Source organism: Mesoplodon mirus, assembly GCF_964341445.2.
Source record: "Mesoplodon mirus genome assembly, chromosome: X".
NCBI lineage: Eukaryota > Metazoa > Chordata > Mammalia > Artiodactyla > Ziphiidae > Mesoplodon > Mesoplodon mirus.
The window spans coordinates 44,574,242-44,642,971 of record NC_138981.1 but is presented as its reverse complement, the minus strand read 5'-3'; the positions used below and the strand labels follow the sequence as shown (position 1 = coordinate 44,642,971).

The 68,730-nt window shown below is 47.3% G+C and overlaps 5 protein-coding genes and 1 long non-coding RNA gene across 14 annotated transcripts in view; 1 reads left to right on the top strand and 5 right to left on the bottom strand.

Moving 5' to 3' along the window:
• Positions 1 to 3,119, bottom strand: part of WDR13 (WD repeat domain 13) — a 6,277-nt gene extending 3,158 nt beyond the window's left edge. Inside the window, exons 1-5 of one of the 3 annotated variants that reach the window (XM_082610603.1) lie at positions 2,932 to 3,119; positions 2,563 to 2,642; positions 1,647 to 1,887; positions 824 to 933; positions 581 to 711 (exon numbers count right to left, since the gene is read on the bottom strand). In XM_082610603.1, the coding sequence (XP_082466729.1) occupies positions 581 to 711; positions 824 to 933; positions 1,647 to 1,887; positions 2,563 to 2,603 (523 nt within the window). In that variant the 5' untranslated portion in view covers positions 2,604 to 2,642; positions 2,932 to 3,119. The remainder of the gene's footprint in view (positions 1 to 580; positions 712 to 823; positions 934 to 1,646; positions 1,888 to 2,562; positions 2,643 to 2,931) is intronic. The other 2 variants (XM_082610604.1, XM_082610605.1) reach the window with 2 other exon arrangements.
• Positions 3,120 to 13,863: 10,744 nt separating this feature from the next.
• RBM3 (RNA binding motif protein 3) lies at positions 13,864 to 17,488 on the bottom strand. 4 transcript variants are annotated; one of them, XM_082609069.1, is made up of 7 exons: positions 17,381 to 17,488; positions 16,650 to 16,769; positions 16,306 to 16,412; positions 15,554 to 15,659; positions 15,359 to 15,452; positions 14,791 to 14,876; positions 13,864 to 14,461 (listed from the first exon to the last, which is right to left on the bottom strand). In XM_082609069.1, exons 2-6 carry the CDS (start codon positions 16,750 to 16,752, stop codon positions 14,816 to 14,818), a joined length of 471 nt encoding a protein of 156 aa, XP_082465195.1. In that variant the 5' UTR covers positions 16,753 to 16,769; positions 17,381 to 17,488; the 3' UTR covers positions 13,864 to 14,461; positions 14,791 to 14,815. The 4 variants fall into 4 exon arrangements, with proteins under 4 accessions (XP_082465195.1, XP_082465196.1, XP_082465197.1 ...); XM_082609070.1 differs by having other exon boundaries at positions 14,795 to 14,876; XM_082609071.1 differs by having other exon boundaries at positions 14,791 to 14,873.
• An 8,163-nt stretch (positions 17,489 to 25,651) lies between these two features.
• Positions 25,652 to 39,830, bottom strand: TBC1D25 (TBC1 domain family member 25). The gene is made up of 6 exons (XM_082609639.1): positions 39,558 to 39,830; positions 37,862 to 37,971; positions 36,732 to 36,886; positions 27,844 to 27,971; positions 27,515 to 27,703; positions 25,652 to 27,245 (listed from the first exon to the last, which is right to left on the bottom strand). Exons 1-6 carry the CDS (start codon positions 39,672 to 39,674, stop codon positions 25,884 to 25,886), a joined length of 2,061 nt encoding a protein of 686 aa, XP_082465765.1. The 5' UTR covers positions 39,675 to 39,830; the 3' UTR covers positions 25,652 to 25,883.
• Positions 39,831 to 42,399: 2,569 nt separating this feature from the next.
• EBP (EBP cholestenol delta-isomerase) lies at positions 42,400 to 46,669 on the bottom strand. Its single transcript, XM_082610023.1, has 5 exons — positions 46,570 to 46,669; positions 45,323 to 45,678; positions 43,751 to 43,787; positions 43,496 to 43,626; positions 42,400 to 42,869 (listed from the first exon to the last, which is right to left on the bottom strand). The coding sequence occupies exons 2-5, from the start codon at positions 45,621 to 45,623 to the stop codon at positions 42,646 to 42,648; spliced, it is 693 nt and encodes a 230-aa protein (XP_082466149.1). The 5' UTR covers positions 45,624 to 45,678; positions 46,570 to 46,669; the 3' UTR covers positions 42,400 to 42,645.
• LOC309796729 lies at positions 45,700 to 55,889 on the top strand. The gene is made up of 3 exons (XR_014292492.1): positions 45,700 to 46,098; positions 48,149 to 48,215; positions 55,825 to 55,889. It is a non-coding gene; the product is annotated as an uncharacterized lncRNA (long non-coding RNA).
• Positions 47,326 to 58,429, bottom strand: PORCN (porcupine O-acyltransferase). 4 transcript variants are annotated; one of them, XM_082610018.1, is made up of 15 exons: positions 58,072 to 58,429; positions 57,233 to 57,405; positions 55,814 to 56,006; positions 55,446 to 55,489; positions 54,879 to 55,060; positions 54,667 to 54,797; positions 54,535 to 54,552; positions 53,298 to 53,312; positions 53,073 to 53,198; positions 52,817 to 52,917; positions 51,690 to 51,766; positions 51,533 to 51,596; positions 51,329 to 51,414; positions 50,196 to 50,306; positions 47,326 to 48,067 (listed from the first exon to the last, which is right to left on the bottom strand). In XM_082610018.1, the coding sequence occupies exons 2-15, from the start codon at positions 57,366 to 57,368 to the stop codon at positions 47,966 to 47,968; spliced, it is 1,386 nt and encodes a 461-aa protein (XP_082466144.1). In that variant the 5' UTR covers positions 57,369 to 57,405; positions 58,072 to 58,429; the 3' UTR covers positions 47,326 to 47,965. The 4 variants fall into 4 exon arrangements, with proteins under 4 accessions (XP_082466144.1, XP_082466145.1, XP_082466147.1 ...); XM_082610019.1 differs by lacking the exon at positions 54,535 to 54,552 and having other exon boundaries at positions 47,327 to 48,067; positions 58,072 to 58,428; XM_082610021.1 differs by lacking the exon at positions 58,072 to 58,429 and having other exon boundaries at positions 47,327 to 48,067; positions 55,814 to 56,569; positions 57,233 to 57,317.
• Positions 58,430 to 68,730: the final 10,301 nt, after the last annotated feature.

Below are 68,730 nucleotides of genomic sequence, written 5' to 3'. Positions count from 1 at the left end.
GCCGGCATGCTCACCAGGTGCTTTCATTTACAGAAGGTTCTGACGTGTGAGCCAAGGGCCGGGACCCACTGCACCAGGCACAGTGGCCTCAGCAAAGGGCTTTCCTTGGCTGAGAAAGAGAGGTGGAACCCCAGAAGGCCCTCTGCCCAAAGCTCCCTAAATCTTGGCAGGTACTTTATGGATTGCAAATGACTTCTGCAATGCGAAAAGCCTTCTACATCTCAGTAAGCACTTTACAGTTACCAAGGTCTTGGCAGTTTGCAAAACCCACTCTGCCCTTTGCAAGGCGATTTCTCCGCAGCAAAGGTTTTAAGCTCGTTCAAGCGACTCATGACCCCAGAAGCCTTCTGCAAAGTGCTCTTTTAAGCTGCTGAGCCCCTTTATGGTAGACAAAGTAACCAAGACTTTGCAGATCACTTTGCAGAGGGCTTTTAGGTTTTGCGAAAGGTGTGATGAATAGCAATTCCTCCCTCAGAGGTGGGCCTGAGACTCTGCATTCCAGAAAAGGATGCACTGGGTGGTTGTCACCCAGTTGTTTGGGCAAATGCATGGTGACGGGACCCGCCATCCACTGGCTCACCTGCCTCATCCACGTGCTGGTCAAAAACATGGTACATGCCCGCAAAGGCATAGTTCTCGCTCAGCGATGTGTCCCCAGCCATGGCTCGACTTGCTTCTGCCGCTGACGTGGGCACCACGCTGCCGGGGGGCCTAGGCCCCAACAGGAGTGAGGGGTGAGAGGAGGGAGGTACTAGCGTTTGGCCTGCCATTGCCCCGTGGCTCCCCTCCTCCTCACAAACCTTCAGCTGCCCCTGGTGCATACCTGTCCTCATAGACGGCACGGTTCATCTGTGCCTGCAGCTGGTAGGAGCCTCGGCTGACGGAGCGGCGGTGCCCACGGGCCCCCAGGGCCCGCGGGTCATCCTCGAAGTCCTGTAAACAGAGGGTCAGGGTAGGTACACCTTGCAAACAGCCCTCAAGAACCTATGAGATCTAGAGTCTTCAAAATATACCCAGAACCATGGGACTTCCCTGGTGGTCCAGTGGTTAAGACTCTGCGCTTCCACTGCAGAGGGTGCAGGTTCGATCCCTGGTCGGGCAACTGAGATACTGCATGCTGGAACCAGATCCCTTCTCACCCCTTCCACTGCCACCACCGTCACCTGGACTACTGTGGTGGCCTCTGCACTAGTTCCCCTGCTCTCACCCTTGCCCCACTCAGCAAATACTTAACAAATGCTCTTTGAACAAAGAATGAACACTTTTCCCCCAGAAAACCACTCAGCTTTGTCTCTTGCCTCATTCAAGTCTCAGCTCAATTGTCACCTTCTCAGAGACGCCTTCCCTGAGCATCCCCATTAAAAATAGCTTCTCTCTGTTCCAAACACTTGTCCTGTTTCATTCCCCAAGTCAGCTTTATTTTTCCATGTTAGCACTCCTCACTACAAGCCATGGTAGTTATTCACTTGTTTACTGCCTGTTTATCAACCTATTTATCTTATTGCCTGTTGATTTATGTCATACATTATCTCTTTTTGTCCTCCGCTCATCCTAAGAGCCAGAAACAGTGCCTGGAACATAGCAGTTGCTCGACAAGTCTGTGGAGTGAATATATATGGAGGCAGGTGGCGTGGGGAGGAGCTCACCTCCATGCGGTCAAGGGTAGTGCGGCTGCTGCGGACGATGCTGTTGCTATAGGCACGAGCACTGCCTGGCTCAGAGAGGGGCCCGTAGCGCTGGCCCAGCAGCTGCCCACGCAGCCTCAGGTACTGCCGACGCAATGCTGGAGGGTGCCCAGCCTTGGCATTCTCCCGCAGTAGCTGGCTGCGCCGTCGGATATATTGTGTCCGAAACTGTGGAAACGTTGGTGTGCGGTACGCATTGTACCTGCGATGGCAGGAGGCAAGGCGGGCAGCAGGCACAGGACAGAGGGAATCAATCAGCTCAGGGGATAGGGAAGGAGAATGAGGTGTGTGGCAGTGATAGGTCAGGATGGCAAGTGATCAGCAGTGGTGATGGGGGTCTCTCTGGTGTTGTGATAAGGGTGTGTCCACAGTAATAATGGGCATGGCAGTGAGGGCAGTGTGGGCACAATGGAGGCAGTCTGCAGTTCTGCTGGAATTGGTATGGGGTGACTGAGTCAGTGCAGACAATAATAGGGGCCAATCTGACATGGTGATGGGGGTTAGCATGGGGCAATGGTGGGGGTCAGTATGGCGATTGGGTCAGACTGGGGAAGTGATGGTAAGAGAAGTCTGGGGGCAAAAGTGGGGAACAGGATGTCACCAGCATGGGCTCTATCACCGCCCCCCCGACAAAGGCTCCAATACCACAGACTCTGCGCATGCCCACATGTGACTGCATTATCCTAGCATGCTGTTTAATGACCCTCGCTTGCTAGTCATTCCCTACGGGCAAGCCCCACACCCTGCTACTGCGCATGCTCACCTCCAGCAAGCCCACTCAGCCGCATAAGGCAAGGTCTCCGCCCAGCCTCACTTATCGCCATTGCGCATGCACCACGAAACTTCCGCTCCCGCGAGCTTCGACCCCACGCCTCACCTCGCGTCTACTGCTAAGACCTGCTGCCACACCGCGGCCATTCCCCGGCCTCCTCTTCTGGCGCGTCCGCCCGCGGGAGCCTGCAGGACAAGGGCCTGGAATGTCAGCGTCTCAAGTGAAGAGATCTAGATCCGCCCCTTCCGCCAGGCGATCGTTGCCACAGACACCGAGTCCCTCCAGTCCAGGATGTCACGAAATCCCACCCGGCTGTTAGCATGGTCACCACCCCAGTCCTGCCCTTCCCAGGCAGCGCCCAGATGAGTCACAGCAGACCTGGCCCCGCCCCTCCCCGGTCACCACAGCAACGCCCCTCCTCCCGCCGCCTAGTAATCCTTGTTGGCATTCTCCACCCATCTTGCCCCCACCGACCCCGTCTTCCCTTCTCAGGTCCAAGAGCAGGACCCGGGATCAGGGACCACCTCCGGGGCTGCCTCCCGCTCTTGAGGCTCCCGGGGCGGCCCTGAAACCAGTGTCACCCTTCTCTCCTCTCTCTCTCAAGCTCCAGCAAGATGGCCGCCTGCTGCCAGGAAGAACTGCTGCGCACAGAACAAATCGATAGGAATCCTCCCCAGGGCGTGGGAGAACCACGCAGGCGCATTAAGGGACAGTAGCTTCTGGCACAAGGATGGAGGCTCCGCCCTTTTAAGTTCTATCCAGCCTCAGGCCCTAATGGCATTTTTTTGCGTACACAAGAACAATGTCCAGGGGCCACAGGGACAGGGGCGAGTATGCAAATCACTCACTGAAAATCAGAAATATGACTTTCAAAAAAGAAAAAGAAATGAAAGGACTTTTTTTGAAAGAGGTATAAGCTGCTTTCTAGCAGCACAATCTTGGCCAAGCAAGATTTGAAGTGCAGAATAAAAAATAATCACACATGCAGAGGCCCCCAGAAAATTCTCCAGTTCCTAGGTGACTGACGGGCCTTCAGACACGCCCAGAGTAAGAAGAGTCCTTTCTGTGTGTCTGTGTTGGGGTGGGCGGCTTGGATACTCCCAGGGAGCTTGGTCTGGGCGTGAGTCTCTGAAGGCAGAAGATATAAATAGGTACAATAAGCTTTGGGGTTTGGATCCCAGGAGGCTATCTGAAATCATCCTTATTTCAACTCCAACAAGAAGCTGCATCTCTATCCATCTTAAGGTGATCAGGATATACAGTGTACGAAGTTGGAACACAATGTTTAGTAGCTTCCTTTCGGATCTTGACTTTGACACAATTCTCATTATTGTTCAGATTATTGTATGTGTTATAAAAAGTGTTATTTTCACACTATTTTTATTTTTATTTATTTTTAAAATAAATTTATTTATTTTTTGGCTGCGTTGGGTCTTCGTTGCCGTGCGTGGGCTTTTCTCTAGTTGCGGCGAGTGGGGCTACTCTTTGCTGCAGTGTGCGGGCTTCTCATTGCGGTGGCTTCTCTTTGTTGCAGAGCACAGGCTCTAGGCATGTGGGCTGCAGTAGCTGTGGCACGTGGGCTCAGTAGTTGTGGCTCGTGGGCTCTAGAGCGCAGGCTCAGTAGTTGTGGCACAAGGGCTTAGTCGCTCCGCGGCATGTTGGATCTTCCCGAACCAGGGCTCAAACCCGTGTCCCCTGCATTGGCAGGCAGATTCTTAACCACTGCACCACCAGGGAAGTCCCCACACTAGTTTTACAATACAATAATCTGAACAGTATTTTTTAAAGCAACCTTAAATAAGATACAGCCAAAAACGTATTTCCCTTTGTATTCTAACAAAAATAGACCACACTGTACTGTACTGATGCGGCAACCTCCCTTGTCCATGTAACTAAGCTATGGGTGGTCTTTTCAGGATATTGAACACTCTTTTGTTTCATGATTGCTAAAGAATAAACTTTGCACAAACGTGTAACCACTAACATTTATTGGACAATGTGCTGGATACTGTTTAAGGTGATTTACATGTATTATCCACTTAATCCTAAAAACTGAATGTTGTGGGTCCATTACTATCCCCATTTTACAGATGAGGAAACCTGAAGCCCAGGAAGTTCAAGGGTGACATTTTGTTGAACTGGACCCCTATTTGTGACCAGCATTGGGTTTACAGTCGGCCCTTGAACAACACAGGTTTGAACTCTGCGGGTCCACTTACACACAGATTTTTTTCAATAAATATTACAGTATTACACCATCTGTGGTTGGTTGAATCCGCACATGCATAACCGCGGATACGGAGGACCAATTATGGGATTTGAGCATCTGTCGATTTTGGTATCCATGGCAGGTCCTAAAACCCATCGGCCACAGACACCGATGAACAACTGTATTTCCCAGTTGTTTTTTTTTTTTTTTGCCATAAAGGATGATACAATCAATGCCTTTCCCATTCACCTTGACCCTCCCAGGACAGAACCCCACTCCTTCACTCCACCATTCAGCTTCCAAAGAAACGTGGTGGGGGGACTTTCCTGGTGGTCCAGTGGTTAAGACTCCACGCTCCCAATGCAGAGGGCCTGGGTTCGATCCCCGGTCAGGGAACTAGATCCCGCATGCTGCAACTAAGATCCCGTGTGCCACAACTAAGACCCGGTGCAGCCAGAAAACAAACAAACAAAACAAAGAAACGTGGTGGGAAGAAATCACAGGAGAGTCAGCGATACCAAGAAGATCTACTGTCTCACTGCCAGAACTGATTTTTTGTTCTTGTTGTTTTTACAATATTCATGTTAAAATTTCAAAAATTATTTTAAAAACCTCATTCCTATAAGGCTATATATAAGATACTATATATAAGATACTAATGACAGGGTTGTTATAAATATGAATTAGATATTAATGCAGAGAAAGTGTTCAGAACGACACCTGTTGCGAGAACATTTGCTGTCATTCCAGGAAGTAGTACAGTACTTTTCAGAAGGCAGTATAACCTGGCCATTGCCACAGACTCTGACAACTATGTGGTCTTGGGCAGGTCACTTAACCCCTTTGTGACTCAGCCTCCTCATCTGAAAAAAAAAAACTGCCTCATAGACTTAGTGTGAGGACAAAATGAGTTAATATTTTTAAAGCTTAGACAAGCATCTGTAACAGAGAAGACATCCACTAAATGCTGACTACTGTTAGTTGTTTTAAAAACTTTTCCCGATAACAGATCCATCTGCCGGAGGTAAATCTGGTGCAGAATAATATGAATGAGAATGACCACAGCCACCTCTTGCATTTATGCGCTCTGCATTTTTTCAATTTTTGCTTTTAAACGTTTACACACTCTTACTGGATTAAAAATGGGTTTTGAACAACAGGCTGATGACAGAAGGCACTTTGTTTGTTGGGAGCCTGGAGAGAAAGGGGCAGAATTTATGTACGTGAATGGCAGGTCAGCGGGTGGGGAAAGAAGGGCCTCAGGCCTGGGGGTATCAAGTCACCAGAAGCAGCTCCTGGAGGTTGTGAGTGACCTTGGTTACAATCATGACATCTAAAAAAGCTCAAGTCCATGGGGGACCACAAGTCCCACCCACTCTAACAGAGTCTGGGGTTATTTTACTGTCAGAGTGTTGGTTGAGGGTCCTAGCTGAATGAACAAACAAAAACACATTTGGACAGAAAAGACAGGTAAACCAGAGCTGTTTGAATAGTAACTTAAGTGATGGCAGAAACAGGCAGGGGCCATGTCTTTTTTGAACTCCTTTCTTCATGTGCCTCCTGCCTATTTGGCATCCAGAGTTTATAACTGCAAAGGCGAGCATTGGACCCCACTGGCTGTGTCTGCTTTTCATTACTATCACAGGCTGAAATGAAACCTGAAGTTCGGCCTCATCCTCAGGAACTAAAAGGAGCACGATTTGAGGGAAAGCTTAGGTGGCTTGGGGTGACAAGGGTGTGCTGAGAATCAAGGCCAGAGAGTAAAGTGGGAGGACACACGGAGCTGAGGTGTAACTGGCGTGTAGACCCTGAGTCCTTATTCACTTATCTCATCCCTGAGGTTTCTTCCAAAACTGGAAAAGTGGGGGTTGGGACATAAGATCATAATTTAAATCTGACCATTTCCTGATAGGAAAACGTTTGCCTCTGAAGCCAAAGTTCTCACAATCCCCAAAGTCTTAATGGTGACAACTCTCCATGGTCTGAGTCAGAAACCAGATTCCTACACTTGGGAAAAGCCTCACAGACCATTTGAGCAGCCTCCAGCAAGCTGCAATAGCAAGCCAGCTTTCCGACAAATATTTATCAAGCCCCTATTAGGTGCCAGGCACTGGAAAAACAGCAGTAACTCAGACAAAAGGTCCCCACTCTCATGGAACTGCCATTTTAGCTAGAAAAATAAGTGATAAATAAGATCACTTTTTAAAATTGGTGCTCACTATCATTAAAATAGTAGTTTGGTTAGCATTGCTGAGCAGTGGGCAAAGGGGGCAGGGATGAGAAATAAATTTAAGCTGGTCACAACACTGTAAATCAACTACACTTCAATAAAATTTTTTTTTAATAAAACAAAAATTTAAGCTGTAACCTGAATGAAAAGGAGCCAAATACACAAAGCTCTGGATAGTGAATGTGTGGAAAGGGCCAGTGAGGCCAGGAAGTGATTGATTCAGAAGAGAAATCACTTCACAGGGCTAGAAGCTAGAACTGGAGTCACACTATTATTATTATTATTTTTTTTTTTTTTTTTTTTTTTTGCGGTACGCGGGCCTCTCACTGTTGTGGCCTCTCCCGTTGCGGAACACAGGCTCCAGACGCGCAGGCTCAGTGGCCATGGCTCACGGGCCTAGCCGCTCCACGGCATGTGGGATCCTCCCGGACCGGGGCACGGACCTGTGTCCCCTGCATCAGCAGGCGGACTCCCAACCACTGCACCACCAGGGAAGCCCTACTCTTTTTTTTTAAAATTTATTTATTTTTGGCTGCATTGGGTCTTCATTGCTGTGCGGGGCTTTCTCTAGTTGCAGGGAGCAGGGGCTACTTTTCGCTGTGGTGCGCAAACTTCTCATTGCAGTGGCTTCCCTTGTTGCGTAGCGCAGGCTCTAGGTGCGCGGGCTTCAGTAGTTGTGGCACACAGGCTCAGAAGCTGTGGCTCGCGGGCTCTAGAGCACAGGCTCAGCAGTTGTGGCACACGGACTTAGTTGCTCCGCGGCATGTGGGATCTTCCCGGACCAGGTCTTGAACCCGTGTCCCCTGCATTGGCAGGCGGATTCTTAACCACTGCACCACCAAGGAAGCCCCACTCTACTCTTAAGATCTCAATTGCATTTACCCAGTGAGTGATTCAGGGCCAGACTGAGGGCCTGAGCAAGACTGGACCCTGGGTTTGGTACCTCAGTCTCAGGTGATATAGCTACATGGGCACAGCCCTTGATTCGTCTCATTTTTTTCTGTTAATACACTGACCTACATCTGGTTGCTTTTTAAATATTAAGCCAACCTTGCGTTCTTGGGGTACGTTTCACTTGGTTTTGGTGACCGCCTGCATTTACCAAGCTCTTACAATATCCATCTTATAGAACTGTCACAACAGCCCTAATGAAGTAGGTGCAACATTTAGCCCCACTTTGAAGATGAGGAAAGTGAACCCTGGAGGGGTTTACTGTCCATGGCCACAGACATAGAAAATATTAAAACTAGCATTTGGACCCAGGCAGGAAGTAGAACTGGACTGTTTCTTATCCTGGATACCAGAAACCACCACCCCCGGTAACTAGCCAGGAGTGTTGACAACAGTACCCTATCCCTCTCTCACCTCTCTGTATGTCCCCCCACCACCCCCATCCCCGCATCAAGTCCCAAATCAATTTCCACTCCTGTCTCTCTTCTGACCTTCTACACTGGTAGATCGGCCCTGAAATCTACAACAACTTCTAGTTGCTGTGAGAAGCCGACCTCTTTAGGCCTCCTCTCCAACTTCATCCCCTGTTGCTCTTACTCTATCTGGTTATGTTCCAGTTACACTGGCTTTCTTGCACATCCTTTTCAAACTGCACAAATTGTTCCTGAGATCTGGAACACTCTCTTCTGTGCCTGCAAACAAACACTTCTACTCATCCTACGCTAATATTACTGATAACAAGCACTTTGTGCCAGACACTGTTCGAAATATTTTACATAGAAAACCTTCTTTAAGACTCACAACAATCCTATGAAGTTGGTACTATTATTATCCCATGTCACAGATCAGGAAATGAAGACAAAAAGATGAAGTAACCTGCCCAAGGCTGCACAACCAGTAAGCAATGGAGCTGGATTTACACCCAGGCCACCTGGCTCCAGAATTCTTGCTCTTAACCACTACACTATTTAACACCAATTCCCAAGTTACTTTGTGTGAGGTTCACCAGTGTGGATTCGTAACAATTTCTTTCTCTCATCCCACCCCCTTTGTTTTTGATCTGTCAGCAGATCCTGTCGGTTCTACCTTCAGAACGTATCCAGAATCCCACCTCTCCTCTCCGCATCCACTGCTGCCACCACCACTGCTGGCCTGGACTACTGTGGTGGTCTCCTCACTGCTTCCGCCCTTGCCCCCTCCCCAAGTCTGTCCTCACAGTTGCCAGAGGGTCCCGTTACAACGCAAGTCAGCCCATGGCCCTCCTCTGCTCAGACCCCTGCTCTATCTCTCTCAGAGAAAAAGCCAAAGTCCTCCCCGTGGCCAGAGAGGCCCTACAGAACCAGGCCCCGTCACCTCTCCAACCTCACCTCCTGCCTCTAGTCCCCTCACTCACTCTGCTCTGGTTGCACTGACCTTCTTGCTGCTCCTCACACACACCAAGCAAGCTCCCAACTCAGGGCCTTTGCACTTACTTGCTTTTTCTTCTGCCTCTAATTCTTCTCTTCCAGATGTCAAGGAAAGGCAAGGCTGAGATATTTGGCTGGTAAAGAAACATACCCTGGTTCAATTCAGATGTTTGCTACCTACATAGACAGCAGAAGCAAGAAGAGCCACAGATGCCAGCTCATGTCTCTCGTGCAGGGTAACGCAGAAACAAAAAGGGGCCAGATGACTGCAGCACGGGTGGTAGGATACTGTGTTGCCGAGAAGCTAGTACATGCTAAGCAGTTCTATAACCTTTAACTGGGGGAGAGAAGGAACAGAAAGCTTCATACCTTACCAGAACCTCGGGAGATGAGAAACCGTCTCATGGCAGCCTCCTTGGTAGAGAGGATGTTAATGAGAAATGGCCTTGTAGCCTCTCGTGCTCTGTGTTCCGAGGATCACAGGGCGTTCTGCCAATATTTAGATCAGCTTGCCTACGTGGCCTATGAGGAGACATGCTAGGCAGCCAGAGCACCGTGGCGGAACCATTCCCCTACCATTCTCCTTCTAATTTGAAGTCTCTGTTGTAAGGTCACCTCCTCCGAGTCGCCTTCCCTAAACCACCTTGTGTAAGACCCCAACACTCTTCATTCCCTCTGCTTTATTCTCCTTAACACTTGTCACTTTCTAACATTACATCACACACCAATTTATTACTTCATCATCCGTAGACCCAATATGTGATTCCTAAGCAAAGAAATTTGTCATTATCTGTTGCTGTGTTCCTACTATTATTATCTGGCACACATCACAAATGCTTGCTAACATTTATTGACTACACGTAACTACCAGACACTGTTCTAGGTGTTTCCCATGTCTTGACTCATTCAATGGGTATGATCCCCATTTTACCCTTAAGGAGAAAGGTTTCTAAGAGGTCCTGGGTTTTGAAGGAAGGAAGGCAGGACCTCTGGTGCCGGGAAAAGGAATGGTCCATCTGCCTGGAGAAGCCAGAGGGGTCCTGAGGGCTGTGATTGGGGAGGAGAGGCAGGAAGGGGTTCTAGGACCTGTATCTGGTTTTGTTTCTTTGGCCACGCAGCATGGCATGCAGGATCTTAGTTCCCCGACCAGGGATCGAACCCGTGACCTCTGAAGTGGAAGTGCAGAGTCCCAACCACTGGACCACCAGGGAATTCCCTAGGACCAGCATCTGGAAAGTATTCAGATGTCAAGAAATACAAGCTAGCATTGCAGGGTTTTTTGAGGCCCTTGGAATAGAAATGCCTGTAACAATGGAGAAGGCTTTGGGGAACAGGGGCAAGCCAGCCAAAAATAGCTGACAGCCATCTACTTCCCATGCCAACGCAAAGGTCTAACAAACCACACCCCTAACAGTTTTCTTTTGAACTTTTTATTATGGAAAGTCTCAAACTTACAATAGTAGTGATTTAATGTACTTCCATGTACCTATCACCCAGGTTCAACAATTATAAACACACTGCATTTTCTAAACTGCAGGCTCCATAAGCATTTGAGTGGTTTGGAGCCAACTGTTTTTGTTAAAATATAACAAACTAGAAAACATCAGGGCATTTTGCACATTTAATTCATTAAACCTTTCTTCCACTTAAATAGACAAATGGGTAGACTGTATCCCAATTTTAAAAAGTGTACTTCTTACTAAGGATTGCAGTCAAAGTTTAAAATGGAGACCACGACTACTGTGCTTGAACGACTATTAAGTAGACAGAGTAAACTTTCTGAATTTTACTTGAAGGAAGCTTAAAACTGAATTTAGAACAGCATATTAGAAATGTTTACGCAGAACAATGCCACAGATTGTTTTCAACAATTTAGAAGCCTTAGGTTTCTCTGTGCCTTCACTGGTTATGTTAAAACTCACGTCCCATAGGCTCTAGGGCAGTTCTCCATAACCTAACACTAATACTTCTGCAGTATATTGCATACATATTCACACAAAGTGGGAAAAATAAAGATTATGAAAAGCTTCAGGTCTTGTCACTGAATTTGAAATAAAACGACTTTTAGTTTTGCAGATCTCTGTGCACTTCGAATTATAAGGGATCATGCTAGCCTGGAGAGGGGTGAGAGGTGGAAGAGGAATGCAGCTGGGCAGGAACTGTGACATGCTTTGTCTCCAAAAGCAGGAGTGGAAGGAACACTGCCCACTGTTATGCGATATGCTTTCTTACATACCTAAAGTATTTACAGCAACTTATTTTTAAAAGCTTTTTGAAAGTTTACATCCCCAGAACCAGAATGTAGGGCAAGGTGTGGGGGTAGCATCACAGACCTACCTTGTTCTAAACGTCACCTCCAGCACCGCTCTGTGAGGTGACACTATTATTCCCATTTTGCACATGTTGAACCTGAGGCAGATAAAAAAAACTAAGCTAGAAAGCAGGGTCTGTGACTTCCGCCACATGTGGTGAGAGGGGCAGGGCTTGGGATTTATTTTGGACCTCAAAATGGGTAGGGGTTGGGGGTGTCTGTGAGATGTTTGTATCAAGTTTGGTGGGGGGTAGGCAAGATCCAGGGATTGAAAATACAAATACTTGTAGGCCAGGGGTCTGGTCTTCACAGGCTTTGGGACACAGGTTCTCAAAGCACCTTTGAATGTGTTTGTGGTCTCAGTGGGTTCTTGGGCAACATGCACACTAGTGAGATTCTGGTCAAAGTGAAGAGGACTAAGAAGCTTTTAATAAGGGTTTTGAATCTCAAGTCCAGAAATTGTATTGCTGAGTATGTGCCAAAGAAAACTGTGTCTTCTAGGCCCCTTCCTTAGAGCAAGTAAACAAGAGACTGGGCCTCCGAAGGCTGGATTACTACACAGCACCTTCTGAAAGGACATTCATGGTTTTTGTTGATGTCACTTGGGGGATCATTTTGTTGCAGGAACTTTGTGATTATGGGATCCTGTCTCAGGCCACATTGTGAGACTGACATTTTACTTCCTGAGAGGTAGGATGCAGAGGTGCCCCCCGTCCTAGGCAGTTAACAGTGGTCCTCCTGCCAGATCCCACAGCCTTAACTCCCTGGAGGCCCAGCACAGAATGCCTTAGACTGAGTACTCAACCAGTAAGGAGTAGCCACAATGTCCCTTTACCTGGGCCTGGATCAGCGGGCCAGGCAGGTCTCTGAAGTTCCCAAGTCTCCATCCACCTGGCAAAAACAAATTCATGACTGGATGGGAGAAATGGTCCTGGGGCCTGTCTCAACTACCTGAGAGGTACAGGAGACAGGCCATCAATACCGGAACTCTCACAATACAGGGACCCATGTAACCTGTCAGCTCTGGTTACCGTTTACCAGCACCATATACTGGGTGGTTTATAAACAGAAATTTCCCATACTTCTCGAGGCTGGAGTCCTAGATCAGGGTGCCAGCATGGCCAAGCTCTCCTGGGGGACAGCTTTCTAGATTGCAGACTGCCAACTTCTCGTTGTATCCTCACATGGCGGAGAGCAGGAGATTGAAGCACGCTTTCTTAGTGACTATTATAAGGGCACTAATCCCATGAGGGTGGAGCCCTCATGACCTCATCTAACCCTAATCACCCCCCCACCCCACCCCACCCCCGCCAAAGGCCTCACCTCCTAATACCATCACATTGGGGAGAGTACACAATCAGTCCACTGAACACCTGCCCCATGAATGAGTGAATAAGGCAGTTTAGGATGTCCTGAAACTTACAATCTGGTGGTACTTGGCTCAGTATCTGCCAGTTAGAAGCAATGGACATAGCTGATCAGAAACTCTATATAGAGGGATAGAGCCCATGGGACTCCAATGCAGGCACCAGAACCATGACTAAAGGGAGTTAAAACTGAGGAACTACCACTTTACCACTGAAGACCCTCACACCACCATGGAAGACTGAACGCCTGTGGTTGATGCCTTTGCCAACTGTTTTTAACAGCTATAAACATGCTTATTAAATGCACTTGACGCCCCCAACAGAAAATGTAAATTGTCCATGAGGCTGAGACATGAGGCTAAATGACTCACTGAAGGTCAAATAAGTGGAAAGCAGCAGAGCCTGGATTTGAATCCTGGAATCAGAACCCAGAGGCTGTGCTGCTAGAACCTATTTCAAACCAGGATTCTGTGTCCTTCACACCAAGGTGAGTTTACTATACCTGCCCCCACCCCCAGTATTTCAGGAGCTAGCTCCACTGTTTACAGCAGGATTTAGCCTACATTCTCAGAACAATCTTGTGAGAAGGGCACCTACCTGATGCTCAAAGACAGGGAGATTCAAACCCAAGCAGTCATTCCAAAGGTGACACCGAGATGATCACAATGGGACCAAGAGACCATCTCAGGAAACCCAATTCCAGCCATGAGGGGATTTCACCTGGACTCCCCACCCTTCCCACAAGCCTTATGTATACCAAAACCAATCCCAAACTCAACCAAACTTTGAACTCAAGGTCTCTACCCTTTCGGCAGTCCCTGCCCACCCCCTAACTAAATCCTTTTCTCAGTCTCCCTCTTGACCTTCTTCTATTTTTAATTTGTAATAAGCCTCTACATCTTAATTTGAATAAGGAAAAAGCACTATCAATATCGATTTGTTTTCATCTTTTTAATCAACTTGGTGAAAGACATCCTAAACGCTACATGAAACACAACAGAATATTTTTTTCTTCCAGTATTAAAAAAAAATGACACACAAATATTTTTAAGAAACTTCTATATAATCAAGGCAGAGATCTGGAGTAAAAAACACCTCTAAGTAATCATGTTCTTCATTTCCTATAGTTACAGTCAGAAATTGCTTCCTAATCATGATTAAACATTGTGCACAGGTATTTAAAAATGTTCCTAGATGCACATTATTTAAAAAAAAAACAGTCTGGCCAGACATTTTTTTTGCCAGAACCAACATTCCTGAGAGCCCGAACTAAAAAACTGGTAAAAAAGGAAAAAATATCCAGACTCCACAAATGTCTCAGAATTTGTCTTTAAATGGGAGAAAAATTAAAAAAAAAAAAACACATGGAACTTTCTGAAAGGTCTTTAACAAGCTACCTTGGGAGCTCTACTCAAAAAAAAAAGGTTGATGTAACTAAAACAGATGTTTCAGTGCAGCTCCAAAAATCTTTATAAATACAGCCATTTGGAGGGATGGTCCTGGATCAGAAGAAATTTATTCCTTGTGTATCTGAGAACAGTAAGAAGGGGGAGAATTATGATGTTGGGAATAGGCTAACATGCTCACTTCCCAGGGCTGATGAGGATGCTGAAAGGCTAGACAACAGGGACACCCCTCCACCTCTTCCATGCTCAATAGGAATAGATGATTACAGACAAGACAGGTTTGACACCCCCACCCCCCGCCAAAGCAGACTAGCCTTTAACAGGCACCTGAGAGCAAGGGAGGCCTAGGAATGGTGTCAGGTGGGCTTGTTGAGGTATGCATAGGCAGGAGAAAAGTGAGAGGGACAGGACTGGTACACAGAAGTCTGCTCAGTGGCAACACAGAAGCCTCACCTACATTAGGTGTGCATGCCTCATCTCAGTTGTCGTAATTATCCCTGTAATTTCCTCCTGAGTAGCGGTCATAACCACCCTGGCTTCTGGGAAAAAACATACACAGTATCACGGGGACATCTTATATACACCTTCTGATAATACTAAAAACCACATATACTTACAAATCCTGTCCCATTTTTTATGTACTATAATATAAACTTTAACGTGTAAAGTGAGATATATTAAACACGAACACCAAGTAAACATCAAATAATCACACTATGTAGAACTTACATATAGCATTTTAAACCATGTTAAACATTAATACACACAATTAATCAAGACAGTGCAATAAACGTGTATGTGTCACTGTCTACTGCACATTGCAATTATATGACCTAATAACTTATTGTTATAGTTAACCCAAATAATTGTTTCACACTTATTTTGTAGTTTCATTATAATTTGTAAAAGCAAACACTAGCAGCACCACAGTAAGAAATGTGTGAACACTCAGGCAGCCGAGCTGAGATCTTGGGGAGAGGGAAGAGCACCACCAGAGTACCCCAACCCCTTGGCTACCCACCTGCCGCCATAGTCTCTGGATCTTCCATATCCATATCCATATCCTCCAGGTCGGCTATCATACCTGCCACTTCCATAGCCCTGGTCCCCACCACCTACAGCAGATAAAAAATATTCAAATGGCAATTGTCCAGACATAGGCTAACACAGGCAACTCTCCTCCACACCCCATGATCGAACTTACCACTGCACTTACCTCTAGAGTAGCTGCGACCACGCCCATAGGCCCCAAAGGCGCCCCCTCTTGTTCCCCGGGCCGACTTGCCCGCGTGGTCTACACGGATCTGACGACCGTCCAGAGACTAGGTGTGGGGAGACACAAGGAGGATGGATGGGTTGGTGGTCAAACAGAGCAGGGATGAGGTAAGAGCGGGCTGGGCAGGTAGGCAAAAGAGCCCAGAAACTCCTGCTGGGCACCAGGTCTGGGTACCACATTCCAGAACAAGCTCCTTTGACCAGAATGGCTTTATCTGGAGCTACAGAATCCCACAAAATGACCTGAATCCACCGTGTTCCCCCTGCTACTACTTACATCTTGACTGAACTCAGGTTGAGTTCTCCTCCCCACTCCTCTAAGCTGCCCGACTATTAGGGCTAGATAGACACCTCTCTTGGTTTGAGGCTTCAGAGTCCATCCCAGAAGACTCACGAGGTCCTCTCCGGGCCAGGCCCACAGGTCTGCAGACTCTACTACCTAAGCCCAGAGCAGGTCAACCATCCACAGGTGGCTTCTCGGCCTCATGCAGGACCAGTCGTCGCCTCCCAGGCAGCCCGGCTCTGTCTGCCGCTGCCCTCCACCCCCTAGAACAGAAGGCAGTCACGCTCCTGTGAGTGGGCACTGCGGAGCTTGGTGGCCGCGCTGCCCCTAGCAGACACAGAAGGAAAAACAGAAAGAATGGTCGAAGTGACAGATAGGAGCAGGGCCCCTATGCAGGTAGGCGGCCTCACCTCTCCATTCATGGCTCTCATGGCATCTGAGGCATGCTCTGGATTGGTGAAGGTGATGAAGCCAAAACCCCGGGATCGCTGAGTGTCCCGGTCCTTGACAACAACCACTGGAAAAGGGAGAGGGGAGACAAGGTAAGAGGACAAGTGGCAAAGGGTGTTGGACCCTCCTCCCACCAATCCTCAGTGGAAAATTATCGAGTTCTCAGTCTTAGACCTAGCAACAAAAGCAGGAGAGGAGTAATGTAAAGGCCTGGGGTCCTGACCCTTTTCTCCTGTTTCCTGAAATGCATGGGCCCCAGACTTCCTTCCACACCCCCCCATCACGTGTCTGGCCCATGTCTCACCCTCAGAAATAGGTCCGAAGCTGCTGAAGTGGTCTTCCAGAGCCTGCTCATCAGTGTTGAAGTTGAGCCCTCCCACGAAGAGCTTCCCTTCTTCAGAGGACATGGTGGTAAATTCAAGTCCTGTGGAGAGAATATGGAGAAGAGTGGAAGACGCAGTGTAATTGGGGAAAAGAAGAGATTGGAGAAATGAGAAAAGATAAAGAGAAGAGAGGAGAGAACACAGAAGAGACAAAAGGAACACAATAAAGGGTAACTATGGAGAAACACAGAAAGGCCAAACAGGCGGGAATCTACGGGGCGAACTCAGCGAGGTAGCCATTTGAGGGCCGCCTTCGCGCATGCCCACAACATCCCCCGCCACAGCGCCCGTCATTTTGTGCGGCCGCGCATGCCCAGAACACCCTTGCGCTTCCTCCTCACCCGCAAAACAAGATGGCGGCGGTAACGTAAGAACCCACCCCCACCCCCACCCAGGCCTCCGCTGTCGCGCGGTCACTGCCACCACCCACGCCGCCAGCCCTCCCGGCATTCCTCGCACTTGGATATAGCGCGCCAGCCTCGTACCAACCAAAAAGTGTCACCTCCGAGCACGGGTCCCACCCGCCCCGGAGAAGCCCAAGCCTACGTGTCAGAAGCCGGTACTCTCCCCACTCGCGCACCTCGCTCTCGCCCGGCGTGGCACACGTCAGTGGGGCGAGGAGCGGTCGCTCCGCAAAACACACGCTGCTTACCTGGAAATTAAGTAAAAGACCGAAGAGACAGCTACCGCCAAGAAGCCGAGAGACTGGGAAGGGCGCCGCGCGGGAAGACTCCTGATAAAGCGTACGTAGCGGCACGTCACGCATCGTCCGTCACGCGTGCCGACGTGCGCGCTCATTGGCTGACGCCAGTGAGGGGGCGGAGTGGGAGGAAGGGACGGCAATGCAAAGGGATCGATTCGCTGAGCACGCTTCCGGGAATGGAGGCAAGGTTTGTGTAGTTGGTTCCCCCTGGCATCAGCATCTCTCCACTGGCCCCAGCCGTCTTCATCCCTTACACCCACGAGCCTTTTCGCTGTCACACCCATTTCCGTCCCGGACATCACCCTCACCATCCTTGACGTCGTCTCCCCCATTTGTTTTGACGTCTTCCTCTAGGTCCCTGAGGACATAATTACCGTCCTCTGATAACCTCTTTCACCTTCTAGTCCTCTAACCTCATACCTCTCGAGGCCTCGATGTTTTATCTCCCCACCGTCCCTGACGTCATCGCCCTTCACAGTCCTTAACATCAGACCCTTTGTTTCTTAGTCCCTGACCCTGACCCCTACTTTCCTTCTCTGTGCCCAACATCTAGCCACCTGTTATGGGACCCTTTTCCCTGGCATCGTTCCTTCTCATTTATAACTTCAGCCCTCATCCTTATCTGACAGCCTCCTGAAGCCAGTTTCTCGAATTCCCTACCAGTGGACCGCCTGAGGTGCTGCCTTCTACAGAAGACGATGCTTCAGTCTTCAGGAGTAAATCCCAATCCAACAGAACAATTATTTGCTGTCACTCAGAGTTGCTGAACCCTTGATCCACAGAAAGGACTTTCACAATACATAATGGACTTATCCAAAGCAAAAAGTGTCTGAGCCCACTCCCCACAGTTTGTTCTTGTTCAGCCTTCTGAGTGTCTGAGCTACCTTTACAATGAATGGATTTGACAGACTTTTCATTTCTGAACTCCCCATCAAGGAAGAATGGGTTAGTTTGCCCTCAGAGACTCTAAATATGTCATCCATAGAATGGACTTGTCCAGCCTGCTAAGGGTCAGCACCCCAAACACAGACTAGATTTAACTTTTGGAGTACAGTATGGTATGCATCCACAAAATGGACTTGTCGGCTTTTGCCATATCGACTTCTATGCCCAGGATGGACGTGAAGAGATTTCACATTGTCCACATATGTGCTAGTCTTAGCCCTCTGATAATCTGAGCCCCCATGCAAAAATTAGAGGTACTTATTTACCTCTCAAAGTGTGTCTGAGCTCTGATCATATTTCACAGTTCATGACACATCGTCATGGTTGTTCTAGGCAAAGCCTCTCATTTTATTTATTCTTTTATTCCTGCACCCAGCTATCTTCTCCCATGGTTAACTGTTTTACTGGGTTTAATGTTATCTCTTGGTGTGATTTCATATAAAATGTGCATTTTTGTGTATGCTTTTTAAAAAAAAGTATTTACTTAGGCTGCGCTGGGTCTTAGTTGTGGCATACAGGATCTTAGTTGCAGCATGCAGACTTCTTGGTTGGGGCATGCGAACTCTTTAGTTGCAGCATGCATGCAGGATCTAGTTCCCCGAGCAGGGATCGAACCCAGGCCCCCTGCTTTGGGAGCACAGAGTCTTACCCATTGGACCACCACGGAAGTCCCTTGGTATGCTTTTAATTTAAATGGTAGTGTCATTTGTTTTGGGGGTTCTTTTGCTCTTTTTTTCAACCAGCATTATATTTTTATTCCATTTGTGGGAATTCCCTGGTGGTCCAGTGGTTAATACTCTGTGCTTTCATTCCTGGGGCCCGGGTTCGATCCCTAGTCGGGGAACTAAGATCCCACAAGCTGTGCAGTGTGGCCAAAACAAAAAACAAACAAAAGAACAAACAAAAAAAGACTAGTGGGAGTTTTTTTGGGATTGCATTGAATTAATAGATTTGGGGCAAAATAATATCTTAATAATATTACCTGTGGAGGTTTTAAGATATGTTCACAAACTCTTTGATAATGCCCCCTTCAAGAGTTGAAGCCTAGTTCCCTTACCCTTGAGGGTAGGCTGGACTTTTGACTCACTTGTAATGCACAGAATGAGCATGTCACTTCCAAAACTAGGTCATAAAAGGCACTTCGATTTCCTGCTTTCACACAGACTGCTTTCTCTATGGGACGGTACCTGGTACTTCATGCAGCAGCCCTATGGAGGAAATGAAGCCTCCTGCTAACAGCTATGTGAGTGGGCCTTCTTGGAAGTGGAGTCAAGCCTTCAGATGACTGCAGCCCCCTTCCACATCCTGACTGCAACCTCATGAGAGACTCAGGTTCAGAACCACCCAGCTAAGCCACTCCCAGAATTCTGACCCTCTGAAACTGAGATAATGATTATTGTTTTAAGTCTGGGAGTAATTTGTTACCAATACATGGCTAAGACATCATGAAATCTTCCCAGCAAAGAGCATGAGATGTCTCTCCTTTTATTCAGATCACCTACAGTATTTGTTATTAGAGTTAAAATTTTTTTCTTTTTTTAAAAATAGATTTTATTTTTTATTTATTTATTTATTGGCTGCGTTGGGTCTTCATTGCTGCGCGCGGGCTTTCTCTAGTTGCAGCGAGTGGGGGCTACTCTTCGTTGTGGTGCGAGGGCTTCTCACTGCAGTTGCTTCTCTTGTTGCAGAGCACAGGCTCTAGGCGCGCAGGCTTTAGTAGTTGTGGCTCACAGGCTCTAGAGTGCAGGCTCAGTAGTTGTGGCGCACGGGCTTAGTTGCTCCGCGGCATGTGGGATCTTCCCGGACCAGGGCTCTAACCTGTGTCCCGTGTTGGCAGGCAGATTCTTAACCACTGCACCACCAGTGAAGCCCCCAGTTTTTTTCTTATAGAAGTCCTCTGTATTGGTTAAATTCTTTCCTAGATACTTTATTTTCTTATTTAGAGAAATGGTTTTTATAGGTTGATCTGGAAACCTTGCCGAACTGTCTTATTGGTCCTAACAGTTTATCTGGTCATTGTTAGTTCCTTAAGGTAGTCAGTCATATCATTTACAAATGGGTTTTTATCAATTCCTTCCAAAACTTACATCTCATTTCTTTTTCTTTCCTTACAGCACTGGTCAGCTGCATATTAAGTAGCAATATTGAGAGGGAACATCCTTGCCTTATACCTGATCTTAGAGGGAAAATGTGTTTAAATTTTCTCTATTAGGCATTTTGTTTGTTGTTTTCCTTCAAAAAATTTTTTTTGTTTTTTTCTATTGGGCATTTTTTGCTGTTTTTGCCACATAACCTTTATCAAGTCAAAGATGTTCTCTTCTACTCTTATTTTGTTTGCTCAGTTATTTTTTTTAATATCATAAACAAGTGCCGAATTTTATCAAATTTTTTTCTGCCTTGTGACTATCATATGATTTCTCCTCCTTATTTTTCTTTTTTCTTTTCTTTTTTTTTTTTTTTTTTTTGCGGTACGCAGGCCTCTCACTGTTGTGGCCTCTCCCGTTGCGGAGCACAGGCTCCTGACGCGCAGGCTCAGCGGCCATGGCTCACGCCCAGCGGCATGTGGGATCCTCCCGGACCGGGGTACGAACCCTCATCCCTTGCATCTGCAGGCGGACTCTCAACTATTGCGCCACCAGGGAAGCCCTCTCCTGCTTATTAATGTGGTAGTTCACTCATTAATTTTCTAATTTGGATTATGTTTGAATTCCTGGGATAAGCCCTACTTGTGATTTTTTTTAAACTAACACTGTTGAACTTGGGTAGCTAATATTTTATTAGAATTTTTGCATCCATATTCGTAAGTGAAATGGGTCTGTAACTTTATTGTCTTGTATGTTCCTTATCTGGTTTTAGAATCAAGACTAAACTAGCCTCAAAAAATGAGTTGGGCAGCTTTTGCTTTTTTCCTATTTTCTGGAACGATTTGTATATTTGGGAATTAACAGTTCCTTAGAAGTTTGATGAACTACATCTGCAAAACCATCTGGGTCTGGGCCTGAAGCTTTTTGTTACAATGAGATGGAGTGTTTTTTTTTTTTTTTTCTTTGCGGTACGCGGGCCTCTCACTGTTGTGGCCTCTCCCATTGCGGAGCACAGACTCTGGACGCGCAGGCTCAGCGGCCATGGCTCACGGGCCCAGCCGCTCCACCGCATGTGGGATCTTCCCGGACCAGGGCACGAACCCGTGTCCCCTGCATCAGCAGGTGGACTCTCAACCACTGTGCCACCAGGGAAGCGCAAGATGGAGTGTCTTTAACTATCATTTCAAATTTTCTTAAAACTTGTTATATTTCTCAATTTCTTTTTGCATCACTCTGAGCACATTTTAGTTTTTCCAGAAACTTAAGCCTTTCATCAAGGTTTCCGAATGTATTAGCTTCCAATATTGAGCCTTTTTGTGTCTATAATTTCCCTTTTTCTGTGCTGTATTTTGCATTCTTTTAAAGCAGTCTTGGCAGAGGCCTATCATTAATATTTTCAAAGAACCAGCGTTTCATTTTGCTATTCTTTATCATTACTTTAAAAATTCTCTTTGGCACTTATTTCCTTCCTTTACGATATTTCCTTCATGACTCATGGAGTCATGGGTTTGTTCCTCTGCTGTTTTCTCAACTTCTTGATTTGAATGCTTAGGTCATTTATTTTTCAACCTTTCTTCTCTCCTGATAAATGTACTTAAAGCTATGTATTTTCTTTTAATAACTGATTTGACTGTGTCCCAGAAATTTTGCATGTAGTGTTTTTACTGTTTAGGTCTAAGTATTTCTAAAGTTCCTTTATTTCCTCCTTTACCCAGGGGTTATTTAGTAATGCTAGTTTCCAAAAATGGGGACCTTTTTTTTTTTTTTTTTGGCCGTGCTGTGTGGGATATCAGTTCCCCAACCAAGGATTGATCCCAGGCCATGGTAGTGAAAGCCCAGAATCCTAATTAGTAGGCCACCAGGGAACTCTTGGGGCCTTTTTTTATTGCTTTTCATTACTGCTAATTTTATTGCATTGTGGTCAGAGAACATGGTTGATATTGATACTTTTGAATTCATTGAGGCTTTCTTTGTGCCCTAACAGGGTCTATTTTTTGTAATTAAGTGTAAGCATAAAAGGAGTCTTCTCCATTTGTTAAGTGGAGGGTTATATAGGAACGTGTGTCATATATATGAAATTATATATCAAGCTTAAAAATGTATTGTTCAGGTCTCCTTAGGAGTATATGTGTTTATGGTAGACATATATTCTTTGTTAATGAGTATATGTCCTTCTTTGTTTTTTGTGATCTGAAATTTCATTTTGTTAGCTATTAGGATGTCTCTCCCAGCTTTCTTTGGGCTTTTATTAGTCTGCTATATATTTTCTTCATCCTTTCATTTTCAACATCCCTGTGTGTGTGTGTGTGTGTGTGTGTGTACAGTTGGACCTTTTTTTAAAAAAACAAAATCCATTGAGGGTGGTGTTCTAAATGTTTTTTGTACTTACTATTATATTAAAACTTCTGACATCTCATTTCATCTTCTCCATTTATAGTATTTTTGTTTCTTTTTTTTTCTACCATCATACTCATACCTTATTTTGAGTCCTTTTTCTATTTCTTGTTCCTGTTTTATATTTTCTTATTGTACTTATTTAAAAGTCTTCATCTGTATGTCCCAGTACTTCTGCTTTAGGTACTGTATGTCACCCAGTGTGGTAGCCAGTCTGATATAGCCCCCAATGATTCCTGCCTCCTGATATTCACATCCTGCATGGTTCCCCTCCATGTTTTACTAGGGTTGGCCTATGTGACCAAGAAAATACAACAAAAGTGACGGTATGCCATTTCTGAGGTTAAGTTATAATAGACATTGCAGTTCTGTCTTGGTCACGGTCTCTTGCCTGCCTGCTGGGACCATGTGTTGTTTGGAGCCCCATGGAGAGGCTCACATGGTGAAAAACTGAAGCCTCCTCCCAACAGCTCTGTGAGTGGGCCATGTTAGCGTTGGGTCGTTCAGCCAAGTCATGCCTTCAGCTGACTGCAGTCCTGGTTGACAACTTGACTGAAACCTCAGAAGAGACCCTGAGCCAAAACCTCATGGCTAAGCTGCTCCCAGACTCCTGACCCTCAGAAACTAAGAAAATAAATATTTGTTGTTTTAAGCTAAGTTTGGGGGTGATTTGTTATACAGCAATAGATAACTAATACATCCAGTTTATTTTTCACTGGAGGTCGTTATACTGCCCGGGTGTCTTGTTCTTTTGGTAGTGAGCTCATATTCCCCTGACGTGAGCAGCTGTTCTGGCTGCTAACTGTACTGAGGGAAGGCTGAAGGCCAGACTTGACTCTGGTTAATCACCTGGAGTCCAAGGGGTAAAGGGGTGTGAGGGGAGATGAGCCAGAGGGTGGAGAGTCCCAGGCACCACACAAGTAGAGCTCTTACTGCCATCTACGATCACACCACCCAACAATTCTGCTGGTAGGTTTCATCTTTAAACCCTAAGTGGGGGGTCATCTCCCAGGTGTTACCACTAGCCCTGGTGTTTAGAGGTGGACAGTGGGTGAGTAATCACTCCTCTGGCTGCTCATTTCCTCCCCTCAGCAGGGTTCTTGATACCCTGATACTAGCCCCCCCGCCGCCAGACACCTGTACCAGTGGTCTGGATGACTTCTGAAGTGAGGGGGCAGGCAAGGCAACATGGGGGAGAGGCACCAGCCAGAACTTAAATCTCTAACCTGTTCTGTATTTGCTGCCTCCAGCCATCTACCACTCAAAACACAGGTCAGTTAAAGATAACCTTCCATCTCCTCATAGGTCTTCATAGCTGTGCTAGTTTCTGGAACTCATGTTTCCCTCTGTAGTTTCTCCAGAGTAGTTTTTGGGCAAGGGAATCAGTGGCTTGTGCTGTCTGCCGTCTTAGCAGGAACCAGAAGTCCCAAGTAACTTTGGAAACTAATAGAGATTTCTGTCCTTCAGGTTGTCTGAGCTTCCTGTTCACAGAAAGGACTCCTCTGGCCTTCAGAGGTCCCAAGCTGCCATACACAGAATTGACTTGTCTGACTTCTCAAATATCTAAGCTCATAAATCACAGAATACACCCAGAGGGTGTTGGCTGGTTACTGACAAAGGGGACATTTCAGGTACTCAGAGGGCCAGATTCTCCCATATCTTGGATGGCCCCTGGGGCCAGAGTGCCTGAGCCCCTTATCCACACTTGTTAGACCCACAGTCTTGGAGACCCTAGGCACAGAATGGTCTTGTCCTGCCTCCGGTGACTGAGCCCTCATCTGAGGAGTGGTCAGCCTCCTGTCCAATACTGGGGGGTGATGGGAGCCTTTTAAGAGTTAACTCCAGCTTTATATGACATTGTTTTGGGAGAGACAGATGAGAGGATAGCTGCCCTCGTGCCTCTCACCTGTCGGTATTGCCTAGAGCAGCACCTTCTGGCCAGAACCTGGCACAGTGAGGCCACGACCTGAAGGACCCCAAGTTACTTCATCCATCATCTGCCATGTCTTCTGTGGAGGGACAGCACTCGGCCTTGTGAGAGAATCTGCCTTCTGAGAAGGTAAGTGGGAAAAATGAACTTTTTTTGGATCATTATCCTCCACACAGGTAGGTGACTCCTTTTAGGGCCTGAGCTTTATCAGTGCCTGATTTGTTTGTCCACAGTAGTGGGACGGAGAAGGCAAATAAATGGTTTCTATTGTTGAAATGGTTAAGACAGGTATCCATGAGCTGGAAACCCAGTTCAGTGCTGACAGCCTGAGGCATGGCAAGGCCACAGTCCCTTAAGCTGTCCCCAAAGCAAGTGACGAGAATAGGAACCTTATACCCCTGCCCAGGACCACTAGCATTAGTGCATAAGACTCACAGAGAAGGGGCTGGATCCTAGAAATGGTGACGTATGGAATGCTAGAGGTATCTGGCCCAGTGTTTCTAAGTAGCCCATACTTCCCAGTCTTTGTAATGAATCCTGCCCTTTCTGAATCAGGAACTCTCTCTCCCATCCCTCATTCAAGGGCCTGTCCTAAAAACATACATTCACAGACATCATCCAGACCCTTACAGGCATACAGATGTACCACAAAACAGCCTCAGGCCTCCTCAAGCAGTCCTCGACCTGGGCTCACCTTCTAGAACTGATTTCTCAGCATCCATTCTCCTGCCACTGGGGAAGCAGGAGCCGCCCTTCACCTGAAATGGGAAGTACTTCAGCTCCAGCAGGTACAGAGGCCCTGGGGACTCCATCTACAACAAAAACCAGGGAGAAGGCAGAGAAACACACAGACCACAGTGACCTTCATGTGTGCAAAGTACAGTTGTTAAAAACAAAACAACAAAAACAGAAAAAAGAGGCCGTGGCCGCCGTGGGGCAGTATTGAAACAGAGCCCCATACTCTCAGACCTGGGGAGAGAGGGCACTATGCTCCCACATGTCTAGGGCTGGCAGGCAGGGAGGTGGGGTCTCATGTGTAGACCCTCTTGGCAACGAACGGATATCTGGTGGGGCTGATAGTGGGCTGGAGGGAGTCTGATCAAGATGGGGCTGTGGCCTCGGCCCCCTCCTCTGAGTCCCACACCTCTGACTGCAGGTAATCAGCGAAGAGAGCCTTGGCCCGGCGTAGGACGCGCCCCAGGTGGTGTTTTCGCACGAGGCGGTCAAAGTGCATGGCCAGCTCGTTGTAATCCAGCCCGTTGCGCATGATGTGGTCGCGGTGCTCCAGCAGGATGGCGAGGCACAGGAAGAGCATGAATGGGTTCCCTCGGCCAAACTCCTGGGGCGGGGGCAGGCCCAGTGGGGGTGGAGGTGGCAGGGACTTCCCAGGGTCTTGTGGGGAGCCCACCTCTGGCATCAAGGGGGATCCTGCAGCCACGTCACCAGTGGGAGAGGCGTCCTGGGTGGATGGTGGAGATGAAGACGATGGGGAATCAGGGTGGGAAGAGGAGGAAAGCAGTGGGTCTGAGGAGTTCAGCAAGGGCTCAGAGAGAGACTTGGAGCTGATGAGGGCAGCTGGGTGGGGCAGCTGGACGAGGAGGTCCCTCCTGGGGCCTGTGTTATCCCTGAGTTGCTGGAGGTCATCCAGACTGGCCTGTCTCAGGAGACGCCCCCCGCCACCAGGCCCCTGGCTGGTGGCGGCCAAGTGGTCAACAGCATCTTCAAAAGCATCACCTCCTCCACCGGCGGGCCTCAGCATGTGCCTCTGCCGCACGGGCCGTCCCCTGTGGCCCCCAAAGCCAGTGTCTGCCACCAGGCTGGGGGGGCCCACGAGCTCTACCTCATGCTCGGGAGGGTCGGGGGGCAGCGAGCTCCAGGTGACCTCCAGCATGCGGAGAGCGTCATCAAAGGCGAACTCGCGCTTGAGCTCGAGCAGCAGCCAGCGGTAACAGAAGAAGAGGTCATCAGCACCGGCTTCCTGCAAGTATTGGTAGAAGTCAGGGTCGGCGTGTCGCAGCAGCAGCTTGAGGTGAGCAAACTTGGTAGCCATGGCGCGGCCATCAGGGTGGAAGTTCGCAGCCAGGCGCTTCATGATGCCACAAAAGCAGACGAAGGCATGGCCCTCGTGGTCCATGACGGCAAGGATGGGCGAGGCCAGGTCACTCATGCCCTGGCAGTAGGACACCTGTGGGTGGGTAACGGCGTAAGTGGTGAGCAGGTCGTGCAGAGCCCGCAGGTGTGGGCCGTCCTCGGGCCCCGCGAAGTAGGGGTGGGCCCGGTCGGTACGCAGCACGTCCTTGAGGACCGTGCTGCGGATGAACTCCAGGTCCTCGGGGCTCGCCCGCTGGGCCCACTCACTCTTGAGCTGCTCATACTCGCGGCTCTTGCGTTTCATGTAGTCCATCCGCTCGCGGCCTGTCAGCCCGTCTGGGTACACGTTCAGAAGGTACCTCCACACCACCTGGCCAGGGATGAAAGGGATGAGGCTGAGGGTCTACAGATGAGCAGCCACACCCTCGTGTGGATCCATCACCACCCAGCCACCCTGGGCCTCTGCCCTCCTTTGGAAAAGCCTGCCTTCCTGCCTCTGACTCCTAGCCCCTCCTGAAGGTAAGCCTGCTGTGCTGGAATACTTCCACGCCATCCCCCGAGAGTGTGGCCCACAGCATGTGTCTCTTGAGCTATTCATGACTGCTGTGATGGATCCAGTGAGTGACCAAGAAGGCTCACCTTTCGCAGGGAGGGCTCAACACCACCATGGTAGATCCGCAGGCGCAACTCCTCAGGGCGCGAGAGCTGGCCCTCGTGGTTCAGGTATGTGTGAAACTCTGCATCGCTCAGGGGAGGCTTGAAGGGCTTGACGTCTTCCCCATATGACCAGCTCAGCACCTGCTGGACCTTGGACAAGGTGCGGCCCACCTGTGAAGGAAGGAGGGAGGGAGGCCACCGCTCAGCTGGGCAGGCCAGGGGCAGGTGCCAACTGGCATGCTCGGAATCCGGGGTGCCAGGGATGCCCTGCCCTCCAATCACAGCTGGGCCCCAGGGCTCCCTGAAAGCACCTGAGAGAGGATGGACTGTGTGAAGGGCAGGGCAGCTGTCGTCAGCGATGACCGCTTCTCAGCCAGCAGCACGTCGGAGCCAATGACATCCTTGGGGCTGATTATGTCCCAGTCTTCCAGCAGCGGGCCTGGGCACACAGAATGACGCCGTATGAGAATGCAGATGAGAACCTCCAGACCTCAGGGCCGGGTTCCTCTCCCTCCAAAAGCCAGGCCACCCACAGGGCAATGAGCCACTCCACTCTCCCTTCCCATGTCATCCCATTTTTACATTTTACATTTTTTTTTTTTTTTTGCGGTATGCGGGCCTCTCACTGTTGTGGCCTCTCCCGTTGCGGAGCACAGGCTCCGGATGCGCAGGCCCAGCGGCCATGGCTCACGGGCCCAGCCGCTCCGCGGCATATGGGATCCTCCCAGACCGGGGCACGAACCCGTATCCCCTGCATCGGCAGGCGGACTCTCAACCACTGCGCCACCAGGGAGGCCCTACATTATTTTTTACATGTATTTATGTAAAAAATAAAACCATGGATAATCCTCTTGTGGAAACTGTCTCACAGAATGGCTGGGCAGACTCTAATAGTAGTATTTTAATGACAGAAGGTAATATTTATCAAGCACTTACTATGTGCCAGGCACTGTGACAGGGCTTAACATCAATATAAACAATAAGAACAGTAGACAACACTTCCATACGGCTAAGTGCCAGGAAACGTTCTGAGCCCTTTGCAGATCTTAACTCATTTAATATTCACATCCATCCTCTAAGTTAGGCACTATTATTATCGCCACTCTATGTGGAAACATGCATAGTCAGGACTAGAAGTTGCCCAAGGCCCCACAGCAAGTGGGTGAAAGAACCGAAATTTGAAGGCCAGGCCCAAAGCACAAGAGTCCAAACTCTTAATCTTATATTCCTGCTAGTCGTCCTCCCACAATTGGTATAGACTACCATTACCATTCTTATTTTGCAGACCATGACAAACAGCTTGGAACAGTTGGTAAGTGGCCAAGGAAACGGTAGAGCTGGGATGTGAATCTCATTTACCTTACTCCAGGGCCCAGATAAATTTTAGCAAAAGTATTTGTAGAACAGGTATGCCCTGCATGTTAGACAGAAGAAACAATGCTATGCTTGATATTATCCAGTTCTGGCCCTTGGAACATCAGCAGAAGTCTGTCCCTTCTCTCTCTTCTTTACTCCCCCTTGCATCCTTTCTGCCCACCTCAAATGTCATGTGGCTGAAGCAGCAGTGGCCACCTGAGTAAGTTCGAGAGACTTAAGAGATGTTGGCCCTGGCGCCACAGAGCTGCTAAGCTGGCAACAGCAAAGACCAGTGGCTTTCAAACTCTATTATACGAAACAAATCAACTGGGATTTGTTCAAGCCATTGTCATTTGCAGGCAAATGCCATCACTAAGCAACATTTCCATGAAGTCCACTGTACTTTCTCCCACAGAGCTGAGGGGGAAGCAAACCCTGGGCCACAGGTGGATGTCACTGCCTCTCCTTAGGTGTCCCATGGGGCACTGCAAACCTAAGGGGTCCAAAAGGGGAGCCCAAGATCCACTCTAGACAAAACCTCCTCCTCTGCTCACGTGAGTGAACAGCGTCTCTATCTGTTCAGTTGCTTAAGTCCCACACCTCACAGATGTCCTTGCCGCCTCCCACTCTCTCAACTCCCAGGGCCAAACCGTCGCCAAGCTCCATAGCTTCTGCATGCAGAACACACTTCAATTCCACCTCTTCTCTCAGCTCATACCATGCCTCTCACCTGAAACTGCCTCCCAACCAGTCCCTGCCTCCCCTTTGCCTCTCTGCACGCTCTCCCAACAGCTGCCAGAGTGGGCTTTCTAAAACATGAAAACACGTAACATGAAGGTCGCACTACTCAACAGGTAAAATAAAGAAGGTCACACCGATGGTGTGAAAGACCAAAGAGAGGAGCCCCTGTCAAGGCACAGAGCTAAAGCTTGATGATCTGAGAGGAAAGCAGAGAGACTTGGAGGACAAGTCCAGGAGACCTGACAATGCAAACCCTAAGAAATGCAGGAGGAGCAAAGGGGTCAGGTGGAGACAGAATTACCCAGATATGAAGGAAACTGTCCCTGAGAGGAAGAAGTGGCTCGGCAGGTCTCAGGTAGGATGAATCAACGAACAGCACAGACCACAGGTTCCCCCAACTCTATTCACCTGCTGGTGAAATGCCCACATTCTAAGAATGAAGACAACTGAAAGGTCAGAATGCCGACAGGCTTCTGTTTCACAACTCTGGAAGCAAGACACTGGCTTGCAGCACCCACGGAGTACTGACAAGAGAGGCCTGAGATCCAAGGGTCACACATCCAGCCAACCCAGTACGTATCCATCACGACTGAAGTTTCTGATTATTAGCATACGTCTAACGCATGCACCTTACTGGAGGAGAACAAAGAAGTTCTCTAAGAAATGACTACTGAATGACTACAAGGGCTCAAGGTGGGTGGGGGAAGGCAAAAGGGAGGGTAAGTGGGGACAGGCCACAAGTTTTTAATATATACAGTTAAACATAAAATGACAAAGAGACTGTGACTGGGAGTTTGTAATATTGTTACGTTAGGATTCCTGAAACATAAGCGAGTGACTCTAAAGAAAAGATAATGATAGCCTGGAATTGAAAAAGAGAAAAAATTACTGTCGGAGCAAAGTCCAGAAGTTAAGGGTTAGGGAGCAGGAGAAGGATGAGAATGAGAAGTGTTCCAAAGCTTCCATTTCACAGGCTACGGAGGGTGGGGGAGACTGGAGGGGAAAAGTGCTCAAAAGATTTCACTGTCAATTGTGTAAAAAAGCATAAATCCAGCTATGGAGATTTTGTGAGAGACATACTAAAACTAGGTGACAAAGAAAGGTTAAAAATGGAAGAAACATGAAGGTATACCTGGCAAACACAAGCAGAAAGCAAGAGCAGCCATGTGAATGTCAGAAAAAGCACCACTCAACACCAAAAACATGGGACTTCCCTGGTGGTGCAGGGGCTAAGACTCGGCGCTCCCAATGCAGGGGGCTCCGGTTTGATCCCTGATCAGGGAGCTAGATCCCACATGCAGGCCGCAACTAAAAGTTCACATGCTGCAACTAAGGAGCCCGTGAGCCGCAACTAAGACTCGGTGCAACCAAATTAAAAAAAAAATAAAGTGTACAACTCAGTGGGTTTAAAAAATAAAAAAAGACCAAACACATGACAGGAAAAGAGAGATATTCTATATTGACTTTTAAAAGAAAGAAAGAACCTGTTAATAAAATGGACAAAGGATTTCTACAAGCCCAAACTCATCTAGTGGCAAAACCGGATCTGAACTGACGAGTGACTACATGTGGTCTTTCTTTTAAAAAATAAATTACTTTATTTATTTATTTTTGGCTGCGTTGGGTCATCGTTGCTGTGTGTGGGCTACCTCTAGCTGTGGTGAGCAGGGGCTACTCTTTGGTGCGGTGCACGGGCTTCTCATTGCAGTGGCTTCTCTTGTTGCAGAGCACGGGCTCTAGGTGTGTGGGCTTCAGTAGTTGTGGCACACAGGCTCAGTAGTTGTGGCTCGTGGGTGCAGGGTGCAGGCTCAGTAGTTGTGGTGCACGGGCTTAGTTGCTCCGCGGCATGTGGGATCTTCCCAGACCAGGGCTCAAACCCAGGTCCCCTGCATTGGCAGGCAGATTCTTAACCACTACGCCATCAGGGAAGCCCTATATCTAGTCTTTATGTAACTCACTAAGTGTGAATATGCACACACTTCCCTGAAGAAACATGCAAGTTTCATTATGGGGTGCTGCCCCAGGCCCTTCTTGCAGTATTACACAATATGTACTATACATACTGCACCTCCTTATCATAAAATTGTCAAACCTCCCAAATCCTAAATTATATATTTTGTGCAATGCCAATCAGTGATGTAGTGGGTTTTTTCCTTGAACTGGATAAAATTATTTTAAGGTTCATATGAAAGAATTCACATTTAAGAATAGTTAAGAAAAAGGAGAGCCAAAAAAAAAGAATAGTGGGAGGAAGGTAATGCTTGCCTTATTAAAATGTATCACAAAACCACTGTGATAAAAATATGGTGTTAGCATAGCATGAGACAAACAGAGCCAACTGGTGGAATTCAATATAGAAAGCCCAGAAATAAATCCAAGGACATATGGGAACTCAGTACATGACAAAAGTAGCATTTCAAATCAGCGTAGAAAAAGTGTTATTTAATAGATGATGCTGACATACCTATTTGTCTGGAATTTTTTTTTTAAAGCTAGGTCTACTAATCAAAATGCTGACAGAGATTTATATGTAGAAAAGAAAATAATAAGCATATTAGAAGAAAATGTAGGAGAATATTTGTATAAGCTTGTGGATGGGGAGGATGTTCCAAAGTAAGGAGAAATTCAGAAATCATAGAGAAAAAGACAGATATATGTATAAGACTGCATACATAGTTTAGTTTTTGATAGGATCAAAAAAATCACCATAAACAAAGCCATAAAACAAAAAGATAAGCTTGGAAAGAAATATCTGCAATACATATGACAGAAAGAGAATTCATATCACAAATACAGATTAGTTGATGGTCTAGGCTTGGTAATCTTCCAACTGTAGAGGTGACAGAAACTGACTTCTTCCCTGAAAGAGGGACTGGGCCATCTAAGTGGTCACAACATGCCTGTTGCTTTCACAGTCACGAACACAATCCCAAGAATTCCATTAATAATATTTGTAACAGCTCCATCGATTGGACACTTACTTACTCACTTATTTATTTATTTATTTTGCAGTACGCAGGCCTCTCACTGTTGTGGCCTCTCCCGTTGCGGAGCACAGGCTCTGGATGCGCAGGCTCAGCAGCCATGGCTCACGGGTCCAGCCGCTCCGCGGCATGTGGGATCTTCCCAGACTGGGGCACGAACCTGTGTCCCCTGCATCGGCAGGTGGACTCTCAACACTGCACCACCAGGGAAGCCCTTACTTACCTATTAATGTATAGCATGATCCCATTAATGTTAAACACATACCGTCTGTGTATATATACAAATATGAATATACTTACGTAGCTCTATATGTAGATTAATTTGTCTGTGTGTATATGTGTGTGAATAAATAAAGGACCTGTAAGGTTACACATCAAACTGATCAAAGTAGCTCCTGCAGGGCAAAAGGGTAGGGGAACAAGATTAGGCACAGTGGGGGCTTCCCTGGTGGTGCAGTGGTTAAGAATCCGCCTGCCAATGCATGAGACACAGGTTTGAGCCCTGGTCCGGGAAGATCCCACATGCCGCGGAGCAACTAAGCCCGTGAGCCACAACTACTGAGTCTGCACTCTAGAGCTCGCAAGCCACAACTGCTGAGCCGGTGTGCCACAACTACTGAAGCCCATGCGCCCAGAACCCGTGCTCCCAACAAGAGAAGCCACCACAATGAGAAGCCCGCGCACTGCAATGAAGAGTAGCCCCTGCTCGCAGCAACCAGAGAAAAGCCCGCGTGCAGCAACAAAGACCCAGTGCAGCCAAAAATAAAATAAATAAAATAAATAAATTAAAAAAAAAAGATTAGGCACAGTGGTTCCAGGAGACTTCAGCATTATTTATAATAAGGAGAATGTATTTACTGGATAATTAAAGATTAGTTTCATTAGGGAATTCCCTGGCGGTCCAGTGGTTAGGACTCTGTGCTTTCACTGTGGAGGGCCTGGGTTCAATCCCTGGTCAGGGAACTAAGATCCCACAAGCCACGTGGTGTGGCTAAAAAAAAATAGTTTCATTAAAAAATGCAACTCCAGGGAATTCTCTGGCAGTCCAGTGGTTAGGACTTGGCACTTTCACTGCCGTGGGCCCAGGTTCACTGGGTTCCATTCCTGGTCAGGGAACTAAGATCCTGCAAGCTGTGTGGCACAGCCCCCCCCAAAAAAAGCAGCTCCAATCAAATTCCCATCAGGATTTTAATGCAATGATAAGCTAATTCTATTAAATGAAAAGAACAGTGGGACTTCCCTGGTGGTGCAGTGGTTAAGAATCCACCTGCCAGTGCAGGGGACATGGGTTCGAGCCCTGGTCTGGGAAGATTCCACATGCCATGGAGCAACTAAGCCTGTGCACTACAACTACTGAGCCTGTGTGCCACAACTACTGAAGCCCACGCACCCTAGAGCCCATGCTCTGCAACAAGAGAAGCCACCACAATGAGAAGGCCACGCACCACAATGAAGAGTGGCCCCCACTTGCCGCAACTAGAGAAAGCCCATGCGCAGCAACCAAGACCCAACGCATACAAAAAAAATAATAATTAAAAAAAAACAGTAAGTGCGTGAGAATATTCAAGAAAAAAATTTAAAAGGAGAACATTAAAACATACCATAAAGCTACATGATTAAAACAACATAGAATTGGCTTAGGGTTGAACAAAGAGATCAGTGTAAGGGGATCAGGAATTCGTGTATTTGCAGGAGTTTGGGAAACAAGACAATGGTAGGAATAGAACTAACTCATCAGTAACTGGAAAGTTGATGCTCTTTAAAAAGATAACTTTTAAATGTCCTTTTGCCAAACTGATGGGTGTGTGTCTCTCTGTAATTTGCATTCCTCTCAGTTCTTGTGCAGTTGGGGTTTTCTTCACGTGTTTATTAGTGGGGCAGGTTTTATTTCTTTACTGAAATAGTGCTATTGTGTCTATTTTATAGGTGAGGAAATGGGGGCTTGGGGACTTAGCTAAGTGACTGACACATAGTAGCACATAGGGCTGCTCAGTGTAGAGGTTCCTGTGTCTCTGGCTACCTGTCTTTTCCCATTTGTCTCTCTGCCTGTCTCTGTCACTATCTTTCCCTCTGACACTTGTTTCTCTCTCTCTCTCTCTCTGCCTATCTTTTTCTCTAATTTCCTTTTCTTAACAAGCCCCACATTTTGTAGAGTTAAATGGTTAAAAGCAAGGACTCTGAAGACAGTTCAGCCACCACCTGGGTTCAAATCCTGCTCCTCCACTTACTGTCTGTGTCACATGGACAAGTCCTGTCCCCTCTATGAGCCTCAGTTTCCCCATTTATAACATTGGGATAATGATTGTCCCTACCCTGTAGGATTGTTTTGACAATCCAATGAATAAACATTATGTGTGCAGAATGGCCCCAAGTGTTCGACACATGTTAGCTATTTATATGTTATTATGACATCAATAAAATGCCTCGGGACTTCCCTGGTGGCACGGTAGTTAAGACTCTATGACCCCAATGCAGGAGACCCAGGTTTGATTCCTGGTCAGGGAACTAGATCCCACATGCATGCCACAACTAAGGAGCCGGCAAGCCGCAACTAAGGAGCCCGCGAGCCGCAACTAAGACCTGGCACAACCAAATAAATAGATAAATATTAAAAATAAATAAATAAAGTAAAATAAAATGCCTCAGTCACCCCAAATAGACACTGTGAATTCCCCAAGGCTGGGAACCGTGTCTTCCACTCCACAACTTTTTATTTTAAAAAATTTCAAATCTATGACAAAGTTAAAAGATGAATACGTTGACCATCCATATGTCCTTCATCTAGCTCCCCCAACTGTTCACATTTTTGCCACATTTGCTTCATCTTGCTTATATATAATTTTTTTAATTTTTTAATTTTTTTAACATCTTTATTGGAGTATAGTTGCTTTACAATGGTGTGTTAGTTTCTGCTTTATAACAAAGTGAATCAGTTATACATATACATATGTTCCATCTCTTCCCTCTTGCATCTCCCTCCCTCCCACCCTCCCTATCCCAGCCCTTTAGGTGGTCACAAAGCACCGAGCTGACCTCCCTGTGCCATGCGGCTGCTTCCCACTAGCTATCTATTTTACGTTTGGTAGTGCATATATGGCCATGCCACTCTCTCACTTTGTCACAGCTTACCCTTCCCCCTCCCCATATCCTCAAGTCCATGCTCTAGTAGGTCTGTGTCTTTATTCCCGTCTTACCCCTAGGTTCTTCATGACCTTTTTTTTTCCCCTTAGATTCCATATATATGTGTTAGCATACGGTATTTGTTTTTCTCTTTCTGACTTACTTCACTCTGTATGACAGACTCTAGGTCCATCCACCTCACTACAAATAACTCAATTTCGTTTCTTTTTATGGCTCAGTAATATTCCATTGTATATTTTTTTGCTGAATTATTTGCAGATATCATGATGCTTTACCCCTTAATACTTAACTGTGTTTTTCCTGAGAACAAGGATATTTTCCTTCTATAACCATAACACCGTTACCATACCCAGGAACTTTAACCCTGACACACTATTATTTTCTAATGTATGCTCCATAATCAAATTTTGGGGACGGTGTCTTAATTTACCTGTGGGCTCTCAGGGACCAGTACAGGTAAGACTAGGGGAACAAATATGAGAAGACTGGAAATGGCTGAGAGATAAAAGGAACAAACAAATGAATATGAGTGCAGGGTGAGTGAATGAATAAATACAATTACCATGACTATAATCAGCATTGTTATATTTACAATATTATTATAACTGAAACATATAATAGTGTGGCTCTATTATTATATTGCATTATACAATTATATATTACTACATTATATGCTATAATAAATGTGATCGTTATTGTTATTAGAGCTAATACTTTTTGAGCATTCACTATGCAGCCATGCACCTTTCCAGGCTTTTTACATGAATTTCCCTGTTTAATCATCATGATGGCCCTAAGATACCATTATCTCTACTTTACAGATAAAGAAATTGAGGGCCATTGGCCAAGCCAGGATTTGGACCCAGGATTCCTTGCTCTCTAGCCCACTGTGAGGGAGTGCACTGTGAGGAGTGGAGTCATCCCACGGGAAAAGGGGGGCATCCCAGAGCAGTGCCTGCGAGGCACCAGGTACTCACTATCCTCAGTGGGCCGAATATCTACACGCAACTGCAGGTAAGGTTTGGAGGCGGTGGCGAAGGCCGTGCTGAGGTCCCAGTCAGATAGGAGTGAGAGATAAGCTTCCTGCCCCAGCCGATCCCGGCCCAGGTAGCTGATACCAAAATTCTTCTTCCTGGCCAGAGGAGACATGGCAGCTTTCAGTGCCCCAGTGCCCTGGAGGCCTCAGGGACAGTTTCCAAAAGAAGCCGAGGAGGATAGATGATTTTGAAAACAACTTCCTACTGTGTGCTGGGCACTGTGCCAAGGATTTCAGGCAGCCTGAGGTCAGATCATTTATTTCTATTTTGTTTCACAAACAGAAGCAGACACACACCTGCTTGTATCTGGAGAGCACATTGGAAACTGGTAATGTGGTCCCCTCTAGGGAGGGTAACAGAGTAGCTGAGGGATAGAATTGGGAAGAAAGCAGCCTTGTGCATAAAAAAAGCAATCTGTATGTTTGTTATTTTTCACAACAAAAAATGGTTACGCACAAAAAGTCAAATAACAACTAAGAATTTGTTCTTCAGATACACCTGTGCAACTATGCAAAGAAGTATGTTGTGTGATAACTATTGTAACCATGGAAACATCCTAAATACCCATCGCTTTTGTATTCTTTGAGTTTGTTACCATGTGCATTCGTCCAAAATAACAACGACAACAAAATAGTCATCACACCTGCCTCCAAGAGACACTACTTTTCATCTACCAGGTTGGCAAATTTTCCAATATTTTTAGTAGCCAGTGTTTGTGAGGGTGTGAGGGAAACAGGAATTTTATGTGCTGCTGGTGAGACTGTAAATTGGTAATACCTACCTGGAGAACATTTTGGAAACATCTGTTGAAATTTAAAAAAAGCATACACCGTTTAACTCAGCAATATTACTCCTATGACTAGATTTCCCCAAATATTCCAAGATATGTATGTGGCTGTTTGTTCACTGTGGGATTATTTTAATAATAATAATAATAATAATAATAATAATAATAATAGTAATAATAATAAAACAACCTCCCCCTTTACCAAACAACAACAATAAAAATTCCAAACAACCGCTGTCAAGGTGGGTGGCCCACTGGTTTTCCCCAGCATCCCGTTACTCACCCGTTCAAGTCAAAGGCTCGGATGAGGATGTGCTGTAACACATCGAGTGAGGTGATCTGGGGGTCCACAGCAAAAGAGCGAAAATCAGGTGGCAAGAAGCTCTCACATTTCTGGGGAGAGAAGACAGGGGTAGGCCATCAGGGGTCACATCACCATGCTGACATGGAGTGAGTGGCAGGGACCAGATCAAGGTGGGAGTTCTGAGCCTCTGCTGTTTTTGCTCTGAGTGGAGGGTGGCGGAGGCTTGGGAGGGTTCTGAGCAGAGGAGGGATGTGGTCTGACTCAGGATTTAACAGGATCCTTCTGGCTGCTCTATGAACAGTCTGTGGGGGACAAAGGAGAAAGGAGTGTTCCAGTGAGGGGGCTACTGCAATAGTCCAGGCACCCAATCCTTCTTCTACATCCCCTCAATGATGGTTGCCTGGATCACCACGTCCAGTCTGGCCCTCACTAAACCAGTCCTCTGCGCTGCAACCAATATAGCACATCTATCTACAACACTCCCCTGCTTAAATCTCTTCAAAGGGAACCCCAGGATCCCCAACAGGTGGGCCTATAGGACCCCAGCCAGCCTCTCTCCAGTCAGCTTTTTTGAACTTTACACTCTGGTACTACCAAACTCCTGGAAGTTACTCTGAACACATTCTGACTCCAGGCCTTTGCTTATGCAGATCCCCCAGTCTGGTACGTCCTTCCCACTTTCTTCAGCTGGCTCACTCACAGCTCAGGCATCTTCTCTTTTCTGAACTCCCAAACCTCTACCTTTGAGCTTCCTCTATTACACTGAAGTGATCTGTTTACTTCTCACCAGAATCTACCCTCTTCTCATCACCACCAGTGCCACGACCCTAGTCTGAGCCACCATCACTGACTGCCTGCTGGAACTACTGCAACAGCTTTCTTACTCAAGAGTACACGCCAAAGGCCCTTCGCAATCTGCCCCTCTCTTACCTCTCCGATTCACCTCCTACCACCCTTCCCCTCACTCTCTGGGCTCCAGCAACATGGGAACCTAAGGGAACATGCCAAGCTCATCCCCACCTCCCAGCCTTTGCCCTTGCTGTTCCCTCTGTCTAGAACACTCTTCCCCCCTGATATGCACATGCCTGACTCCTTTTTATTTGCGTCTCTGCTCCTTCAGTACCTCTCTGGGGATTTCCCTGTACGACCTTGGCTAAAGTAACTCCCTAGTTCCAAACCTTTTTCGTTATTTCCCCATGACATTAACCAGTGTCTGAAGCATCTCATTTATTGAGCTGTTTGTCTCCCCGACGAGTATGTCCGCTCATCCAGGGTGGGGACTTGCACAAAAGTGCACTCTCAACACATATGTTGACTGATGTCAGCGGCTCCTTTTCAGACAGCAACAGCCTCCCTCATTTCTCAAGGCCCCACTCAACTATTAAGGCCCCTCCTCCAGCCCTATAGTCCCTCCTCTCTTCCCACAATCTCCACCCATCCATTCCAGAGGCCTCTACCTTTCCATTTGCAGTCCTCACGCCCCATGCCCTGCCCTCGCATTCCCAGGTCCAGCCTCTCCCCCACCCTCCACTCACGCCACCATCACTCTGCCCTCAAGCCTCGCCCCTCACGTAACACCCCAATTCTCAGGTCCCGCCCTCTAGCCTAGGACAGTCACCGCCTTCCCTTCCCCCGGGAGCTCTGGGCGGGCTGGACGACGGGCCGCCAGCCTCACCTTGACTCGGACCCGCACCACCTCTCGCTCTTCCTCCTCAGCTGCCGCTTGGGCTCCCCCACCAGGCGGGGGCGCTCCGGAGCCGGCCAAGTCCGAGGATCCAGAGGCCGTCGCCATCCCTCCACCACCCGCCTCCGGGTGACAGTTGACTGTTGCCCCCTACCCTTGCGCACACCCCAGAATGCGGGCGCCTGCGGCCCCACCTTGCGCCCGGGCGCAGGCGCAGAGGGCGCCACAGGACCCTACCCCCCCACCACCTGGCACAGGGTGGAGGTCGCCTCTGCGCATGCGCACAGTGTGCTGTTGCCAGGAGCCCCGCCCCCCAAAGCCGGGCATTTTGCCTCACTTTAGCCAGTGTGCAGGCGCCTATTGAGGGCCCGCCCCGCCCTTGTCCTTGGTTTGGTTGTTTGGGCAGTTTGCTTCCGGGTTCACCTAGGTGCGTGTTAAAGTGACGACCTATTCAGGCGAGAAAAGTGGGCGGGGAAAGGAAGCTGCTGCGCGACGACGTCAAGCCTCCACATCCCGCCCCAACTCGCCTTGCGTCTCTGCTTAGAGATGATGTCATCTATTTCAAACGCCTGTAATCCTCACTTCAAATGAATCCGCTGAACGGAAGAATAATCCTTTTTCCAGAATCTTTTAAAAAATAGTTTACACGTTGTGAAAATTCATGGGAGCTTTACATTTATGATTTTTGCAGTTTCTGCCCGCATGTTATACTTCAATAAGTAATTTACCCAAAAAAGCCATTTGTATGCTCTCTGGAGGTCCTAGCTTTTTAAAGTTTGCCTTTGTTTTTATTGAATCCTTACAACACGTTGAGATCGGTCCTGTTATTAAATGGTGTGTGTCCACCAAATATCAGCTGAATACTGGACATAGCTTAGACTCCTTTGAGAAACTTTATGTACCACAAAATGCAAAAAGGCATTCTCCTCACTTTACTGTATAACATCTGTATGGTTTGGACAAAATACAGGCTGCCCTTACAAATGTAATTTCTCACAAAGGAGTCCTGTAAGTTACCTGGACTCCAGCTGTTGCTGCAGTATTGTATGGATGCTACCCTTAACGTTACCTTTTTAGAGAAGTCTGCAATTCTAAAACACTTCTGTGGCACTGCTGGATTTTCTGATGGAAACAGGGAGTTTGAAAGTCTGTTTCTCATTAAAATTACCATAGGGTGGAATGAGCAAAACATTAGCCTAGAGCTTGGAGTTTTATCCTGAGGGCCCTGGAGCACAGGTTTTAGATGGGGGTATGATGTGATCAGATGTCCCTGTCTTGGTTTGTGGAGAGAGCCCTGGAAGGAAAGATACTGGAAGCAAGGAATTCAAAAAGGAGGTCCTTGTCATAGTGCTGCGGAGAACTTTCTCTTTCATTTGTTCATTGTTCCATTCAACAAAGTGTATGCCAGATAGTCTAAATATATTAATTCCTTTAATCTGCATAAAAACCCTATGAGATAGGTACTATTATTATCAGCATTTTACAGATGGAAGCACTGAATGAAAGAGGAAAACGTGCTCTAGACCAAAGCGATACTAAGTGGCACAGAGCGCAGACAGTGCAATGGACGGAAGGTGGGCCTGTGCCTGGTGTGTCTGAGGAAGAGCACAGAGGCCAGCATGCCTTAAGTAAACCATGAGGTAAGTGATGGATCTGAGGTGAGAAGGTGAAGCACGGCCTTAACAGTGAGGCATTTCTCAAAAGCTACACTGTAGGCTTGAGCAGAACCAGGATTTAAACTGAAGTCCTGCTCTGCACAGGTTACCTGGAGCCAGTCTCCAGGTATCTGCAGTTTTATTATTCATTCTTTGTCATCTCAAAATTCCTCAAGTACCCATTTGTTTTATGACTGAAGGTCTATGAGGTTAATGACAGAGTGCAGGATGAATGATGGGGGCCTGTAGGGTGAAGAGTATCTGTGGGTACATGATAGGTGGTCTGTGGGGTTGAGTGATAGGATATGGGGTAAGTGATGGAAGATCTGGGGATCTTCCCAGATCTATAGGGTGAGTGATGGGGTATGTAAGGTAAGTGATGGATTCTGCAGGGTGAGTTATGGGGAGCTTATACGGTGGTGATAAGGGATCTGTATGGTGAGTGATGAGGCCTATGGGGTTAATGATAGGGGGTTTGTGGGGAGAGTGAGAGGGTTTGTGTGACACATGATAGGGAGTCTATGAGGTGAGTCTTGGAGTTGTACGTGATGGGAGGTCTGTTGGGGCGAGTGATGGGGTCTGTGGTGTGAGTGACAGAGGTCTGTGAGGTGAATGATGGTCTGTCTATGGAGCAAATGAAAGGCTGTGGGGAGAGTGATGGGTATCTTAGTTGTTAATGATGGAGTATGTGGTGTGAGTGATGGGAAGGTGGTGTTTTGTGGGGTCTCTGGTTTGAGTGATGGGATTGTTAGGGTAGTGATGGGGGTCTTTGGAGTGAGTAATGAGGGGTCTATGGAGTTAGTGATGGGGTAGTTGTGGGGTACCTGATCAGGAGACGAGAGGTTGAGTAAACTGAAGAACTTGGATTTGGAAAATTCTCAGCCTGTCCATATTGCAAAAAGAGAGGTATGTTCCAGAGAGAACGCCAAGGGTGTGGGTGGATGATCACGCCTTAAAAGAGCTGACAGGTGTGATTCATGGATCTAATCAGCCATCAGAGGAATCTGTGGGGTCAGTGATGGGGATTTGTGAGGTCATAGATTCGAGGTCTACATGATGATGATGGCAGTCTATGGCTGAGAGAATGGTGGTCTGTGGAATGAGTGCTGGATGGGTCTATGGGGTCAGTCATGGGGCATCTCTGGGTTAGTCATTAAACATCTCTCAGTATAGGGTCAAGATCTTTATTTCCCGATTAAAAAAAATTGTCCCCATCACAGACTTCCAAGGTTCTCTTGTACCTTTGTCCCAACAGCTGCTGACAGTAGCTCCACACAGCTCCTTTCTTCCCCCTGTCCACCCATCAGCCTCAGTTTGACAGATCAATTCGATTTGTCCTTCCAACCTGTGAGAGCAAGGGTTGGAATCTTCTGGCAGGTGGAGAGTTCCTCAATAGCCAGTGTTCAAGCCCAGTTCATCACTCATTAGTTCTGCTTGCTCTTGGCTTTTGTGGCTCTGGTGTCCAGCGTGCTCTGGGCACGAGCCAGTTGCTTTATAGAATCAAGCACGAGGATTCCGGGCAGCACCAGCCACAGGGCGTTCAAAAAGACAAAGTAAAACCAGAAGTACAGCGGGTGGCCCAGCTCCCCATGCTGGAATCCCTCACGGTGCTCTGTCAGGAAATATAGCACATCCCCGTATATCTGACCTGTGGGAGATAGAAAGGGAAGAAGGAAATCCTGTAAGGAGGGGGAACAATTCCAAGCCATTTTCCAAGTCATCAGAGCTCAGGATTCCAAAATTCAGAGACATAAGAGTTCTGCAATCATACGGCTGAGGATTTGAGAAAACAGAAAAGTGAGATTTCCAGAAATCAGAAGCTGAGACTTTCTGAACTCAGGAGAGTTCATATCTCTAGAGTTTAAGGAAGCTCAAAATCCTTTCATTCAAGACAGCTCAGGATTCCAGGACTAAAGAGAACTCACATTTCCAGAAAGTTAACAAAGTAAGAACATAAGAGGACTGAATCTCAGATGAAGGAAACTCAGAATCTTGCTCCTGGAGGATGCGGGGGCCTCCCACCATCATGGGCCACCTCATGTAACCGTAACCTTCATGGGAGACTTTGTGATGGGGTGGGAGGAGAAATGAACCCTCCTCGCTTGAGAATGCAGGCCAAGAGGGGCGTGGCTGTTCCAGAACCTCAGGGAGTTTGTCATTCAGTCTGACTCAGCCCTGGATGGGCACATTGAGAGGTCCCACCTGCAGGGATGCCCCCATGTCTGTGGATCCCCCATCAAGCCCTCAAGCACCCAGTGTGGGCCCTCTCCTCACCCACAGAGACCACAAGCTGTAGGACAAAGCGGAGGGGCTGCTGGCGGAGAAAGGCGATCACCACCCATAGGCTGAGTGGTCCCCACAAGCAAGCTGTGATGGTCTCCATGCATATCATGAAGCTATCATTCCTGCAAGGGAAAGGATTGGGGGCACTGGCATCACTGTGCTCTCCCCACAAGGCACCCCATTAGTAGTCCCTGACTCACCACCCCTCCAAAACACAGGTCTCCCTTGACAGAGGCAAACACTTACAGGATGTATCGGCTGTCTCCCTTGGCATACTCTTTCCCTGAAGAAGACAAGAGACATACATGAAGAATATCATCAGGAAAAGGAACTCAGACTAACTTCCCCATGCCTCAGTTTCCTCATCTGTGAAATGGTGTAGTTGTTTGGACTCTAGGGTTAATTATACAAGATAATGTGTGCAAACCTGGCACAGAACAATAAGTGTTGCTGTGATTGTCTGGTATTCAATAAATGTTTGTGAAATAAAATGAGGCAGGTGTAAATGATGGAGTGAGGGATGTAGCCAATGAGTGAGTGACAGCGAGAGAGAGAGAGAGAAGGTGAACAGATGAGTAAATGAAAGAGTGAGCAGAGAATCAAGAAAAAGACAGATCACCCAATGTAAAAATAGGAGACTGGAATAGGTTTTTCACAAAAGAGGATTTCCAAATGGTCAATAAACACATGAAAGCTACTCAAACTTTTGTTAGTCATTAAGGGAAAGCAAATTAAAACCATAATGAGATATCACTCACATCCACTGAAAGGACTAAAATTTAAGAAACACCTGACCTTACCAAGTGTCAGGATGTGGGAAACTAGAACTCTCATATACTGCCGGTGGGAATATAAAATGGCGCAGCCATTTTTTTTTTTTTTTTTTTTTTTTGGTGCAGCCATTCTTGAAAAGTTTGGCGGTTTTTCATAAAGGTAAACACACATCTACCATGTGACCCAGCCATTTCACTCCTCCATATTTACCCAAGAGAAATGAAAGCAGATCTCCACATGGAGACTTGCAGAAGAATGTTCTAGCGGATTTATTCTTGAGGCCAAAAAGGAGTATTGTTTGTAACAGCAAAATGTTGGTGGAAAATGCTATCAATACTGGAAAAGTCAAATAGTTCTGTAAGTGTCCTCATTTAAAAAAAGCAAAGTTCAGAAGTGTACATAGCATGTTGCCATTTACACAAAAGAAAAAATAAAGATGATGATAATAAAGTAATATGGCATCTACTATCTGCCAAACACTGTTCTAAGTGTCTTACATATATTTGGATATGACTTATTATCCCTCTTTTATAATTGAGCAAACTGAGGCTTATGTGTGTTAATTTATGTGTAAAACCCTGAAAAGAAACATATGCAATTATTTGGGGAAACTTGGTGGATAGAACGCAGATTTTCACCACATACCTCTTTAAATTGCTTAGTTTGGGATCCATGTGAATATATATGCAACAAAAAGTTAAATAAATTTAAAAGTTTTATTTAAAATGGGCTTCCCTGGTGGCGCAGTGGTTGAGAGTCCGCCTGCTGATGCAGGGGACGCAGGTTCGTGCCCCCATACGGGAAGATCCCACATGCCGCGGAGTGGCTGGGCCCGTGAGCCATGGCCACTGAGCCTGCACGTCCGGAGCCTGTGCTCCGCAATGGGAGAGGCCACAACAGTGAGAGGCCCGCGTACCACAAAAAAAATAAAAATAAAAAATAAAATAAAATGAATGACAAAGAGTTGGTAAGTGGGTAAACATCTAAGCCAATCCCTGCCCAGGAAATTCCCTTCCACAGCACACTGAAGAACTCAGGACTCACAGAGTTGAGACAAGATGGCTTGGTCTCCGAGAAGGTCCTCGTGGTAGAGGCTGAACCAGCCCTCAATCACCAAGTGAATGAACCCACACACTGCAAACCAGCACAGGGACAGTCTCCGCCAAGTCCCCAGTGGGATGACCGCAGCATGACCTGACAACAGCCATGTGGTCACAACTAAGACCCCAGAGATGGAGAAGAGGCCAGCCAGGAGATGCCAGGTGGGGCAGTCATTAGGCACAAAGTTGTCCAGCCTCAGATGCCGGGGCCAGTATGGGTGCACGGGGCTGGCATTGGTGGTCATGTCTTTGTAGGCTGATGGAGGTGTGTGGAAAGGAGAATAAAAGGAAAGGAAAAACCTGAACAAATAGAGAGCACAGAATGAGATCATAAAATCAAATCCAAATAGTTTATTATGACAAGAAATGTAAATGGACTCAATTAACCAATTAATACAGACATGATTAAAATAATCTAATTATTTACTGTTTTAAAAAACATGACTATAAGGCCACAGAAAGACTGAAAGCTTGTTTCAGCCCTCCGGGAGCCATAGGATGCGGTGGACACAGGAACTAGAACAGGTCCCAGCCCTCATTGGTCAGTTTGCTGGGGAAGATAGGAACCAGGCCCAGTCTCTGCCCTCATTGGTCACAGTCTGGTGGGCAGACACAAGAATCAGACTAGGTCCCAGCCCTCATTGGTCACGCTTTGGTGGGGGAGCCACCTGATCCCCGCCCTCAGGGGTCACAGTCGGCTGGGGGAGACACAACGACCAGGTAAGGTCCCATTTGCAGGGGTCACTGTCTTGCATCATGCAACGGAAAGCTATTACCCTCCCCGTAGTCCTGGAAACTGCAGGACAGAAGAGAGAAGACTAATCAGAACGACGACCCTCAGGTTCAGTGTGTGGGATCGCCCGACCCCTCCCAAAATTGCGCAGCCTGCGGCTAACCGGCAACAAAGAGGAGCCTTGCGCGGGGCGGTAAAGAGAAAAAGGAGGGTCAAATACAGAGACCACCAATCAGAACTAGAACCCTCTAGTTCAGCTGCCCAATGAGAAGGCGGATCTTCTGTCGTCCGGACGACCGCGCGGTAGCCGGGGGTCCTGCGCAGGCGCGTGGGGGTGGCGGGGGTGGTGGGACGGCGCGTGGGGGGGGGGTAGGGTCTCGCGCAGGCGCGCCGAGGGCTGGCCATTTAGCAATTGAGAACTAAGGGATGGAGTGGCAGGCCAGGCGGAGGGCACTCACCCAGCAGCGCGGCTGCAGCGGTCTCTCCCACCGGCTCCGGGGTCTCTCTAGGATCGCTCGCTGGCTCCGAAATATCCCTAGTTCAAACCCAACCCCTCACAGGTTCCGCCTTACGGAACTGGCCAATGGAGGGGGTGGGAAGGAGGCCAGTGCCGCTCGCAACCAATAGTAATTCTCTGTGCCGCCGACCCCGCCCTCACGCGTTGGTACCATTTTCGCTGTTGGTTGAGACCCAGTCAGGCGTGGAAGAGGTTGGGAGGGCCAAGGTTGGTGGGCGTTTTCGGCGGAAGCCAACCTGCAGCGAGTCGCGGCTTTAGTTTCCTATCCCCTTATAAATCACATCGGAAATCGGGTGTTTCTGTGCTGTTGCATCAGCATTGCGTTGTGTCCTTTCACCTTTGCCCTCATTTTCAAAGGCAGAGCAACGAAATCTTTTCCCAGACCAACCTTCAATCCTAATCCCCGAATGGGCAAGGTAACTGTTAATACAACAGGCAGATCAAATCCTACACGCTGCCTCTGCCTCTCCCTCAGGCCATCTTCACCCCTCCCGACTTCAAGTCAGAAGAACCAATCAAAACCCAGGCTCTTCAGCCTTGTTGGCCAATTGGCATGGAGACCCTCAATCTCCCCCTGCCAACTCTAAAGAACCAATCAGGACTCCATAACGCTAACCCAGTGGGCACCCAGACTAAGTCAGTATCCAGATCCAACCCAGGCCTCCTATGCAATTAGAACCCACACCCCTCAGTCCTAAGGACCAATAAGCATCAACTCTTCATCAGTCTTTCCCTCCTCTGTCCCAGAGAAAACAAACCGAATGGGGATCCCTCAGTTTTTCCAGCCAATTAGTATCAGGCCTCCCCTACATCCAAGTATCCAATCTGTCCTGGCCCCACTCAAATCAAGCAGTGCTATCCTCAGGCTCATCATCCAATCATGAATGATAATAAATTAACCATGAACCAATCACAACCTCCCTCTTCATGGTTTCTAGCTTCCAAATCTTTATCCATGCTGTGCCCCCTTCCTCACTCACTTCTATTCCCCACTGAGCAGTGAAGAGCGAGCCTTTTGTATACTTCCTACTTTTATTTGATAATAACAAACTGTATATAAAAAGGAACAAGGAAGGCGGGGAGGCCCTGGATCTCCCCCTCTCTGCTTCCCCAAGCATCCCCCGCCCCTAGGCCCCAGCAGGGACCACTCCCTTCCCGCCTTGTGGTGGGGTGGGGATTGACAGGCATGGAAATGGTGTGTGTGTGTGTATGGGTGTTGGGGGGTCAAGGATGGAGAGAGCGTCAAGAATTAGAGAGAGGGCCTTCCCTCATCCCCCATCAGAGCTGGCACCCTGAGGAGGGGTCTTGAGAGAGTTGTGAGGGTCCACAGATGTGCCTCAGCCTATGAGACGGTAGAAGATCCAGCATCCAAAAGTGACCCAGTGACTGGCCCAGCTGAGCTCTGACCATTTGTGGACAGTGTATGCCATGCCGTAGCCCTGTGGGAGAGAAAGCGGTGATGGTTGGTCCCACTCAGCAAGAACAAAGAAGGTCTCAGGAAAACCTATCCTTTGCTCAAGGACGTTTCTGTGACTCCACTGCAACCCTGAGTGAGGCCCCAGAGAAGAGATTGGGTACATATGAAAGGTAAGCAGATTTAGTTTTTTTCTTTTGTATTTTCTTCTCTTTCAAAAATTTAAAAAAGACAAGGCAATCCCACTCTCTGACCTGTACTCTCCCTTATATATAAAGAGCTCCTAGAAATTGATTTTTTAAAAAGACAAAAATTAGCAAAGGAGGTGAGTAGGCCATTTTCAGTAATGGAAAAAAAAAACCCAAATGGCTCTTAAATATACGAAAAGATACTCAGCCTCACTCATCATCTTCCTCCACTCAAACTGGCAAACATATCCATGAGGTCTGAGAGGCACTCTGTTGTCGGGGCATCAAGCACGATCACACACTGCTGGTGGGAGGGCAAAAAGGTAACTTCTCCATTTCTGTCAAGACTAGATCCTACAGCTCTGTGTGCACCTATGTGAATCCACATGGATGTGAGGGTATTACTTGCTGCAGCACCACTTACCATAGGAAAAGAGTGGGAATCACCTGGGTGTCCACCAATAAGGGACAAACTACATGGTGTCACAATGGAAAAAATGAACGAGGACACTCTATGTCTTCATGTGGAAGGTTTTCAGGAATTATGTGAAAAAAGCAACATACAGCACAGTGTTATTCATGTGTTACCTTTAGGGTAAAAAGCAGGGGGGAGGGAATTAAAATATATTTCTATATCTGCTTATTATGCTTCAATTTTAGAAGGACAGTTTAATAAAATGAATAAAAGTGGTTACCTGTAAGAGGGTGGGGGTAAGACGGCAGGAATAAGACTTTCCCCTGAATATCTTGAATACTGTTTGGTTTTTCAACCACGTGATATGCATTAACTTTTTTTTGTCTTTTTTTTTTGGTCATGCCGCATGGCTTGAGGGATCTTAGTTCCCCAACCAGGGATTGAACCCTGGCCCCCGCAGTGAAAGCACCGAGTCCTAACCACTGGATAGCCAAGGAATTCCCTTAAATTTTTAATTGAAAATAAAACTTTATTTTATATTTTGTCATTAAAAGCAATTTTTAATTTTTTATTCAGGTTGAATGTGCAAAATCTGGGTTTTGCTTATTTTTAAATAAAATTTTTGTTTTATTTTTATTAAAACTTTAAAAATAGTTAATGCAGGGTATTCCCTGGCCGTCCAGTGGTTAGGACTCGGCGCTTTCACTGTGGGGGCCAGGGTTCAATCCCTGGTCGGGGAATTAAGATCTCGAAAGCCGCCCAGCATGGCCAAAAAAAAAAAAGGAAAAAAAATGAACTAAAAGAGAAGCTAAACTGGGATCCTGCTAGTGCCATATGAATAAACATTATTTTGAAATTGTTTTTCATTTAAAAAGGAGTAAAACCTGGAACGTGCACACTCCACCTGCATAAAACTAGTACATACATTTTAACATACACTTTTTTTTTTTTTTTTTTGCGTTACGCGGGTCTCTCGCTGTTGTGGCCTCTCCCGTTGTGGAGCACAGGCTCCGGGTACGCAGGCTCAGCGGCCATGGCTCACGGGCCCAGCCGCACTGCGGCATGTGGGATCTTCCCGGACCGGGGCACGAACCCGTGTCCCATGCATCGGCAGGCGGACTCTCAACCACTGTGCCACCAGGGAAGCCCAACATACACTTTTTAAGTAGAATCCAGGATTTGCACAATCAATGTAAGTAAAACTATTTTTTTAACAAATTAAAGAAATCTTGCGAATTCTACCTAAATAAAAATATGATGAAATAATTAACTTTTAAAAAAGTAAAACCTGGATTTTGCACTCCATCTCTAGAAAATAAATTTTATAAGTAAAATAAATGTATTTTGCACACTTCACCCACGTAAAAGACCCAACAGTATGAATCAACCAGAGGGACAATGGGACAGAAAGATGGTGGAGCAGTGGCTACACAAGCTGGAGACAGATGACACAAGGTTCCCATGCCTTGGCCTCCCCACCTTTGTCCTCATGGTTCCCATGAATAGGTAGCACACCCCTGGGTAACCCCGAGCCCAGGGCCCCACCTCACCTGCTCCTCTGTGGTGTCGTCCACATCAACATCGAACAGGGAGCCCAGGTAGGCCAGGTGGAAGATGGCCAGGGCCCCAAAGAGCAGGTTTAAGGCTCGCACCCCCAGGCCCTGTGGGGGACAGATGGATATGCTTGGCAGCTGGACCTGTCATCATCCCCCAGCCCCACTTGGGCAGGGGCACACAGGGAAATGCACAAGACACAGGAATGAGGATGTCCAGGGCACCCACCCCCAGGGTAGGAAAGAGATGGTTCTGATCCTCCTATGGGAGCTCAAAGGGTATCCAAGGATGAGGGTACTGTTAGCATGAGAGCGTCCAGGTTGGGGGAGATGTGAGTATTCAGGTAGAGGAGGAAAAATGTTGGGTAGGGCTTTGAGTTGGGGGTTTATGGTGATAAACATTGGTTGTCGGGTGGGAGGCAAATCTGAAATTCTCCATACTTCTTGTTGCAAAAAGAATGAGAATAAAAAAGACTCAAACGAAAGCAAATCCCCACTGTGACCTACAGGGCCCACCTCTCCCCGTCTCACTCACTCTGCTCAACCCATACCGGCCTCCTCACTGTTCCTCAAATATTCCAGGCCCTCTCCCATCTCAGGGCCTTTACACTGGTTGTTGCCTTTGCCTGGAATGCTTCCCTTCCTCACCTCCTTCAGTTAAAGAACTCAAAAGTCACCTCCCCATTTAAACTTGAAACCACTCAGCCCCTGATACTTCCCTTTCTCTTTCTCTTATGTATTTTCTCCTTGGCACTAATCACAATCTAACAAACTATTATACTTTACTTATTTTTTATTTACTGTCTCCCCTGTTAAAATATTTGTCCCAGAGGGCTGGGACTTTGGTCTGTTTTGTTCACCACTGTGTCTCCAGCACCTAGAACAGTGCCTGATACCAGCAGGTGCTCAACAGATGTTCACTGGGGAAAATAAATGCTAGGTGAGTATACAGCAGTTGCTTGATAAATGTTCATTAGATAGATGGATGCCAGTGAATAGAGGTGAGGTTATGGGGGTGGATTGGGCACTGGAAGAGGAAGCTGGGCACTCTGAGATAGATATAAGATGGAGACAGAAGTAATTTTTGAGGAGGAGAGTTGGACACAAGGCTGCCTAGGCTGAACCCTCACCAAGCGATGCTGGTGTGAACAGTCTGGTGGGCACCGTTTCGACAAGATGCAGGCACTGAGGATCCGAGCCAGGCGCTTTCGGAGGACTAGGGCAGATGCGGGGGGGAGGGCAGAGGTAAGGGCGTCAGGTTAGCCTCAGGGGATGGTGGTTCCAGCCCGCCACCAACCTTCCATCCCATCTACTGGGCTGGGTTCCGCCCTCACCGTGCTCCACGTAAGTGATAAACGCCAGGGACAGCAGCACCGCAGCCAGGTGGAAGCTGAAGCCCTGGGGTGGGGGTGGGGGGCAATGAGGTGAGTGAGGAGGCGGCCCGACCACCCCCATCCAGCTACCACCCTGGTCCCGCTCCGCCCTGCTCACGTGCAGGAGGGCGCTGGCTGCATAGGTGACCAGCACAGCTGAGAAGGTCCCCAGGCGGAGAGCATTCTTGAAAACATCTGCAGGGGGGAGATGTGGGGCAAGTGTCTCCTGAGATTCCCCCCTGCCCTTCCTGGAGGGCCATAGGGCAGGGTGAGGATACCCACAACCTCTTGGGGCTCCCAGGATAAAGTCTCTTTATAATGGCCTCCAACTTCACATTGTCTAAAAGTTAGCTCCTGATCTTCCCTCCCAACCTGCTCCTCCTATAGTCTTTCCCAAGTGCAGCCAGTGTCAACTACACCCTTCCAGTTCCTCAGGACAAAAGCCTCACTATCACCCTTGATCTGGCCCCCACCCCCGTCGCCCATAACCAAACTCAGCAAATCCTGTCAGTTCTATCTTCAGAGTTTATCCAGAATCTGACCTCTCCTCCCCATTTCCACTCTGCCCTCCCCCACTCCCCGTCTGTCCTCACAGTAGCCAGAGGGTCCTGGTACAACCTAAGTCAGCCCATGGCCCTCCTCTGCTCAGAACCCTGCTCTGAGCTCTCTCTCAGAGAAAAAGCCAAAGTCCTCCCCATGGCCAGAGAGGCCCTACAGAACCAGGCCCCGTCACCTCTCCGACCTCACCTCCTGCCACTGGTCCCCTCGCTCACTCTGATCCCACCACACTGGTCTCCTCACTGTTTTTCAACTGTGCCAGGTATGCTCCTGCCTCAGGGCCTTTGCACTTGCTGTTCCTTCCATGTGTTAAATTCCTCCCCTACATGTCTGCATTGATTGCTCTCTCACCTTCTTCAGGTCTTTGCTCAAACGTTAGCTCCTCAGTGAGACTTGCTCTGGATGATGTATTTAAAATTGCATCCACCCCTACTCACAGACTCCTAACACTCCCAGATCATCTTTACCTGCTTTATTTATTTATTTTTTACCATAGCACTTATCACTACCTGAACTATTGTGTATTTTCTTTTTATTATACTGCTACCCCCACAAAAATGTCAACTCCACAAGGGCAGGGATTTGGGAGATTTTTTGGTCCCTACTATCTTCAGCTTGTATGAATGTGTGAAAGGGGTGTGGGTTGAGGACTGCCAACTCTCTTGGAGTGGTGACTTGGTGACTCACAGTTATTTAGCCAATAAGACATGGGCAGGTTCCAGCTTGTGACAACTTCCACCATGGACCGGGGCAGCTCCACGTTCAGTGGCTTAGAGACCGTCAGGTCCCTATGGGCAAAAGAGACACGCAAATTGGGATTTCAGCCCACCTGATGGCCACACTTTTGTTCTTGGCTGTTCCCTCCCCCGGGAACACCCCCCTCCTCCCTGCAGCTCCTCTAGGCAGCACCCTGTGGGAGATGGGGCTCCCCAGCCCTCCCCACCATTCCAGGTGATCCTTCTCCTCGGTGAAGCCAGCCCCCGCCAACGTGGCTGTGGCCTCGGACAGAAAGCCCACAAAATAGTTGCTGAAGTGGAAGGAGACAGCACTCTCATAGGCTCGCAGCCACCTGCGGGAAAGGAGCCAGGGAGAGAGAGGCATCATGCCCAGGCCCCAGCATGACACCCCACCATGTGCCAGCATCCCTGGCCCCTCTCTGTAGACTCACCTTACCATGGTGCCCCTAGGGGTCAGGAAGGCAGCAGAGAAGAAAGGAAAGAGAGTCAGAGAGGCCCTGGAGGCTGGCCTGAGTTGTTCATCAACAAGACAGACAAATATGGCGGCAAAAGAGGTGCGCTGTGATAGTCCCACACATCTACCCATCCGTACACCATCAGTTAGTTTCAGGTAGCTCAAATGGATGTGTGAGCTGCCCTATAATATGACACGGTCCCGCAGCTTCACGTGGCCAGACATCCAGACCCAAGGACTGTTAGAGGCTGACCTCACAGCCACATGGCCAGACACACATACTATCAGACTCCAAGCTCTCTGACCTGATTCGGTGACCATAAGATACCCGGAAGTCCTTTAGTTAGGCACAGAGACCGTCAAGCACCCTGTTATGCATGCACACACAATTCTTCACTCAGATAGTCGTCCTGTCAGTTGTACAGTCAGACACGGTCAAAGACAGGCAGCGTCTTACACTGGAAAAAGCATAGGTTCTGGATTCAGGCCTGGAATTAGTGCCTGGCTGTTTAGTTGGGTGACACTGGGCAAGTCATTCCACCCTTCAGAGCCTCATTCAGCATCAGACACAATCAGCGGCCAATGAGTAGGGGAGAAGGTCATACAGTCAAATAGCTGGATGAAATCCTAGTCACACCAGGGGTGGATGGTCGGTTCTGCCCCTCAGCTAGACAATACCAAGGAGCCAGAGAAGGCAGACCCACAGGCAGAATCCATCACAGACATGCACACGCCACGCCACAGTCAGACCCATTCCCAGCCAGGGTTACAGACAAGCCAGATTTATCCTATCCAGTGACAGCCACATACTCCCATCATGGACAACCGCCCAGCCAGACAGCCAGAACTCCAGTCCCACACAGGAGTCCCTGGCTGATAGGTAAACAACCTATGCAAACCCCTAGCTAGAGTCACAGACAGGTCAGTGTCACCAACCAACACATACTTGTGGCTCCCCATTGCAGACACATAACTTGCTTCTGATGGTGAAATAGCAGAACAGATGGACAGCCAGGCACAGTATGTGACGGAGTATCCATTATACACGGAGTCATAGGGCCAATCTTGGTCAAACCACAGCCACAGACACTCAGTCTCTGTCTAGTCACTGGGTGGATGGTCAGACAGTCTCAGACTCACAGAACCAATCAGTCACAGACTGTGCACCCACCCCCATTCAGCCCCACTCGCCCTCAGCACCTGCCCTCATTTACCTGGCTTTGCGTTTCTTGCTGTAGTAACAGAAGACAGACAGAAGCATTAAGAGACAACTCAGAGCTGGGGAGACCCCAGGTCCCTCCCCAACCCCCTCACTGCTGGGCAGAGGCCTCGAAGGCTGTGCTCACTTGCGAAGGAGGCGGTCACCATCAAGGGGGATGAAGTACGGGAAGAGGTAGGGGCCCACACAGGTGGACAGCACAAGGCACAGCAGGGCCAGCGCCAGACTCCGGGCCACCTTCTGCAGCCATCGGCGGCTCTGTGGGGATCAAGGCTCCATGAACACTGCCCCATGGTGGCTTCCCATGGTCCCTGCCCACCTGTCCACCCAGGACCTCACCAGCGGGCGGCCTTGGACGGCCTGTAGGTAGCTGTGGAAGGATATCCAGGGCCCAAAGACGATGGTGCCCACGAAGTAGAGGTAGCCCATGAACTCCACGGGCGAGGGTACTGCACCCACCTCACCCCGGTCCAGGTCGAAGCCCAGAGACACCGCCTTCATGGCCACAATCATCTGGGCCCCTAGGTGTGGTGCCCATGGTCAAGTGGATGAGCAGAGAGCAGGTCAGCATGGGGGGATGGGGAACACCAGGTGAGAGGCGGTAAGAAAGAAGAGCAAGTGTGGAGAGGTGGGCGTGGGGCCAGACAGGCAGTTGAGCAGGTAGGCCCAGGACTGGCAAATGTCCTGACTCAAGAGAGTCAGGCATGGACATGAGATGGGACAGACAGATGGGGAAGAGACACGGTAGAGAGAAACACAGATGTAAGGGGAATCTAAGGGCTGCGTGTCCAGTGGGCTAGGCAGATGAGGGAGAAAAGCGGGGAAGGAAAGACAGGGTGGGGGGAGTTAGGAGATGTGGAGTGGGGCTGGAGGGCTGGGGCAGGGGAGAGGGCCAGGGCTGCCTACCTCTCATCTTGTGCCATGTCACGGTGTCCACCATGTGCATCTCACTGAGGAAAAAGGTGGTGGTCTTGGCCCTATGACTCCCCTGGCCTCAGATACCACAAAGGGGGGAAACCAAGGTGCAGAGAGGGTATACCCTTCTCTGCCCTGCACCACCTCATGGAGGAATAGTTCTCCAGGGCTCCCTCCTCCAGGGGGAGCTCAAGTCCAGCCTGTTCTGTGTAGCCTTCAGAAAGAACAAGTCTCCCAGATTTCCACCCCCTCCAGAAACACCCCACGTCCTCCCTGTCCTGGACAGCCTCAGGAGGGGCGGCCTGGGGATCCCCCCGCCCTTCTGCTGACAGCGTGGGGATGAGGACATACACCCATACCCCATGAGTAGGTAGATGAGGATGGTGACGGAGAGGAAGACGCCGCGATGGGAGGAATGTCGGCAGAGGAACAGCACGAGGTAGCACAGGAGGCTGAGCAGCACGACCCAAACCATGTGCAGCTGGAAGAAGTGGTAGAGGCTGAAGAACCCGCCTGCCACGGTGCTTGCATGCTTCAGGTAGGATGGCAACCCTTTGGGTGAGAGAGAGAGAGAGAACAAGAAAGGGAATTAGAGCAGGGCTGGTAGTAGGGCAGCCTGGGCAGAGGATGGAGCTCAGGCAAAGGCTTAGAGGTTGGAACGTGGTGGGATTGCAGGGGGCCCAAAGCAGGTGTTGGGGAGCTGGGGAGGTGGAAGGGCTTGGGTTTAAAGAAAAGAGACATCTATAAAGGTCACTTTGGGAACCCTGGAGGAAATTTGAATAACTTATATTGAATAATATTATGGCATCAAGATTAAATTTCCTGAGGGGTGATGGTTGAGGCTATGGCTGTGGGGGGAAGATGTCTTTGTTCTTGGGGGACACACGCAAGAGGATTTGGGATGAAGTGTCAGCAGGTTATTCAAGTGATTCAGGAAGATGATAGATAGGCAGATGGACGGACGGATAGATAGGTAGGTAGATAGGTAGATAGAGCAAGCTAATGTGGCAAGATGTTGACAGTTGGAGAATCGGGTGATGCATATATGGGTGTTCATTGTACTATTCTTTCAACTTAGCTTTTCAGTAACTTTGAAACTTTTCAAAATGAGAAACCTGGGGAAAAAATAAAACATCCATTTAAAATAAAAGAACAAGAAAAAAGAAAGTGTAGAACTTCTGATTCTCAGATTTCCAAGATTCTCAGCATCCCATAGGGATCTCGGGTACTTGGGATCTTGTTGTTTGGATATAGGCTTGCCACGATTTGTGGAAACATTCCAGAATCCTAGAATCCAGAGATTTTATCATGCCTTGATTTCAGAAATCCAGAATGCCAGCATTTTGGAAGCCTGGAATGTGAGACTTTCAACTTGTCAGAATCCCCAAACCCCATAACACGGCACTTTGGGATACATGGTACTTTCCATAACCCTGTGACATCAGCATTTCAGGATCTTATAACCTTGGGATGTAGGCATTTCAGGATCCCAAGGTTCAAGAACCTCAGCTTTCAACAGTCCCAGAACCCAGGGATACGGAAAGGTATGGCTTGGCATGGCAGGATGTGGCTTGGTGTGGTGTAGCATGGGGTGGCTGGGTTAGTGGGACATGGTGTGGTAGAATGGCGCTTAGCCTGGTGGGCTGTGGTAGGCTGGACGTGTACGAGCCTGGCTTGGCTTGGCAAGATGTGGCAGGATAAAGTGGGGCTTGGTATGGATGAACGTGGCAGGTGTGATTTGGCCTGGCATGGTGGCCCATGGTGTGGCAGGCACTTACCAAGCCTCCACAGGAGGCGGCAGGCGAGGCAGATGGCAAGGAGCAGCCAGATCTGGTCAAGGCCCTGCTGGGCAGTAGGCAGGAGACAGCCCTGCAGCAGCTGCTGGAAAAATTCCTGGCGGCTGAAGGTGGCCATTGTGGACCCCCACGGATGGATGGACAGATGGATAGACCTGCCAAAGGGAGGACATAGAAGGAGCTTAGCTGGGATGTCCACGGGGCAGACGATGCTCAAGAGATGGACTTGAGCACTCAAATTTCAGTCTGGGGCTGTCCAACCCTTGTAGAGACAGGGTACTGGGGGGCTGGGGGAGGGTATGAGTGTCAGGTACATCAGATTGAGCCGCCAGCTGTGTGTGTGGGGGTGTTCTGGGTGCACACACACAGCCCATGACCTGCGGTGAATGAAGGACCTGTGTTTCTTGTATGCTGGGAACAGTCCGGGTCCGATAGTGATTGAATGGTGTACATTGTAGGCCCGTATATCAAACTGGGGGGCTCCCTGGTTTCCGAGGTAGAGTCACTCAGTGTGGAGGGCAGAGAGGGAGATCTTGTGACACTTGGGGGCCGTGTGCATCTCTCCTTGAACGGATGTGGGGGGTGTCCTGTATCCCCCGCGCGCCCCATCCCACCCCCAGCCGGCCTCTCCCGGCCGCCAACAAAGCCCTGCCCAGGCCCGGGGGCTGCAGGGAGGTGGAGGTGGTGGAAAGGGACACAGCAGAAGGGAGAGTTGGAAAGGTGATGGAGAGGGGGCCCTAGCACACGCGCTGCAGACCCGCAAGGGGAGGCCGGCTCAGGATGCGAGCGGGAGAGCCGCACGTGCACTACCAGCGACCTACCTGGCAGTAAGAAAGCTGCGGTCCAGGGGGCCGGGGACGTACAGCCGCCGCCACCGTCGCCGCCTCCTCCGGGCAGCCTCCCCCGCAGGCCGCAAGGCCGGGACCAGCTGCGGCTCCCAGGGCGGCGCGGAGAGCGGGCCCTTTAAATCCCGGGGAGGCCCGGCCGGCCCGCTCGGCCAATAAGAGGACAGGAGCGGGGCGGGGACGGAGGAGGAGGGGAGCGGGAGGACTGAGGGAAGGAGGAGCGGGAGGTTGAGAGGAGCCGGGCGCGGGAGGACGTCGGCGCGTGGAACGTTGGATCCCGCACCTTTCCGACCGCTTGGTGTGCCAGTCCCTGAAGGGTCGCGTCGGGAGGTCTCCTGGCTGTCCAAGAACAAACTGTCCAAACGCCAAATTCCTAATCCTTGGAAGCCGAGATGGGAAAGATGGGGGAGGGAGGAGAGAAAGTCCGTTTCCCCAGCCATCAGCCTCGCCCCCGAAACTGCCCACCCGCGCACGTCTTCGTGTCACTGTTGTGCCCCCTTTTCACAGATGGGAAAATAAACCGAGGTCTCTCCTTTCCCATCCTTTGAAGGAGCTATGGGAATTTCCAGCCCTCTCCAGCACCAGGGACCGGCCAGAAACACCAGTACTGACTGTCACCTAGGAGCAAGAATTAGGCGCCTGTGCTTTCCCCTAGGGACGCCTTCCGGAGGCTAGTACGGAGCACCGATTGGGAGCATTTATAAAGCACTTACAGCGTCCCCAACAATGGTTTGTATTGGGCCCTATCTGCACCAACTCTGAGGATTTATGCAGCACTTGCCATCTGCCTACCCTACCCTGCAGTGTCTGGACACTCCGCTCTGTCCCTAGGCTGATGAAGGGCCTTTTTCCAAAGGAGCATTTATTGGGCACGGACTGCATACTTACTTAGCTATCAGGTGGAAGGGAGAAGGAAGCCAAGGTCAAGCTGGACCCCACCCTGACCTGAGGAGCTAAGGAAAACAGGTTCTAATCAGATTGATTTCTGCCTGTATGGAGCTGGGCAAGCCATGCCCACTCCCCGGGCTTCAGTGTCCCTTTCTGTTAAACAAAAGAGTGGGGTTAGCAGTTCTTTGCTTGGAAATACCAATGGCAATGGAAGAGAAATGCGTGTCTCCTCTCTTTAAAAAAGTGTTAACATGAAGTTAAATGGGGTTTTAACTCATAAATGAATATGCATATATTACAAATGAAAAATATTTAACAGTTGACTCTTGAACAACTCAGGTTTGAACTGCACAATCCACTGATAGGTGGATATTTTTCAATAGTAAATACTACGGTACCAAACAGTCCTTGTTTGGTTGATTCCTGGGATGTGGAGGAACTCTGGGTATGGAGGGCCGGCTATGAATTATACACGGATTGAAACCCCCCCCAGTTGTTCAGTGGTCAACTGTAATGGATAGTTACATAGGCCAAGTGCACAAATATTAATTCCTTTCCTTAACAGCAGAATACAGGCCATAAATTTTGACTTAGACTTCATTCTAATTTTTTCCTCAGTTTTCAAACATACTCAAATCGAGTCAACAATGACCCACAGCACAAGCAAGAAATATTTCCTTTGGTTGCAAGACCTGGCATTTAAAACTGGAAGATCCTCACTGTGCGTACCCTGAGCTTCACAGACTTGATTGTTTCCATCTAGTCTTTTGATGTGTGTGACAAAGAACTAGTCTCTAGATTCTAGGACATATAAAGGGCATCTACAAATCAATAAGAAAAGGACAAACAATACACTAGAAAATGGACAGTAGACATGAATAGGTAATCCACGGCAGAAGTCACCTGAAATGGCCAATATGTATAATATATGAAAAGATAACTCAATCTCTTTATCAGGGAAATGCAAAATTAAAACAACAGATATGATTTCATATCTACTAGGTGTGATGTTTCATATTTTTACCGCTGGAGCTTAGTAGAGAGTGGGCACTCAATAAATATCTGTCAGACTTTATAGCCTTTGTAGTCATTTTGGGTTATAGTTTCTAGGACATTTTAAATGGTCTCCCTGTAATTAAAGATGAAAATTAAGATAAAGAGATCCCATTCTTTGCTTATTAGATTGACAAAAAAATAAAAAATTGTCAAGCCTCAGAATAATGTTTTCTCTCTCTCATTTTGTCTCTCTTTTTCTCTCAGTATATCTCTGTCTATAATTTTTTCTAAAGTATTTGATCATAGTTGCAGGTGTGATGCCCTTTCAATTAAATACTTCAGTATAAAATTTCTAAGAACAAGGACATTTCCTTACGTTCCTACCCGCAGAGTATGAGGGTTCCAATTTCTCCACATCTTCACAAACACTTTGTTATCTGACTCTTTGATTCTAGCCATCCTAGTGAGTGTGCCAATACTGTCCTTTTATAGGAAAAGGAAATCCTAGGTCACGAGCTGCATTCCTTTATCAGGTCTTTTTGGTCTCTTTCAATCTGGAACAATGTCTCCATCTTCCATTAACTTTCGCGATCTTGATGTTTTTGAAGAGCACAGGTCAGTGCTTTGGAAGAATGTCCTTAAATTTGGGTTTATCTGATGTTTCCTCAAGATTAGATTTGGATTATGCATTTTGGGCAGGAATTCCACAGAAGTGACGCTGTGTTCTCCTCAGTGTATCCGGAAGCACAAAGCATTGGTTAATTCCAAATTGTTGGTATTAGCTTTGATCATTCGATTAAGGTGGTGTTTTCCAGGTTCTCCACCAAAATGTACTCTTTCTCCTTTGTAATTAATAAGTATCTTGTAGGGACATACTTTGAGATTATGTATCTTTCCTATTTTTCGTCAAACTTCCACTCACCAGTTTAGCATCCATTGGTGATTCTTGCCTGGAGCAATTACTACTATGATGGTGGCCATATGATGATCTTCTTTTACATGTATACCTGGGATTCTACTGTGAGAAAGAGCTTTATCTTCTTCCCCATGTATTTTTGTATTCATTTGTTTATTTGTATCAGTGTGGGACTCATAATTTTCAGGTTAAAACCAGTTACTATCATTTTAAAATGAATTTATTAATTAATTTATTTTTGGCTGCATTGGGTCTTCGTTGCTGAGCGTGGACTTTCTCTAGTTGCAGCGAGTGGGGGCTAGTCTTCATTGCGTGGCTTCTCTTGTTGTGGAGCACGGGCTCTAGGTGCCGGGGCTTCAGTAGTTGTGGTGCGCGGGCTTAGTTGCTCCATGGCGTGGGGGATCTTCCTGGACCAGGGCTTGAACCCGTGTCCCCGGTATTGGCAGGTGGATTCTTAACCACTGCACCACCAGGGAAGTCCCAGTTACTATCTATATGTAGTTATAAAAGTAGCTTAATTGAGATATAATTTACATACCATAAAATTCACCCAAGTTAGTTGTACAAGGCAATGGTAGTTAGTGTATTTATAGGCTTGTGCAAAAATCGCCACAATCTAGTTTTAGGATATTTCGATCACCCCAAAAAGAAACCCTGTGACTGTTAGCATTCACTCCCTATCTGTCCCTGACAGCCCTAGGCAACCACTAATCTCATTCTGGATTGCTTATTCTGGACATTTCATATAAACAAAATCATACAATCACAAATCTTTTGTGTCTTGTTTCTTTCACTGAACATAATTTTTTAAACTGTGATAAAATACACATAATACACATAACATAAAGTTTAGCATCTTAACCATTAAAAAAAATACATTTATTTATTTATTTATTTATGGCTGCATTGGGTCTTCGTTGCTGCGCGCGGGCTTTCTCTAGTTGTGGAGAGCAGGGGCTACTGTTTGTTGCGGTGCACGGGCTTCTCATTGCGGTGGCTTCTCTTGTTGTGGAGCATGGGCTCTAGGCGCATGGGCTTCAGTAGTTGTGGCTCGTGGGCTCTAGAGCACGGGCTCAGCAGTTGTGGCGCACAGGCTTAGTTGCTCCTCAGCATGTGGAATCTTCCCGGACCAGGGCTTGAACCCATGTCCCCTACATTGGCAGGCAGATTCTTAACCACTTCACCACCAGGGAAGTCCATCTTAACCATTTTTTTTTTTTTTTTGCGGTACGCGGGCCTCTCACTGTCGTGGCCTCTCCCGTTGCAGAGCACAGGCTCCGGACGCCCAGGCCCAGCAGCCATGGCCCACAGGCCCAGCCGCTCCGCGGCATGCGGGATCCTCCCGGACCGGGGCACAAACCCGCGTCCCCTGCATTGGCAGGTGTGGACCCCCAACCACTGCGCCACCAGGGAAGCCCCATCTTAACCATTTTTAAGTGTACAGTTCAGTGGCATTAAATATATTCACATTGTTGTGCAATGAACACCACCATCCATCTCCAGAGATTTTTTCATCTTTCCAAACTTAAACTCCATACCTGTTAAACATCAACGCCCCTCCCCTCATCCCCCAACCCCTGGCAACCACCATTTTACTTTCTATTTCTATGAATTTGGCTACTCTAAGTACCTCATGTAAATGGAAGCATACAGTATTCGCCCTTTTGTGACTGGCTTATTTCACTTAACATAATGTCCTCAAGGTTCATCCATATTGTAGCATGTGTCAGAATCTCCTTCTTTTTTAAGACTGAATAGTGTTCCATTATATGTATATGCCACATTTTGTTTATCCATTCATCCATTGGTGAACACTTGGGTTGCTTCCACCTTTTGGCTATTATGAATAATGCTACTATGAACACAGGTGTACAGATGCCTCTCTGAGACCCTGCTTTCAATTCTTTTGGTTATATGTCCAGAAATGGAATTGCTGTATCATATGGTAATTCTATTCTTAGTTTTCTGAGGAACCACCATATTGTTTTCTGCAATGACTGCAGCATTTTACATTCCAACCAACAGTGCACAAGAGTTCCAACGAGGTTATCCTAACCAACCCTTGTTATTTTATTTATTTATTTATTTTTATAGTAGTCACCCTAATGGGTATGAGGTGGTATCTCACTGTGGTTTTTTTTATATAAATTTATTTGTTTATTATAGTTTTGGCTGCATTGGGTCTTTGCTGTGCACAGGCTTTCTTTAATTGGGGTGAGCTGGGGCTTCTCTTTGTTGCAGTGAGTGGGTTTCTCATTGCGGTGGCTTCTCTTGTTGCAGAGCACTGGCTCTAGGCACAAGGGCTTCAGTAGTTGTGGCACGTGGGCTCAGTAGCTGTGGCACACGGGCTTAGTTGCTCCGCGGCATGTGGGATCTTCCTGGACCAGGGCTCGAACCAGTGTCCCCTGCCTTGGCAGGCGGGTTCTTAACCACTGCGCCACCAGGAAAGCCCCTCACTGTGGTTTTGACTTGTATTTCCCTAATGATTAGTGATGTTTATAATCTTTTCATGTGGTTATTGGCCTCATTTACATATATTCTTTGGAGAAATGTCTATTCAAGTCCTTTGCTCATTTGAATATGGTTGTTGTTGTTGTTGAGTTGTAGGGGTTCTTTGTATGTTCTGGGTATTAGCCCCTTATCAGATATATGATTTGTAAATATTCTTTCCCATTCCATGGATTGCCTTTTCACTCTGTTGATTGTGTCCTTTGATGCACAGAAGTTCTTAATTTTGACATAGCCGACTTACCTATTTTTTTCTTTTGTTGCCTGTGCTTTTGGTGTCATATCCAAGAAATCATTACCAAATCCAATGTCATGAAGCTTTCCCTTTGTTTTCTTCCAAGAGTTTTATAGTTTTAGGTCTAACATTTATATGTTTGATCCATTGTGAGTTAATTTTTTATATGATATGACCCAACTTCATTCTTTTGCATTTGGATATCCAGTTTCCCCAACACCATTTGTTTAAAAGAACTGTGATTATTTATTTTAATGCTCAAATTGTTCTAGTTTTGGCCAGTGGGAGTCTCTTCGAGCTGGCTCCTGTGTCCTTTTGACATGTCTCCATCATTTTTTAAAGCACATCTTTCCTTTAGATCACATCAAGATGCTTCAGGCTCATCTTGTGCGTTCCCAGTCCTGGCCCTGGACTCAGACATTTCTCCAAAGAAGCTTCATTTTCTTTGAGTAGATAATGGCCCTTAGGACACCAAGATCTGGGCACTAGAAGTGCTCATTGCTTCTGTAGTGTTGCTGATTCTAGGCCCTCTCCGTGGACAGAATTAGGATATAATATGGATGCATATATGTTGTGAATCCATATACACATACGTATGTAAATCCATACACACATCTCTCTTTCTACTTATACATTAAAATCCATGAGTTCCTACGGACATCTATTGTATAATACCAATCCAACACCAGAGTGTTCATCCGAGCCTTTCTCTGTTTCCCTTTCTGTTAGTAACTCCCTTCTCCAACAGTGAGAAACCTGATTCTCATTAGCCACAAGAATTTTACTTATTTGCTCAGTCCTAAAGTACACATTCAGTAGTTTCAGATTCACTAACCTGATTCACTGTGGAAGAGAAGTCTACCAACTAGAGGTCAGTATTTGTTACAGTCCATTTTGTCTGTAGCCTGATGGGTACCTTGTTCAAAAGTTACTTCAGTTTGGGACTTCCCTGGTGGTCCAGTGGTTAGGACTCTGTGCTTCCACTGCAGGGGGCACAGGTTCAATCCCTGGTAGGATTTTTTTTCACAGCTTTTAGAAAGTTTTTTGTTGGTTGCAGTGATATAAAATGCATCATTTGAATTCCCCCCTGTCATTAAGTGCTTGCTAGCAACAGCATAAGAAAACTTTCTGTACATCTGACAAGCTCAAATGATTTATTTCATGCTGGAAGGGGAAAAATAGCAAACACCACTCTTAACTTGTCTGTCTATAATTAACCTCTCTCTCTCTCTCAAGGCTACATTGGTTAAAATCAACGGACAACCCCTTTTGTATGTCAATTTGTAAATTTTAATGTTTTCATCAGAATAGTCTTTTATATCACTCTCCAACAAGAAACGATAAAATTACTAACAGCAAACTTCAATACAAGAACACTCTCCAGATTAACAACTCAAACAAAATGTAAATCACGTATAACACAATTGAAGCGTCCAAAACAATTTAAATAATTTTAAATATTTTATTTTTAAACTGCTACAAACGCTTTATATAATATTTCAACATAAAGTCCCCATAACAGAAATGTAACAAAATGGGAATGATAATGAAAGGGTTAAAGTGGCGCAAGTTCACCAAACAAGTATTAAACTACAAATTTTAAGAGGTAGATTACTTTTAAAGTTGAGAACAACAACAACAAAAAACACGAATAAAACAGCCATTTTCCACCAACTCAGTCATTAATTAGAGGGAAGGCATATAATAATGCATGGAGAAATGATACTTGTATACTCAGATATAGGCCAATTCGTTGGGTTTTTTAAATCTCTATTAGAGACTGATGTGTAAAACCTAATAAGTAAATTCATTTACCCTTAGGTGTAGACATACATCTGTACAGGCCTGTGATGTATCCCGGGCACTGATATATTGCTACCGTCTCCGATAATATAACAGTTATAAGTTAGTGCCAGATAATAATCTGAGAGGATAATGTCCATTTGGATATATAAACATGACACTGGAAGAGGCATAAAAAAGAGTCCATATCCAATCTGGTTTTCTCTCCATTATGCTGGCAATCGGCTTGTGATAAAAAACAACAAACAAACAACAGCAACAACAAAAAACAGGCTAAGAAAGAAGCTAAATCCCTCTGTCTACAATTCATTTAAAGGAAAGGCATCAAGAGCTGGTGTGCCCAAAACATTATAAAACGAGTGCATCAGAATCCGTCATCCCTGAAATCTACAACAGACTATTGATAAAACAGCGAACTTGCTTTGCAAGATTAGGTTCAACTCATTCCTTTCTCTGCTCTGTGCCAAAAGCCAGGGCCATGCTCAGGTCTGAGTTTCCAGTCCCGCAAAGAGGAGCCAGGTCAGCTAGCCCTTCCTATAGCGCCCTCCTCTGTGCATCTCAATCCCCTGCGAGCCCAACACGTGTGTTGGGCGCCAGCAAAGAAGCGGATGCTTGACTCTAACTAGGGCAACAAGAAGCCCGCTGGCAATCAGCTGTGTGTTAGGGTTTCTGAGTCAGCTTCAACTGGTCTTGCAAGCTTGGTAGATTTCGTTTGCTTTGCCGTAGTGCTTCTCCTAAGTTGAGCATACATTATCTTTATTTAGTCAATTAAGGTTTGTTTTGTTTGGGGGGCTTTTCTACAGGAAGTTCCTAGAAAGTAAGAAAACTGAAGATAAATGACAACATAACACAACCTTTTATGAACTGACCATGTTAAAGAAAAGGTGGGAAGACCATGGGACAAATGTTAAGACAGCAACAGGATGACTCAGAAGGTGTGTGGGAACGTGGGTGTCCCACGCAAAAGAGACATGCTGGGAGGGACACAGACAGTCTCCTTGGAGTGATGTGGCAGAGATGGTATGTGAGAAATCAGCACCATTTTGTTTTTTTAACCAATTTCATGGTAAATGGAAAAGCTTGGTCTGGAATTTCGTTTTGCTTCTCCATCACTTATTTACATGTCCTTAACTGGCTGCAGTGGGAATATAGTATTAAACAACAACAACAATGAAAGCGGCTCTAAAAGCAGCATTGAAGAATGTAAAAATGCCTTGGGATTTACAAAGATCAAAGATGGGTAAGAAGGGAGTAGAAAATGTACCTCTTTCCTTATCTTTTTGTCTTACAGTCCATGGAAATGAGCCCTCAGCAACACCTCTAAATGCAGTCCCACTGACAAGCCACAGGTGGGCTCCAACCTGACCCGTGGAAGGTGAGCCCGACACAGCGTTCACTGGATTAAGAGCTGTAACAGGAGAATCTAGTCGGTGGTATGCCTCTGCGGCTTTGTCCTAAGAAAAGGATTTGGAGCACATGCCTTTTTCATACCCAGATTGGCACAATAGCTTGTGCTACAGGAAATGACCAAATGGCAAATTCTGCTGAGCTCTCAGTGTAGAATGGAAAACTGACGTTGTTCTCACGGCTGACTGCAAGTGTATACTTGAAAATGTGGAATTCTAAACTGGCATTTGAATGTAAAACGTCTGAGTGCTGAGTACTAGCCCTTAATCACAGTTATGATGAAACACACAGGAAAAGGGTGTGCTGCTAGTTCGGGGATAAGTCCATGGGGCAAGGACAGCGAACGCACTGAAAACCAGAGTGAAAGTGGATATTTCCAAACCTGTGCCATGAAATCACCCCTGAATAAAATTTACAAATAGAAATATACTGAAAAGGGAAGAAGACTAGTTAAAACAGCTCCTTGGGCTTCCCTGGTGGCGCAGTGGTTGAGAATCTGCCTGCCGATGCAGGGGACACGGGTTCGAGCCCTGGTCCAGGAAGATCTCACATGCCGTGGAGCAACTAGGCCCATGAGCCACAACTACTGAGCCTGCGCGTCTGGAGCCTATGCTCCACAACGAGAGGCCAAAATAGTGAGAGGCCCGCGCACCGCGATGAAGAGTGGCCCCGCTTGCCACAACTGGAGAAAGCCCTCGCACAGAAACGAAGACCCAACACAGCCAAAAATAAATAAATAAACAAACCAATGAACCGACATTAAAAACAAAAACAAAAACAACTCCTTGCCAGTGTAATACAACAAACGAGGAAAATGACGAAGCCTCCACTAAGAGCCCTGGGCTGACACCGATGGACCATCACATCCCCAGGCCTGCGCCTAAGATCCAGGCTTTATACCAAATTCACTACAAGGTACTAAGACGACCACAACTCTCTGAAGAAACTCCCACTCTTCTGCCCAGATGATCAAAATATGATGTCCCACTGAACGCTCATTTTGTAATTCCCAAAAATACTTCCCAAGTTTATGGTCATGGAAGCCTGCTGCTACCATTTACAGTCAGAATAATACCCGTGTCTTCTTAACTGATTCTTCCTTGTTTCCTTTTAGGCCAAATTTCATTCCAGCAATGTTAACTTTCAAACAAAGCAAAATAATTAAAACTAACTGGAGCAAAGAATAGAGACAATTTTGTTAGGCACTTCAGTCCTTTGCAGTCTTAAGGGTTCTTCAAAAGCACTGGATGAACTTCACCCAGAGAGTTTTCCTTTATAGTAAATTAATTTTTTCATATCAACTTTACCCTTGAACTGTATAAATGGGATCCAGTACAAAATAAGTGATTCTTTCAGATACTATGGGAAACAAAGGAGAATACACATATACATTCTAAAGCGTCAACCACCTGGGAAATGTTTTTTAGTACAGTCCATGAAAACGATGGCATGTTCTGGGTTCTTTAACCTTGAAAAGGACAGTTCAAGATATTAAAAAAAAAAGTTACTTGAGTTAGTTCTTCCTGGTCGCCTTCAGGGAAGCTGTGTTTGAAATATGATTAAGGTTCATTTGTTTCTGTCTGTATTCCATTTTAGGATTTTACCCCTTCCTTGTTAACTCCCTTGTGTGACTGTACCACCGTTTTATTCGACCACTGTCTATGTATAGGAACTGACATTGTTGCCAATATTTTGCAATTATCAATCATGCTGCAGTGAATAACCTTGTGCATATGTATTTTCACATTGTTGGAGGTGTATCTTCAGGGCCAATTGCTGGGGCAAATGAGAAACACGTATGCATATTTGTTAGATGTGATATTCCCCGGCACTGGAGTTGTAAAAAGGACATTTTTAAAAGCATGAAGAAGAAAAGCTGCTA

Coding starts and splice junctions, on each gene's coding strand:
- RBM3 (XM_082609069.1), bottom strand. CDS start 16,752: ATGTCCTCTGAAGAAGGGAAGCTCTTCGTGGGAGGGCTCAACTTCAAC. Junction 15,453..15,553: donor TGGTCGCAGCTACTCTAGAG/GTAAGTGCAGTG, acceptor TATCTGCTGTAG/GTGGTGGGGACCAGGGCTAT. Junction 14,877..15,358: donor TCCAGAGACTATGGCGGCAG/GTGGGTAGCCAA, acceptor GTTTTTTCCCAG/AAGCCAGGGTGGTTATGACC.
- TBC1D25 (XM_082609639.1), bottom strand. CDS start 39,674: ATGGCGACGGCCTCTGGATCCTCGGACTTGGCCGGCTCCGGAGCGCCC. Junction 36,887..37,861: donor CGAGCCTTTGACTTGAACGG/GTGAGTAACGGG, acceptor TCCTCTGGCCAG/GAAGAAGAATTTTGGTATCA. Junction 27,246..27,514: donor TTGAGCCCTCCCTGCGAAAG/GTGAGCCTTCTT, acceptor ATCCCTGGCCAG/GTGGTGTGGAGGTACCTTCT.
- EBP (XM_082610023.1), bottom strand. CDS start 45,623: ATGACCACCAATGCCAGCCCCGTGCACCCATACTGGCCCCGGCATCTG. Junction 43,788..45,322: donor AGCCATCTTGTCTCAACTCT/GTGAGTCCTGAG, acceptor TGTCTTCTTCAG/GGAAAGAGTATGCCAAGGGA. Junction 42,870..43,495: donor ACAGCTTGTGGTCTCTGTGG/GTGAGGAGAGGG, acceptor TATCTCCCACAG/GTCAGATATACGGGGATGTG.
- PORCN (XM_082610018.1), bottom strand. CDS start 57,368: ATGGCCACCTTCAGCCGCCAGGAATTTTTCCAGCAGCTGCTGCAGGGC. Junction 51,767..52,816: donor GTCTTATTGGCTAAATAACT/GTGAGTCACCAA, acceptor TCCCCCCTGCAG/ATGTTTTCAAGAATGCTCTC. Junction 51,415..51,532: donor TATCACTTACGTGGAGCACG/GTGAGGGCGGAA, acceptor CATCTGCCCTAG/TCCTCCGAAAGCGCCTGGCT.